Source organism: Zalophus californianus, chromosome 11, assembly GCF_009762305.2.
Source record: "Zalophus californianus isolate mZalCal1 chromosome 11, mZalCal1.pri.v2, whole genome shotgun sequence".
NCBI classification, from domain to species: Eukaryota; Metazoa; Chordata; class Mammalia; order Carnivora; family Otariidae; genus Zalophus; species Zalophus californianus.
The window spans coordinates 7,636,137-7,697,084 of NC_045605.1; the positions used below are offsets into that span (position 1 = coordinate 7,636,137).

General features: G+C 41.0%; 1 protein-coding gene and 1 long non-coding RNA gene across 2 annotated transcripts; one reads left to right on the plus strand and one right to left on the minus strand.

Annotated features, from left to right (window-relative positions):
* Positions 1 to 19,743: 19,743 nt before the first annotated feature.
* Positions 19,744 to 28,917, minus strand: LOC113915537. The gene is made up of 5 exons (XR_003517694.2): positions 28,566 to 28,917; positions 28,041 to 28,476; positions 22,723 to 22,793; positions 22,400 to 22,603; positions 19,744 to 19,778 (listed from the first exon to the last, which is right to left on the minus strand). It is a non-coding gene; the product is annotated as an uncharacterized LOC113915537 (long non-coding RNA).
* A 118-nt stretch (positions 28,918 to 29,035) lies between these two features.
* On the plus strand, positions 29,036 to 59,009 carry FDX1 (ferredoxin 1). The gene is made up of 4 exons (XM_027581605.2): positions 29,036 to 29,391; positions 34,422 to 34,546; positions 52,970 to 53,099; positions 57,336 to 59,009. The coding sequence occupies exons 1-4, from the start codon at positions 29,225 to 29,227 to the stop codon at positions 57,448 to 57,450; spliced, it is 537 nt and encodes a 178-aa protein (XP_027437406.1). The 5' UTR covers positions 29,036 to 29,224; the 3' UTR covers positions 57,451 to 59,009.
* Positions 59,010 to 60,948: the final 1,939 nt, after the last annotated feature.

A 60,948-nucleotide genomic window follows, 5' to 3' on the forward strand; every position in this document is an offset into this window, starting at 1 on the left:
AACATTCACAGGTTCTGGGGATTATGGCAATGGACACACCCTTGGGGGGTCATTATATAGCCTAACACAAGGAGAGAAGATAAAGGCATATGGTCAGTGTACCATGTTTAACGGGGGTCCTTTCTATGTTTTCTTCTAGTACCTTTAGATTTCCTTTCATACATTTAAATCTTTGGCCCAGTTGGAATTCATTTCGTAATGGAGCTTCTTTACTATCCCAAACACTGATTATTAAATACCTGTATTTCCCCCATAAAGGGGAAACAAAGGTGACTAGCTCTTAAGAAAAAAAATCAAAACACATTTATTTTCAAATAGTAAGTACAAAAATATGAAAAGAAAAGAAAAAAGAAAAGAAAAAGGGCGCCTGGGTGGCTCAGTAGGTTAAGCATCTGCCTTCAGCTCAGGTCACGATCCTAGGAGCCCCACGTCAGGCTCTGTGCTCAGCGGGGAGTCTGCTTCTCCCTCTCCCTCTGACCCTCCCCCTGCTCATGCTCTCTCTCGAATAAATTAAAAAAAATCTTAATAAAAAAGAAAAGAAGTAACTAGATATAATTTTAGAGAAACTCTCTCTGCTCACTTTGGATTCTGAAGAGGGTGCATGGAGAACAGAAAGTCCCTTCCCCTGAATCACTCCCCATCTGATGAGAACACCCCAGCCTCAGGCAGCAGGATGGAATAGTCTAGGCACTGGCAGTACTCCCACCGCAGCGGTGGGAGAGGTGTGTGGTACAGGGAGGGACACCCTTACCTTCCTTCTGATTTCCCAGCCTTTATGGGGGCCTGCAAACCTGTCACTGCAATGCATGCAGCGAGGGGTAAGGAGACACAGCAAGCGAGGACTCCAACTCACACTTTCCAGGGACCATAGGCCTGGCTGATCCTCAACCTGAACTTGATAAAGAAGTGCAAAATGTTCACATTTTCACCCCGTTTTGGATACATGTCGAGGCAGTTAGCCAATTGCCTCCTGGGGGCTTCTACACAAGCTGTGCATGAGGATTTTTCTGTCATGGCCTTCTTTTCACTTATTTAAGGAAAATTTGGAGTACGCCAGGGTAATCGTTTTGTATTGAAGCACTGTAATTTAGCTCCTTTCTGGACTTTGTAAGTATGAGTCACTTTCTGCAGCAGTGCTAGGAGATGCAAATAGAATATTATTTCTAAAAATTTGAGATTTTAAGCTGGGTCTTTTATTTGTATTCACTTGTTAGTTTTAGTCTTAATTGTGACACTCATATTATTGAAAGAATGACAGAATTTGAATCACATTTTGTCCTGAGCACTAATGTAACAAGCTGCTTCTCAATTTCACACGATCTCTTTTACATGTGGGTCATTATGGTTCAGTGCTGTTGTCTTCCCCTCCTGCACGCCCTGTCTCCCTCCCCCACACACACTTCCATCTCTGGACCCCAGATCTTTCTTTACGGGCCATCTAGACGTTTGTGCATTCTACTTTGCTACTTTTCATAACTTCTAAGTGTCCCTCTTTGTCTAAGTGTGACTACCTTACACTTGTCCAACACCGGATCTTCCTTCTTTTTTTTTTTTTTTTTTTTTTTTTTTTTTTTTATGTTTTATTTTTTATTGTTATGTTAATCACCATATATTACATCATTAGTTTTTGGTGCAGTGTTCCATGATTTATTGTTTGTTCATAACACCCAGTGCTCCATGCAGAACGTGCCCTCCTCAATACCCATCACCAGGCTAACCCATCCCCCTACCCCCCTCCCCTCTAGAACCCTCAGTTTGTTTTTCAGAGTCCATCATCTCTCATGGTTCGTCTCCCCCTCTGACATACTCCCCTTTTCTTCCTCTCCTGTTATCTTCTTCTTTTTCTTTTTTCTTAAAATATGTTGCATTATTTGTTTCAGAAGTACAGATCTGTGATTCAACAGTCTTGCACAATTCACAGCGCTCACCGTAGCACATACCCTCCCCAATATCTATCATCCAGCCACCCCATCCCTCCCACCCCCAACCACTCCAGTAACACTCAGTTTCTTTCCTGAGATTAAGAATTCCTCATATCAGTGAGGTCATGTGATACATGTCTTTCTCTGATTGACTTATTTCACTCAGCATAACACCCTCCAGTTCCATCCACGTCGTTGCAAATGGCAAGATCTCATTCCTTTTGATGGCTGCATAATATTCCATTGTGTATATATACCACATCTTCTTTATCCATTCATCTGTCGATGGGCATCTTGGCTCTTTCCACAGTTTGGCTATGGTGGACATTGCTGCTATAAACATTGGGGTACATGTACCCCTTCGGGTCCCTACATTTGTATCTTTGTGGTAAATACCCAGTAGTGCAATTGCTGGATCGAACGGTAGCTCTAATTTCAACTGTTTGAGGAACCTCCATACTGTTTTCCAGAGGGGTTGCACCAGCTTGCATTCCCACCAACAGTGTAGGAGGGTTCCCCTTTCTCCACATCCCCGCCAACATCTGTCGTTCCCTGACTTGTTAATTTTAGCCATTCTGACGGGTGTGAGGTGGTATCTCATTGAGGTTTTGATTTGGATTTCCCTGATGCCAAGCGATGTTGAGCACTTTTTCATGTGCCTGTTGGCCATTTGGATGTCTTCTTTGGAGAAATGTCTGTTCATGTCTTCTGCCCATTTCTTGATTGGATTATTTGTTCTTTGAGTGTTGAGTTTGATAAGTTCTTTATAGATTTTGGATACTAGCCCTTTATCTGATACGTCATTTGCAAATATTTTCTCCCATTCTGTCGGTTGTCTTTTGGTTTTGTGGACTGTTTCTTTTGCTGTGCAGAAGCTTTTTATCTTGATGAAATCCCAATAGTTCATTTTTGCCCTGGCTTCCCGTGCCTTTGGCGATGTTTCTAGGAAGAAGTTGCTGCGGCTAAGGTCGAAAAGGTTGCTACCTGTGTTCTCCTTTAGGATTTGGATGGACTCCTGTCTCACGTTTAAGTCTTTCAACCATTTGGAGTCTATTTTTGTGTGTGGTGTAAGGAAATGGTCCAGTTTCATTCTTCTGCATGTGGCTGTCCAATTTTCCCAACACCATTTGTTGAAGAGACTGTCTTTTTGCCATTGGACATTCTTTCCTGCTTTGTCAAAAATAAGTTGACCATAGAGTTGAGGGTCCATTTCTGGGCTCTCAATTCTGTTCCATTGATCTATGTGTCTGTTTTTGTGCCAGTACCATACTGTCTTGATGATGACAGCTTTGTAATAGAGCTGGAAGTCCGGAATTGTGATGCCACCAGCTTTGCTTTTCTTTTTCAGTATTCCTCTGGCTATTCTGGGTCTCTTCTGGTTCCATACAAATTTTAGGATTATTTGTTCCATTTCTTTGAAAAAAGTGGATGGTATTTTGATGGGGATTGCATTGAATGTGTAGATTGCTCTAGGTAGCATTGACATCTTCACAATGTTGATTCTCCCAATCCATGAGCATGGAACGTTTTTCCATTTCTTTGTGTCTTCTTCAATTTCTTTCCTGAGTATTTTATAGTTTTCTGAGTACAGATCCTTTGCCTCTTTGGTTAGATTTATTCCTAGGTATCTAATGGTTTTGGGTGCAATTGTAAATGGGATAGACTCCTTGATTTGTCTCTCTTCTGTCTTGTTGTTGGTGTATAGGAATGCCACTGATTTCTGTGCATTGATTTTATATCCTGCTACTTTACTGAATTCCTGTATGAGTTCTAGCAGTTTTGGGGTGGAGTCTTTTGGGTTTTCCACATACAGTATCATATCATCTGCAAAGAGTGAGAGTTTGACTTCCTCTTTGCCGATTTGGATGCCTTTGATTTCTTTTTGTTGTCTGATTGCTGTGGCTAGGACTTCTAATACTATGTTGAATAGCAGTGGTGAGAGTGGACATCCCTGTCGCGTTCCTGACCTTAGGGGAAAAGCTCTCAGCCTTTCCCCATTGAGAATGATATTCGCTGTAGGTTTTTCGTAGATGGCTTTTATGATATTGAGGTATGTACCCTCTATCCCTATACTCTGAAGAGTTTTGATCAAGAAAGGATGTTGTACTTTGTCAAATGCTTTTTCTGCATCTATTGAGAGGATCATATGATTCTTGTTCTTTCTTTTGTTAATGTATTGTATCACGTTGATTGATTTGCGGATGTTGAACCAGCCTTGCAGCCCAGGAATAAATCCCACTTGATCGTGGTGAATAATCCTTTTAATGTACTGTTGGATCCTATTGGCTAGTATTTTGGTGAGAATTTTTGCATCCATGTTCATCAAGGATATTGGTCTGTAATTCTCTTTTTTGATGGGGTCTTTGTCTGGTTTTGGGATCAAGGTAATGCTGGCCTCATAAAATGAGTTTGGAAGTTTCCCTTCCATTTCTATTTTTTGGAACAGTTTCAGGAGAATAGGTATTAATTCTTCTTGAAATGTCTGATAGAATTCCCCTGGGAAGCCATCTGGCCCTGGGCTTTTGTTTCTTGGGAGATTTTTGATGACTGTTTCAATTTCCGTAGTGGTTATAGGTCTGTTCAGGTTTTCTATTTCTTCCTGGTTCAATTTTGGTAGTTGATACATCTCTAGGAATGCACCCATTTCTTCCAGGTTATCTAATTTGCTGGCATAGAGTTGCTCATAATATGTTCTTATAATTGTTTGTATTTCTTTGGTGTTGCTTGTGATCTCTCCTCTTTCATTCATGATTTTGTTGATTTGGGTCATTTCTCTTTTCTTTTTGATCAGTCTGGCCAGGGGTTTATCAATCTTGTTAATTCTTTCAAAGAACCAGCTCCTAGTTTCGTTGATCTGTTCTACTGTTCTTTTGGTTTCTAGTTCATTGATTTCTGCTCTGATCTTTATGATTTCTCTTCTCCTGCTGGGTTTAGGCTTTCTTTGCTGTTCTTTCTCCAGCTCCTTTAGATGTAGGGTTAGGTTGTGTATTTGAGACCTTTCTTGTTTCTTGAGAAAGGCTTGTATTGCTATATACTTTCCTCTCAGGACTGCCTTTGCTGTATCCCAAAGATTTTGAACAGTTGTGTTTTCATTTTCATTGGTTTCCATGAATTTTTTTAATTCTTCTTTAATTTCTTGGTTGACCCATTCATTCTTTAGTAGGATGCTCTTTAGCCTCCATGTATTTGAGTTCTTTCCGACTTTCCTCTTGTGGTTGAGTTCTAGTTTCAAAGCATTGTGGTCTGAAAATATGCAGGGAATGATCCCAATCTTTTGGTACCGATTGAGACCTGATTTGTGACCTAGGATGTGATCAATTCTGGAGAATGTTCCATGGGCACTAGAGAAGAATGTGTATTCCGTTGCTTTGGGATGGAATGTTCTGAATATGTCTGTGAAGTCCATTTGGTCCAGTGTGTCATTTAATATCTTTATTTCCTTGTTGATCTTTTGCTTAGATGATCTGTCCATTTCAGTCAGGGGGGTGTTAAAATCCCCCACTATTATTGTATTGTTGTCAATGTGTTTCTTTGCTTTTGTTATTAATTGGCTTATATAATTGGCTGCTCCCATGTTCGGGGCATAGATATTTACAATTGTTAGATCTTCTTGTTGGATAGACCCTTTAAGTAGGATATAGTGTCCTTCCTCATCTCTTATTACAGTCTTTGTTTTAAAATCTAGTTTGTCTGATATAAGGATTGCCACCCCAGCTTTCTTTTGGTGTCCATTAGCATGGTAAATGGTTTTCCACCCCCTCACTTTCAATCTGGGGGTGTCTTTGGGTGTAAAATGAGTCTCTTGCAGACAGCATATTGACGGGTCTTGTTTTTTAATCCAATCTGATAGCCTGTGTCTTTTGATTGGGGCATTTAGCCCATTTACATTCAGGGTAACTATTGAAAGGTATGAATTTACTGCCATTGTATTACCTGTAAGGTGACTGTTAACTGTCTGTTGTCTGTGTTCGTTTCTGCTCTTTGCTGCTTTTAGGTTCTCTCTTTGCTTAGAGGACCCCTCTCAATATTTCTTGGAGGGCTGGTTTCGTGTTTGCAAATTCTTTTAGTTTTTGTTTGTTCTGGAAGCTTTTGATCTCTCCTTCTATTTTCAATGATAGCCTAGCTGGATATAGTATTCTTGGCTGCATATTTTTCTCGTTTAGTGCTCTGAAGATATCTTGCCAGTCCTTTCTGGCCTGCCAGGTCTCTGTGGATAGGTCTGTTGCCAATCTAATGTTTCTACCATTGTAGGTTACATATCTCTTCTCCCGAGCTGCTTTCAGGATTTTCTCTTTGTCTCTGAGACTCGTAAGTTTTACTATTAGATGTCGGGGTGTTGACCTATTTTTATTGATTTTGAGAGGGGTTCTCTGTGCCTCCTGGATTTTAATGCCTGTTTCCTTCCTCACATTAGGGAAGTTCTCTGCTATAATTTGCTCCAATATACCTTCTGCCCCTCTCTCTCTCTCTTCTTCTTCTGGGATCCCAATTATTCTAATGTTGTTTCGTCTTATCGTATCACTTATCTCTCGAATTCTGCACTCGTGATCCTGTAGTTGTTTCTCTCTCTTTTTCTCAGCCTCTTTATTTTCTATCATTTGGTCTTCTATATCGCTGATTCTCTCTTCTGCCTCATTTATCCTAGCATTTAGTGCCCCCATTTTTGATTGCACCTCATCAATAGCCTTTTTGATTTCGATTTGGTTAGATTTTAGTTCTTTTATTTCTCCAGAAAGGGTTTCTCTAATAACTTCCACGCTTTTTTCAAGCCCAGCTAGTATCTTTAAAGTCATGATTCTGAACTCTAGGTCCGACATCGTACTAATGTCCGTATTGAGTAGGTCCCTGGCTGACGGTACTACCTCTTGTTCTTTTTGCTGAGGTGATTTCTTTCGTCTTGTCATTTTGTCCAGAGGAGAATAGATGAATGAGAGAACAAAAGGCTAACAGGTTTACTACGTCCCCAGCAAATATACTGTATACAAATCAGAAAAGACCCGAAACCAGGGGAAAAGAAAGGGAAAGAAAGAAAAAAGAAAGAGAAAAAGAAAAAAAAAAAGAAAAAAAAGATAAAAACAAAAACAAAACAATTCAAAAAAGGCAGAATATGATCAAATATGATCAGGCTAGTGCATAGATCAGTGCCACACACTAGATTTTGGGCGTATTTTGGTCTGTTAGAAAAAAGTGCCTCCTAAAATTTTAAAGGAAGAAAGACATATATGTACAAAATAAGGGTTTATACAATGAAGGGATGGAAGATGACTGTAAAGATGAAAATTATAAAAGATTTTATAAAAGGACTTGGTAAGATAAGTTGTTTGAAAAAAGAAAGAAGATTTAAGGAAAAAAAAAAAAAAAAGGAAAAAGGGAGAGAATGTGATCAGGCAGGAGACTAGAACAAAGCCATACACTAGTGATTTAGGGTATATTTTGATCTGTTAGAAGAAACTGTACCTCAAAATTTTAAAGAGAGAACAACTTATATATATATGCCAAAAACAAGGATAACTACTATGAAGGGATAAAATATGACTCTAAAAATGAAAAAAAAAAATGTTTTTTTTTTTAAAAAAAAGGGATTTATAAGATGTTGGTTGAAAAAGGGAAAAAGAAAAATAAAAAAAAGTCAACAAAAATTAACTTTGATGAAATAATGAATCATGGTTAAAAAAAAAAAAAAAAAAAAAAAAAAAAAAAAAAAAAGCCATGAATCTATGTGCAGTATTCCCTTAGCGCTGGAGTTCTCCTATTCTCCTTGATCGATCAACTTGGTCTTGGCTTGCTGGCTGTTTGTGTTGATCTTCTGGGGGAGGGGCCTGTTGCTGTGGTTTCCAAATGTCTTTGCAGGAGGCGGAATTGCCCCGCCCTTGTCGGTCCGGGCTAAGGAAGCTGCTCCAGTTTGCTCTCAGGAGCTTTTGTTCCCTGCAAGCTCTCGGCACAGCTTTGGAGGACCAGGGCGAAAATGGCGGCCTCCCAGTCTCCGCCCGGAGGAGCCGAGAACTCAGGGCCCCACTCCTCAGTGCGCCCCCAGAGAAAAGCAGTCACTCCCGTGTCCCCGGTCTCCGGCCGCTCTCCATGCTCACCCGGCCTGTGATCGAGCGTTGCTATCTCTGGCACCCGACCCCGCTCCGGATCTTCCTTCTTGCAATGATACAGTCACACGGTCTACTTTTTTGCCTTCTTTTGAGTGTGCCCAGAGAGTGAAGAAAGGAGACAGTCAGTTGGAAGGAAGCATGAGCTGTGGACAAAGAAAGGAGAGGAGGAGGTATGAAGAGAAGATCCTATGTCTTCTCCTTTAAATCTGAATCCAGTCTCAGAAAGCATATCTCATTTTGAACTATATGGAATGCCTGGTGCAGGAGCAAATGTTGGAGCAATCACAAAACTGAGTGCTACAGGCCATTGCCTGGCATCTCCTACTCTCCCCCTTGACTTTCCTGTGAAAGCTTTACCATAATGCACTACTGCTTTGCTTTATAAAACGCTTGTCTGTGAAAGTTGTGTAAGGTGACAGCAGAGATTTTAGAATCGGAAAGACTTAGTTTTAATTCTCAGCTTTGCTATGTGACCTTGGACAAATTATACAGCCTCCTGAAGCTTTAGCTTTTCCCCGGTAAATGTTTATTTCATGAGAGATAAAGGAGAAAATGTAGGTAAAAACCTTGGCATAGTGCCTGGCACTTCAAACAACCCAGAATTCCAATTAATCCGTTCGACAGATATTTCCCGAATATTCACCACGTGCCGGGGCCTGTCTGCTGGGTGCTGAGCATGCTGTGGCCAACGGTCAGGTCTGAGGAGTAAATAAACAGGTTGCGTGGCTGGGGGGCGCAGGGAGGACCTCTCTCTGCCAGGAAAGCCATGGAAGGCTTCACTGCAGCCCGAAGCATGAGAATGAGCAGGTGGAGCCTGGAGCTGTTTAAGGCCGAGGCACTTACATCATTGGCTCAGAAAGAGCCCGCCCACCTCCCAGGTCAACTGACTGGCGAAGGGCCAGAGCCCCGGGTGGCTGCCTAATGGACTCTGAGGGGCTGGAATCCACAGAGGAGTCCCACTTTCAAATCCCTCTTTGTGCAGTTTTGCAACCTGCCAGACTGTTGTTGCCTTTCTACTCTGGCTCCATCTATTGAATGAAAATGACCCGTGCTGACTAAATTTGTCCATTGCGGATTTGTTTGCAATCTTCTAATTGAGTAGAAACTGAATACACTTTCACCTAACATTACACTTAGTTTTCACTCTGTCAAGCTCTATTTCTGGACAGAAGAGAGTTTAATCATTCCTTCTGAGCAGATTTTTTTTTTTCCATAGGAAAGTTCCAGTGTCCCTTAGCAGTAATTAATTACGCTGGCTGATGTGGGCTTATGGAAACTGCAACCTTCCATTCATTTTGTTTAAAAGAAAACCACAGGTTTAAAATGGAGTCACTTATGGGGCACATGCCTGGCTCAGTCAGTAGAGCATGTGACTCTTGATGTCGGGGTCGTGAGTTTGAGCCCCACACTGGATGTAGAGATTACTTAAAAATAAAATCTTAATAAAAAATGGAGTCACCTATGTCAAGGGCTCCATGCGAATAAATAAACCAAGACGTACTATGCCAACCTGACTGCAGTATCAACCCCCTAGGCATGTACCCTTTAATGGTCCACATGAATTTCCTGGTCAGCACTAGGAAACTTACTGATAGGCCCTTCTGCTCCCCTTAGGAGGGCATCCTTCCCTGAAACAATGTACTCTTTGCTAATAATGTCCTCTTTTTGGCTCCCTCTCTTCCTTTAAAAACTTTTCCTTTTCTGCAGCTCAAAGGAGCTCCTTTCTATTTGCTAGATGGGCTGCTGAATCATTCTGATGAGGGAGCAGAAGGGTCACTGAGGACAAAGCAGAAGCTGACACCCCACAAACCACCCCCCCCCCCATGTGATATATGTGACGTTCCTCTGGCACTCCTGGCCGCCCTAAAGGAAAAACAAATGGTTAACTGATAGAGGTCACAGTCCTGCAGGACAGGACTCCCCTCAGTTTACAAAAGTCTTAGCAATTTACGAGGACAAAGCATCTCTATCAACGGCCCAGCTTCCAGAAGGGGATGTGGATACAATTAAATGTCCTTATAACCTGCAGCCCATTGGCAGATACTTGAAGCGGGCAGAGTGTAATGTCTCTCCAGGAAGCTCCCAACTATCTTACTGTTAATGCCTTACTAGAAGGAAAAACAACCTTCACTTGACAATGGCCAGGCCTCTGGTATCCTGTGAGTCTTCTTTAACATACAAAAATCCTTTTGAAACTTCCCTTGTCCTCACCTCCCCCAACTCCCAAGTATATAATCAGCCACCCCTCCCAAGCCTGGGGCAGGGGCTCTTTGGGTCCTGTCTCCGGGCTTTAATAAACCACCACTGTGCCCCAAAGACATCTCAAGAATTCTTTCTTAGTCTTCAGCTCCGGACTCCACCCCACTGAACCTCACTTATATTCTAAAACTTCATCAATTTGATAAAGCCAATTTGATCTTTTAAGCTACTCAGTTGAATTTCTGTTGTTTAATGATTTTCACTGATCCTCAATGACTGTTTTCAGTATGCAAAAGTTGCCTTTCCGGCAGACCTTCCGTTGATAATTATTACCACTATTAGAATCCCAGGGGCTGACCTGCATCTTGCACACAGCTTATGGAGCTTTCGAGCCCCTGCGACCTCTTTATTCCAAGGAAATCTGGCCCACCAGGCTATCCACATATTTCTAACACTTGGATTTGCATTTCTGGCTGTTTCACTTTACTTCTACTCTCAAGTCCAGGGGTATTTTCAACTCACTGATTCTTTCAGCTAATATTTATTAAATGCTTCCTATGGGCAAAAAATTGATTTATTTAAATAAGAGTATTTACTATACTCTTTTGGGAGTACATTAAAGTTGCTAACCTCCTGAAGAGAACATTCTAAGAGGTGGGGGAAGGGTGGATATGGAGACAGACAATAAACAAGTAAGTAGAAAATGTGTAAAACAGGGGCGCCCAGGTGGCTCAGTTGGTTGAGGGGCTGCCTTGGGCTCTGGTTATGATCCCAGGGTCCTGGGATTGAGCCCCAAGCCTGCTCAGCGGGGAGCCTGCTTCTCCCTCCCCCTGCTCTTGTGCTCTTACTCTCTCTCCCTCTCAAAGGAGTAAAATCTTTAAAAAAAAAGTGTGAGATAGCCAATAAATCCTGTACAGCACAGGAAAGCAGGGAAGCGGGGGTGGGGGTGGGCAGCTGCTATTTTATGGTTTGCAAAGGCCTCACTAAAAAAAGTAACCTTTGAAAAGACATCTAAAAAGTGAGGGAGTGAGGCATGTAGCTGTCTGGAGGGAATGCCTGATTTCAGGCAGAGGGAAGAGCAGATGAAAGGGGGCAGGAAAGCAACAGGTGGGAGGTAGGCAATGCGATCGGGGAGGCGGAAGGGACAGGCCCTACAGGGTCTCGTAAGCCATCGTAAGGCTCTTGCTTTTGCACTGAATGAGTTGGGAAGCCATTCAAGTATTTTGAGCAGAGAAACTGCAACCGAACTAACGTTGAGTTCGCTCGTTGGTGAGTCACATATAGAAAGTACACCAGATGGAGTTGTCAGACAAAGAAAGATATTTGCAGCAAATAAGGGGATCCAGGGAATAACTTCCAGAGCCGTGACTCCCCAAGGAAGGGCTAATAGTTTCCTTTTATTTCAGGCTAGGAGGAATCTTTACAAAGGGGAGCCCAGTCATTGTATTTGGAGGCGTGTGTAAGGACCTTCAGGAAACAGGCCTAGCTGTAGGTTATGTAAATGAGGCTTGTGCTCCTCCTTGCGCGGAGATTTTAGTATGGTGATGATGTAAAGGAAACTGTCACTCCATCGTCCATGTGTGCGGGTGTGAGTCTGGTGCTGAGCTCGAACTGGGCCGGGCGCTGGCTGCAGAGCTCTCCCTCTGGGGAGGAGCTATTGCTTGAGGAATAGTTGTGGTTTCCATCAGGGATGCTGTGCCCGTGGGGTCTTTAGTCTGAGTTAAGAGATAAACTGGAAAGAGCTTAAGGAAAAATGTGGGACAAAGGTGGATGGGTCTAAGCAGATGAGCAGTGAAGGTGAGGTCTTGGGGTCCAGCTGGTGACAGAATGACATAATCTGACTTAAATTTTTAATAAAATTTGTGTTGAGAAGAAACTATAGGGAGAGCAAATGCAGGAGAGAGATACAATGGGGGACCCACTGCAATAATCCAGGCAAGAAATGATGGTGGTTTGCCTCCAGGGTGGTAGCAGATGGAGGGGAAGAAGTAGTCTAATTTTAATATATCCTAAGGGTAGAAATGACAGGATTTACTGACAGCATGATAGGATGTGGGATGAGAGTTTAAGCAAGGCCCTCAAGGATGACTGCAAGGTTTTCAGCCTGAGAAAAGCGGAGAACAGAGTTGCCATTAGTTGAGACACAGAAGGCTGTGGGAAGTGAAAGTTGTGTTCATGGAGGATATTGAGAAATTGGTATAGTTGACCCTTGAACAACATGGGCTTGAACTGTGTGGGTCTACTTACGTGCAGATTTTTTACAGTACAGTACTGGTAAGAGTGTTCTTTCTCTGGGTGCCTGGGTGGCTCAGTTAAGCATCTGCCTTCGACTCAGGTCATGATTCCAGGGTTCTGGGATCGAGCCCCGCGTCCAGCTCCCCGCAATGACATTTTCTTCTCTCTAGCTTTACTGTAAGAACGCAGTATATAATAAACATAACATACAAAATATGTGTTAATCAACTGTTCATGTTATTGGTAAGGCTTCCACTCAACAGCAGGCTCTTAGTAGCTAAGTTTTTGGGGAGTCAAAAGTTCCATGTGGATTTTTTACTGTGCAGGGTGGGGTGGCACCCCTAAACCCCACCCTCAATATTCTTCAAGGGTCAACTGTAATTCCATTTAGCACATGCTAATTTGAGAAGCCTATTAGACATTCAGATGGAGATGTTGAGTAAGTAGTTAGAAAACCAGATTTGGAATTCAGACTAGAGGACTGAGCCAGATATAAATTTACGCTTTAGCAGTATATAGGTACATATATTTTAAAGCCAGGAGCCTGTGTGGAATCTCCCAGCAGAAAGATGGAAAATAGAAGGTTTGAGGTCCAGTCCTCAAACTGATTTGTGGACATTTAGATTTGGGCACATGAGGGTAAACCAGCAAAGGAGATAGAAGGAGCAGAACCAAGAAATGTGTCCTTGAAAACAAGGGAATGAGGCATTTGCAGAAGAATATTGACATGACAAATGCTGCTTGCTGACCTTGAAGTAAGACTGAAACTTGACAGTGAGAAGGTCACTATGGAGGTCAGTGATGACCTTGACTCATAAAGTGATGGAGTGGAAGTCTGACTTTAATAATAACAATCCCCTCAAGCACAAAAATAAACTCAAAATTGAATAGAGAACTAAATGTGAGATCTGAAACCATAAAATCCTAGAAGAAAACATAGGCAGTAATGTCTCTGACATCAGCTGTGGAAACATTTTTCTAGGTATGTCTCCTTTGGCAAGGGAAACAAAAACAAAATTAAGTTACTGGGACTACACCAAAATAAAAAGCGTTCACACAGTGAAAGAAACCATCAACAACAAAAAGATAACGTACTAAATGGGAGAAGATATCTTCTAATGATATATTAAATAAGGGGCATGTGGGTGGCTCAGTTGTTAAGCCCCTGCCTTTGGCTCGGGTCATGATCTCAGGGTCCTGGGATGGAGCCTCGTGTCGGGCTCCCTGCTAAGCGGGAAGCCTGCTTCTCCCTCTCCCACTCCCCCTGCTTGTGTTCCCTCTCTTGCGTTCTCTCTCTCTGTCAAATAAATAAAATAAAATTAAAAAAAATCCAAGATGTATAAAGAACTTACACAACTCAACACCAACCAAATAATCCAATTAAAAAACAGGCAGAGGACCTCAATAGACATTTTTCCAAAGAAGCCTTACAGATGGCCAATAGACACATGAAATGATGCTCAACATCACTCACCACCAGGGAAATGCAAATCAAAGCCACAATGAGATACCATCTCACACCTGTCAGAATGGCTAAAATAAAAAACACAAGAAACAACAGCTCTTGGTGAGGATGTGGAGAAAGGGGAACCCTCATGCACTGCTGGTGGGAATGCAAGCTGGGTATGGTCACTGTGGAAAACAATATGGAGGTTCCTCAAAAAGTTAAAAATAGAACTACCATAAGACCCAGTAATTCCACGCTAGGTATTTATCCAAAGAAAATGAAAACACTAATTCAAAAAGGTATATACACCTCTATATTTACTGCAACATTATTTTTAGTAGCCAACACATGGAAACAGTCCAAGTATTCATCCACAGATAAATGGATAAAGAAAATGTAGTATATATATATATATATATATATATATATATATAAAATGGAATTATTTCTCAGCTGCAAAATCATCTTAGGATGATTTTATTTTATTTTATTTTTTTTTAAAGATTTTATTTATTTATTTGAGAGAGAGAATGAGAGATAGCACGAGAGGGAAGAGGGTCGGAGGGAGAAGCAGACTCCCCGCTGAGCAGGGAGCCCGATGTGGGACTCCATCCCGGGACTCCAGGATCATGACCTGAGCCGAAGGCAGTCGCTTAACCAACTGAGCCACCCAGGCGCCCTCATCTTAGGATGATTTTAAACATGCAAATGTTTATATGCATGTGTTATATATATTATATACCATATATATACATAATTCATATTATATTATGTTACATATAAAGTTATATATACATTGTTATGGTGTATATAAAATATATAAATAATTATATATAATTATATATAATACTATAGTATATAGAATATAGTGTACAGTATATATAAAATTATATATTTCATATACAGAAGTACATGTTATATATATGTATATAATTTACATAATTATATATTATCCAATATGTATTATATAATATATATCATTTATTTATTTATTTTAAATATTTTATTTATTTATTCGAGAGAGAGAGAATGAGAGAGAGAGAGCACAAGAGGGAAGAGGGTTAGAGGGAGAAACAGACTCCCTGGCGAGCAGGGAGCCCGATGTGGGACTCGATCCCGGGACTCCAGGATCATGACCTGAGCCGAAGGCAGTCACTTAACCAACTGAGCCACCCAGGCGCCCTATATCATATATTTATATGCATCTAAAAGAAACTGGTTTCTTTATGTGAGGAAAACCTTTTCTAACCACCAATTAGACATCAAGGAATATGTTAGCATACACAAAATAATATAGGGGCGCCTAGGTAGCTCAGATGGTTAAGCATCTGCCTTGGGCTCGGGTCATGATCCCGGGGTCCTGGGATCGAGCCCCGCATCGGGCTCCCTGCTCAGCGGGAAGTCTGCTTCTTCCTCTCCCACTCCCCCTGCTTGTGTTCCCTCTCTTGCTGTGTCTCTCTGTCAAATTAATAAAATCTTTAAAAAAAATTAATATACATATATTTTTTAAAGACTTTATTTATTTGAGAGAGTGAGTGAGAAAGAGAGAACACAAGCTGGGGGAGCAGCTGGCAGAGGGAGAAACAGACTCCTCGCTGAGCAGGGAGCAAGACATGGGACTCGATCCCAGGACCCCGGGATCATGACCTGAGCAGAAGGCAGATGCTTAACCGACTGAGCCACCCACGTGCCTCCAAATAATTAATATTTATTTATAATCTGTTAGATCTTGTGATGACACCAAAATCAAATCTCATTGCATACATGAAACTTTTTTCCTTTTCTCCTATCCAAACACATCGGGCTATTATTTTTTCTTTGCTGTGCAAAGGTTCATATTGACTGATTTACAAGTCAAAGCAGAAAAACTAGTACAGTTAGAGGAAAATCAAGTGCATGAAATCTGTGGATTATTTAGGGATGGAGAGAGATTTTAAGTAAGGAAATCTAGATTGAGGTCTTGACCCATTGCTTGTAACCTACGTGTCTTTGGGCAAGATACTGAACCTCAGACTTCCATCAGTAAAATAAAAGCAGTAACAACAGTAACACTCAGGGAGCACACATTAGGTGCCAGCCTAAGTCCTTTACATGTGTTACCTCATTCACTCTTCACAACAACCCTGAGGTGAGTACTACTGTATTCCCAACCTACAGACAAGGAAACAGAGACTTGAGAAGCAATTTGTCCAAGATTACACAGCAATTGAGAAATGAGGCAAAGACTGAAAGTCTAACTCCAGAGCCCATGATCTTTTTTTATCTTTTAATTTTTTATTGTTATATTAATCACCATATATTACATCATTAGTTTTTGATGTAGTGTTCCATGATTCATTGTTTGTGCATAACACCCAGTGCTCCACACAGAATGTGCCCTCTTTAATACCCATCACCAGGCTAACCCATCCCCCTACCCTCCTCCCCTCTAGAACCCTCAGTTTGTTTTTCAGAGTCCATCGTCTCTCATGGTTCGTCTCCCCCTCTGACTTACTCCCCTTCATTCTTCCCCTCCTGCTATCTTCTTCTTTTTCTTTTTTCTTAACATATGTTGCATTATTTGTTTCAGAAGTACAGATCTGTGATTCAACAGTCTTGCACAATTCACAGCGCTCACCATAGCACATACGCTCCCCAATGTCTATCACCCAGCCACCCCATCCCTCCCACCCCCCACCACTCCAGCAACCCTCAGTTTGTTTCCTGAGATTAAGAATTCCTCATATCAGTGAGGTCATATGATACATGTCTTTCTCTGATTGACTTATTTCACTCAGCATAACACCCTCCAGTTCCATCCATGTTGTTGCAAATGGCAAGATCTCCTTCCTTTTGATCAGAGCCCATGATCTTAACTATTACACTATACTACGTTATCATAATATAATGTGACAATCAAATTGGTTAATATATATTCAAATGCTTAAAGCACTTGACACATGTTATTTTTACCTCATTTGAGAGGGTATCACTATAATTAATAGCATCATGCTGTAAAGACATAAACACTGAGATTGTTGATTAGGGGTCCAGGGATTCTCATCCTGATTTCTCCATAAATTGGCTGAGTGACTGTGACAAGTCACTTAACATTTGGGGTCCAAGTTTTCTCAATGTATACAGATGTATACATTTAAGAACCATTTAGATCCTGCTGGCTAGGAAATGATGCTGTTTTGCCATTTTATGCTCTTTTGGATCCAGCTTCCTCTAAGGTTCTGGCTCTAAGTTTTTTCTCACAGGACAAATGTTGCATTTTTCTCCCTTGCTCTGGCTTCTAATTGCCTTGAGTTCATACACAAGATTATCAAAAAGTATAACATGCTCAGAAAAATCAGTGAACCATGGAAAGAGGACTCTTGTTTCTTTTCAAAGCTTTGCTTCCTTTGTTTTGTTCTGAGTAGGTAATGCATTGGCCTTGTCCAAGAGTGAAAACCCTATCACAAGGCACACACTGAGGAGTCCTGCTCCCTCCCCTGACCCTCCCTCCCCTGACCCTACTGTTCTGTTCCTTTTTTTCTTACTTGTCCTTCTGGTGTTTATCTATACAAGTTCAAGCCATATGAAAGTAAATACTTATTTTCTCCTCTTTAACAAAAGATGAAACATTATATTCACTTCGATTTCTTCACTTAACAATACATCTTGGAAATCTCTTGTACACAAAGAGCTTCATTTACTTTTTTTTTCAGCTGCATATTATTTCATTGCAGGGTAGTACCATAGTTCATTTAAATCTCTGAATGAAGGACACCTGAAGGGCATTTTTAATATTTTGCTAATACAGACAGTAATGCGAATAAATAACACCATATACACATCATTTCATATTATACAGCTATAAACCCAGGACAAACTCCCAGGAGTGGAATTTGTGGGTTAAAGGGTAAATGAATTGGTATCTGTATAAATATTATCATATTGCCCTCCACAGAAGTCAGACCATTTTACACACCAACTAGGAATATATCAGAGTGCCTGATGCCCCATGGATTCACCAACATCGCGTTGTCAAATGTTGGATTTTTATTTAACAGATCATTTATCTGTTAGGGAAAATGGCAGGCAGAGTGATTTTAATTTGCTCAAAGATGAAGTTTTTAAAAAAGAGTTGGGAAGCTGAAAAGCTGGTAAAAATTTAAAGTAAAGTTTGATAGAAATGGATTCTTCAAATCAGACCCCAAATCTGAGGCTAGGCAACAGAGTAATATTCAGAAACTCCTGTAAATGACAACTGACATTGGAATAGAACAAAAACAATTTTTTGTAACCCAAAGCTCTGTGTCAGTCAAGTCCAAGGAAATGTGGCAATTGCTGTCTAGTTACTCAATCTTAATCCAAAGAAATCACTTGCTGCCCTACAGGAGCCTGGCTTTAAGCTGTCCCACAATACTGTTAACTGATTTTTTTTTTTTTTTACTGTTGTTTTTTTACTCTAGTCTGGCCTGTGCAGGAACCAAGGGCAAGCCATGCCCAAATGTGCCATTCTGGCATGCAGATTTCAAGCTTTCTTCATTAAAAGACTCAGGAAGAAATTTTACTGCCTAAAATAATTTATTTATTTATTTATTTTTTAAAAAGAGTTTATTTATTTGACAGCGAGAGACACAGCGAGAGAGGGAACAGAAGCAGGGGGAGTGGGAGAGGGAGCAGCAGGCTTTCCGCGGAGCAGGGAGCCCAATCTGGGGCTCGATCCCAGGACCCTGGGATCATGAACCGAGCCTAAGGCTGACGCTTAACAACTGAGCCACCCAGGCGCCCCTGCCTACAAGAATTTATATCGTGGACCTGCTCTAGGAAGAGAACTATCACCATAGATAACTATGTTGTAATATGAACTGGGTATGGTAGACAGGGAGCAGCCTAGCAAGGTCTGTTTCATCAAAGTCCTCTCTTTGTCCCATTGTTTCTGAATGGTCCAGAAAAACATTTGTTTACCAAACATTTATTCTTTTTCAGCTTCCTGTGAATTGTTTTCTTTCCCTCTAAAATTCCAGACCCCTTACCCCCTTTGCCTTAGTTTAGGATGACATATATACCTCATTTTAACTGTCTTTGGAATCTTATGTCTTTCTGGATTCCCTGTAAAACAAAATTAAATTTGATTTTTTCCTGTTGATCTGTTGCATGTCAATGCAGATTCCCCGCCAAGCAAGGGGAAAAACCCTTGCTGGATAGAGTAAAATCAGCCAGAAAAACCTTGATGGATAGAGTAAAATCTTTCCTCCCCAACACCAGCATATTAACAGCTCCAAATTAATATCTGCATATTAATTCCAAAGGCAAAATACACATTTGTTTTGAACAGATATCATAGAGCAAAAATGGCAGGAACAAGATGAAAAATAACTGGAAGAAATCCCTTTTTATACTGAGTTAATCTCTCTCTTCACACATACATAATCATGTACACAAGCGCACGCACACACATCAGCAACATGCATTTCTTTCAGATTCAAAGAAATGAAAATGTGTAGATTCTCTTCTATTTTTTTCTCTCAAATCTAAAGGTGAAAACATTCATTTTTGATAGAATGTAATATAAAATATGTAGTACATTTTCTGTGTTTGTATATTATAAAAACCACTATACTGAAGGCTATCTGGTCTCATTTCTTTTGGTAACACCCTAAACCTTCATTTAATTTAAATGTAAACTTCAACAAACTTCATTCATCAGTAAAGTGGTAATGATGCTGATACCCACCTCATAGGGTTTTTGTGAAGATTAAATAACTCAATGGGGTGCCTGGGTGGCTTAGTCGGTTAAGTGTCTGCCTTCGGCTCAGGTCATGATCCCAGGGATCGAGCCCCACGTCTGGCTCCCTGCTCAGCGGGAAGCCTGCTTCTCCCTCTGCACCTGCTCTCTCTCTCTCTCTGTCAAAATAAATAAAATCTTAAAAAAAAAAAGATTAAATAACTCAAAACATGTAAAGCACCTAGAAGAGTACTTCGAGCAGAGAAAGCACTCAATAAATGTTAACTATTGTCATATTTATTCTCTTGTAATACTTTTCAGTGACTGTGGAATCTTTGGTAGGCACAACGGTAGGTACAATACATATTATATTCTATATGTTGAGGAAAGTGTTGAAACCTTAATTAATGAATAGCGATCAGAATCAGCTCAGATAGTAAGAGTGATGATGGAAGGGATCCTCTACTGGTTAGTGTAAATGCTGTACTTGTTTGATATTTAAACTCAAACGTGGGGGCAAAATAATGGCCCATATATATATGTCCATGCCCTAATTCTTGGAACCTGTGAATATGTCACTTTATGTGACAAAAGGTATTTTTCAGATGTGATTAGAAGTAGGGACCTTGAGAATAGATTACCTTAGATCATCCAGATGGGCCCCAACAAATCATATGCGCTGTTAAAAGTGAAAACCTTTCCTGCTGTGATAAAAGAAAGATATGATAAAGAAAGTTCAGGGCAGGGCAGGCACCTGGCCGGCTCAGTCAGAAGAGCATGCAACTCTTGATCTTGAGGTCCTGAGATGAAGCTCCATGTTGGGGATAGAGATTACTTAAAATAAATAAGTAAATGTTAAAAAAGAAAAAAAAAGAGAAAGATCCAAGAGATGTGATATCAGGACTCAATCAACTGACCAGATGTTGCTGATTTCTTGAAGCTAGAGGTGAGCCCAAGAATCCAGGTGGGGGGAGAAAAAAAGGCGCCTGGGTGGCTCAGTGGGTTAAGTGTCTGCCTTCGGCTCAGGTCATGATCCCAGGGTCCTGGGACTGAGCCCCAAGTCAGGGTCCTTGCTCGGCGGGGAATCTGCTTCTCCCTCTGCCCCTCCCCATGCTCGTGCTCACTCTCTCGCTCTTTCTCTCAAATGAAAAAAAAAAAAAAAAAGAATGCAGGTGTCCCCCTTGAAGTCACAAAAGACAAGGAGACAGATTCTCTCCTATAGTTCTATAAAGGAATGTGGCCCTACTGATGCCTCAAGTTTAGCCCAGTGAGTCCCATTTCAAATCTGACCAACAGAATTGTAAGATAATCATTTTGATATGGCTGCAAAAGAGAACTAATACATAAGGTGGCAATCTTTTGCAAGGACGTAGTATTTACGGCCATTTACTACGTGTTTTGTACTTAAAAATTTAAAGTGACACATTGTGAATGAACAGTACCACAAACCGTATATTCTCCTGGCTTAGACCCTTTGAATTGGTGCACAATAGGCCAGTCTGTTGTTCTACAAACATTTAAGAGGACTTAGTCCAGGCCTGAGGCTAAAGAAGACTTTTGAGCTATTGGCAAGAAAATCAAATCCCTGGTATCACTCAAGGGCAATCAATGCTCAATCTGTCTCTGCCTCACACATATGTGTATAAATACACTGGGTGATTTTCTCATGCCTGGTGAAACTAGATCTTTGGAAACTGTTGGCAAGAAGTAGTTTTGCCCAAATTTCAGAAATTAAAAACATAGCTTACACTGCATTTTTTAAATTGTAGAGTTGAAAGAATTTCTGGCCATTTTCTCCAACTTAAAACTGAATGAAAATGAGTTAACATTGTGCAGTTCACCTTTTTCAATAATAGTGTGAATAAAGCGCTGCCAATCTATGTTACTGATCTCTACTACAGTATGGTCCTGAAAACAAAATATGCCAACATTGAAATATCAGAATTCTATAAATATCTCAGAGGTAGTTAACCTACATGTAAATCCAATTATAATCTATATTCTGAAGTACTTAAATTTTAGAACAAAGTAAATAACCCTTATTTTTATTTTCAACTACAATGTGGTCTCTATATCAATTTTTTAAGATTTACTGATACTTTATTACCTAGGACACTCAATTTTCATGTGTTTCCTCTGTACTTAATTGAGAAATTAGATTATTTAACTAAGTACAGGTTACCAAATGTGTCAAGTTTATTAGTCTTACTGAATATTTGATCTGTTAATTCCCTAAGAGTATGTTAACATAGGGATATGTGACTGCATATTTGCCCATTTTCCCATGAAATTGTTTTATATAAAACATATATTCATAAATATATGCTGTATTGTTAGATACTTGTAAGTTTAGAGTTGCTGGACATTCCAAATTAATTTAAATGCTTAGCATTTTTTAGTGATCACGTTTATCCTTTATAATGCATCCCCCCTACATCTATTTAATTGGATTTAAATGAAGTCCCGTTAATTGGACAGCAATATAGCAAGCTATCTTTTCACTGTATTTACCTGATTTTTTTATCCTTTTATATCTTTTATAATTTTGATATATTTCTTCTAAATGTCATAGAGTCAGAATTTCTGCATCCTCAACCAAAGTCTGCCTTTTCATTGGTGTACTGAATCCATTTACATTTGAGATATTGGGACTTATTTTTAAGATTTCATTTTATTCTTTCAAAATATGTGCTTTTAAATGTTTTTTTCCTTTCTTTTATTCTTTCTTTTGGAGCTTAAAGGATGTATTTGTCAGGATCAAGGCTAAGCTGTGGTAACAAAGAGTCTTTAAGATAAGTACCTTCAGGAGCATCCATGTCAACTTCTCTCGTGAAGCATTTCAGAAGCGGGCTGGGCTTGCAGAGCAAGGCTGCAGCATCAAGGCCGGGAAGTAAGTCGGCCACACGCAGTCACACGGGAGCCCACGAGGGTAGACCGGTTCTGACCGTCTATCATCTCTGATATTTAGCTTCTGTGTTTGCCTCCCACGTGATCACCCTGGTTGCTGAAAGGAAAACAGACAGAAAGGAAAACAAAGAGCTTCCTTTTAAAAAGACTATCTGGCTGCACACATCATTTCTACCTCCACGGCTGTAGCAAAGGCTGTTACAGGGACACACTTACCTGCACAAGCAACTGGGAAATGTGGTCTCTGGTGAGAGTAAGACACATGCTCAGCTAAAATGCAAGATATTCTGTCACCAAAAAGAAGAAAGTGAGAGAGGATTGTGTCAATAACACTTTCGGTCTTATTACTCATTACATATTGGTTCAATAATATAATTCTATCTTGCTCTTATTTTTATCTCCTCATGAGATCATAGTTGGTGTTACTATTTTACAACCAATTGTTATTTAGATTTACCCACATGGTTGCTAATTTTTTGCTTATCATTTCTTTTTGCCTCTTAGTCCTTCCTTTTGGGTTCAATTTCACCATTTTTTTTTTTTAAGATTTTATTTATTTATTTGACAGAGAGAGACACAGCAAGAGAGGGAACACAAGCAGGGGGAGTGGGAGGGGAGGGAGAAGCAGGCTTCCCGCCAAGCAGGGAGCCCGATGCAGGGCTTGATCCCAGGATCCCAGGATCATGACCTGAGCCGAAGGCAGACGCTTAATGACTGAGCCCCCCAGGCGCCCCTCAATTTCACTATTCTTGAAGAACATTGTATTAGCTATCTATCGCTGCATAACAAACTGCTCCAAAGGATAATGAGTGGGAACAACATTTACGATCTGTTTCTGGATCTGGGGTGGCTTCGCTGGGCCCTCTGCTTCAGGGTCCCTTAGAGGCCACAGTCAGGGTGTCAGGTGGGGATTCAGTCATCTCAAGGCCCCACTGAAGAAGGAGCTGCTTCCCAGACCACTCACATGGTTGTCGGCAGGATTCAGTTCTTCGTGACTGGATAACCAGACGAAAGTCTCAGTTCCTTGCTGGCTGTTTGCTAGAGGCTGTTCTTGGTTCTTTGCCATGTGAGTGTCCCCAACCCACAGCTTCTTCATCAAAGCATGTAAACCAAGTGGGCAACAGAGGAAGAGAACCAGCAAGACAGAAATCACAGTCTTTTGTAACATAATACAAGTGACATTCCATCATTTTTGCTGTATTCTATTTGTTAGAAGCAATCACTAGGTCCGGCCCACACTCAAGAAGAGGGGATTACATCTAGGTGTGAGTCCCAGCAGGTGGGGCTCACGGGAGCCATGTCAGAAGCCGCCTACCAAATACACTCTTTATATAAGTTCTTTCAGTGAGTCTGAGACCAATAGCTCTATTAATTTTTGTTGGTTTAAAAATGTCTTAAACGTCTTCATTTCAGTCTCATTCTCTTTCCTTCTGGGACTCCAAACAGAAGTGTGTTAGACCATGTGATATTATCGTCTGACAGCCCAATGATGCCATGTTCTTATGTTTTTCTAGTCTTTTTTCTCTTTGAATGTCATTCTGGAAACTTTCTATTGCTATGTTTTCAGGTTCACTGATCTTTGCTTCTGTGGTGTTATTGACTTCTAACCTTTTGTACATTTAGACATTTAAAACACTTCCAATCAGAGGAAAAACAGCATGGAAATCTGATTAATATTTAAACCAAACAATACAGAAAATATCACGTTTCAAACTCTTGACATAGCCAAACACACTACTTAGAGGAAACTTAAATACTTAGAGAAATTAAATACTTCTTTTAAAAATCAAATTGAAAATTAATAAACTAAGTATCTAGATCAATAAGTTAGAAAAAGAACAAACAAGTAATCCCAAGAACATGGAACAAATCATAAAGATAAATGAATAAGGACACCTGGATGGCTCAGTAGGTACAGTGTGTGATTCTTGATCTCTGGCTTGTGAGTTTGAACTCCACACTGGGTGTAGAGACCACTTAAAAATAAAATCTTTAAAAAAAATGAATAAGATTAGGAGTGCCTGGGGTGGCTCAGTCGTTAAGCGTCTGCCTTCGGCTCAGGTCATGATCCCAGGGTCCTGGGATCGAGCCCCGTATCGGGCTCCCTGCTCAGCGGGAAGCCTGCTTCTCCCTCTCCCACTCCCCCTGCTTGTGTTCCCTCTCTCGCTGTGTCTCTGTCAAATAAATAAATAAAATCTTTAAAAAAAAATGAGCAAGATTAGAAAACAAAGATATAGCACAGAAAACCATTGTCCAAACCTGTTATCTGAAAAGACCAATAAAACAAAGTTTTGCTAAGATTATTCAAAGAAAAAAGACTCAGAAAATAATATAAGAAATATGAAAAAAGGGTGCCTGGGTGGCTCAGTCGTTAAGCGTCTGCCTTCGGCTCAGGTCATGATCCCAGGGGCCTGGGATCAAGCCCCACATAGAGCTCCCTGCTCCGCGGGAAGCCTGCTTCTCCCTCTCCCGCTCCCCCTGCTTGTGTTCCCTCTCTCTCTGTCAAATAAATAAATAAAATCTTTAAAAAAAAGAAATATGAAAAAATTCAGAAAATAATATAAGGATTATGAAATGTAGTTATAGATATATCAGAGTTTTTTTTTTAAAAGGTGACACTAGGAAAAAAATTTATGCCAACAGATTTTGAAAATCTAGGTGAAATATACTATTTATTAGAAAATTATAACTTTTTTTTAAAGGGGGGGTAGGGCAGAGAGAGAATCTAAGTTCCATGCCCAGTGCGGAGCCTGACAAGGGGCTCAATCTCACCACACTGAGATCACGATTTTGAGCTGAAATCAAGAGTCAGATGCTTAACTGACTGAGCTACCCAGGCGCCCCAGAAGATTATAACTTTTAAATCAGCTTTTGAGTAAAGAGAAAACATGAATAAACCTGTAAGTACAGCAGATAAATAAAGGGAAACAAGCCTTTATCCTGCCTTTCCCATACAGGTTCCGAGGAGATCTGAATAGAAGATAAAGGCAGATCTGTCTAGAGAAGTAGTCTAGGTGATCAATGAAAGAATGATAGGATTAGAACACCTGCATTTTGCAACCCCAAGTGAACTGTTCATCACCCGTGGCTAACGTGACAAAAAAAGACAACCAACTATTAACATTTGAAGGACACATTAAAAAGTTAAGAAGTACATAAGAAGTAATCTTAACAAAGAAACGGGACTTGAAACTGAGCAAGTCACTTGATCCAAGCTCTTATTTGCATGTAACAATTTAATTGTAAGCTGTGACAGAGGGATTTCTAGTGTGTAAGGCTCCCAAAGATGCATGTGTCAGAGAATGGTTCCTCCAAGGACTGGAGTCCTGGAGACTGGTTCTAAGTCAGCCAGGTTCAGGCTGCCAACATAACCTGCAGAGGAGAAAGGCATGATACGGGACTGATGGGCAGTGGAAGGCAGAGCTTGAGGGGGGTGGTGTGTCCGGCTGAGCAGTTTGTTTTACGCTATAAATAAATGGTGATAAAATGTCACTCAAGGATATTCATCAAGAAAGTAACAGAATCATACCAGTATTTTAATGGGATCAGCCTACTAGCAGTATGGAGGCTGTCTTAGAGCAAGACAAGACTGCAGGCAGGAAGGTCAATTAATTTAAATATCAATTATATCTTTATATTTAGGAAATATATCAGTATCATCAGCCATATTAATAAATCACCTGGGGGTGGGGTAATTTCTTGTGGTGAAATATACTTAGGTCTAATTTTGTATTCTTTTTAAAAAATTTAGATAATTGCTGACCTTATTGCTAAATTATAGGGACCCTGTAGAATCTAAAGCATCTACTATCGAATATAGAGTTGAAAAATGTGACATGTAAATACACATTAATAATATATAATAATAGGGATACCTGGATGGCTAAGTCAGTTAACTGTCCGACTCCTGATTTCAGCTCAGGTCATGATCTCCGGGTTGTGAGATTGAGTACCATGTCAGGCTCTGCATTGGGCATGGAGTCTGCTTGAGACTCTCTCTCTCCCTCTGCCCCTCCTCCTGCTCTCCCTCTCTTAAAAAAAAAAAAAATATATATATATATATATATAATAAAATTATACCCTATTCATAATAAAATATAATAAGAAGAATAAAAATATCATTTCTTGTGTTTATGCCCTGGACTTGGGATCAAGAAGACCTAGATTTACAGTTTGGATCTACAACTCACTAGCAGTATGATTCCAAGAAAACTACCACTGGGCACCTCCGTTTCATCTGTAAAATAAGAGGGGAAGGATTATTTTCTTCACTGCTGTGTCTGTAGCACACGCATGTTGATCTACACATTGCTTATGTCAATAAATATTTTTTGATTAAAGGCATTTATTGACTAAAGGCATGTCTACTCTACAGAGTTGCTGTGATAACGAAAGGAGATAGACATTGTGAAAGTTCCTAACACAGCTCTTAACGGACACATTAAATGGCCGCTTTGTGCCAGGCATTATGCCAGGTGCTGGGCAGACGAAGATGAGTAAGATACCATCCTTACTTCAGGGGGGCTTCTGCCTAGAGGGGCTACGTAAAGTATGTACGATGGAGCACACAGTACCATGAAGTGCAGAGTAGGGGCTCAATAAACACCAAATCTGAATTTTTATGACACTTTTCAGTTTACAGAGCACCCTCATGAACATTACTCTATTTGAAGTAACAGGTACTATCAGTTTTACAAGAATAGACAGAGGTCTTAAGCATTCAGCAGAGGGGAAGGATGATCGGTTGGGATAAACAGGCACAACTTCATGGGAAAGACATAATTTGAAAAGCTTCAAAATATGGACAGATTTTGACAGGAATGACAGATGGAGAGATGGAAGTTTTTTGTTTTTTAAATAAGCTCCAAGCCCAAGGTTGGCCTTGAACTCATGGCCCTGAGATTAGGAGTCATATGCTCTAAGGACGGAGCCAGCCAGGTGCCCTGGGGATGGGAGTTTTATAAGGTGGAGAAATACATAAATCCCCTCTGGAATACTGCTGAATTTATATTTGTAATCTTTGGAATCAAGCCTTATCCATCTTTGAAAATCCAGAGTCCGTTTTTTCCATCTTTAATTTTCAGGTACATGCTTCAGGCATTGTCATGATTACTAATGGAAGTTACACGACAACATTCATTTATTCACAAATATTTACTGCCCACTTGATATGCTCAAAGCCCTGTGACTGGTAGTATGAGGGCTACTAAGATGAACAATGTATATAAGCTACCCCACAAGGCACAAAGCTGGAAGCACTATAACCCAGCTGAAGCTGGATCTGTTGGGAGAAGAGAGAACATTTGCATTCCCTGCCCCTCCTATTTTCTTCCTACAATTAATTCATCTCACTTTGAAGATCTGATCTTATAAAAAAAAAATTAACTGTTCTTTACAATTCCTCTTTCCGACTACTTGTCAGGTTTGTTGTGCCCTTTCCAGCCTGAAAGTCTTTCTCTTTATGGGAAGATTTAGACGATTTGGGAGCCAAACGACTGCCCTCCTTCTGCCCTCAGGTTCAATGCCCAGCACACCTTGTTTCGAGAAACTTTACTCAGGTCTGTGCTTTCTTGTTCTGAATATTCTTTGAAGTATCTTTTATTGCGTTCGGCACATCTGCAAAATCCACTTGACTATGATCTGTAGCGTCTTTAAAGATGGCTTTAGGGAGGGGGCCCAAGGAGTTATCACATTAACGTTCGTGACGCACTATGTATGCCATTGTGCGTTTTTTCTGTAACCCTCAGAACGGCCCTGGAGACTGGAACATCTTATCAGCGTGTAAGTGCTTTGGAAACTGTGATCCTCGAGGACAATAATCCACCCAAGGTCTCGGAGCTCCGCAGTGGCAGACCTTGGATTTGAAGATTGCTATTTCTGACCTCAAAGCCCATGTTCTTTCCACCACAACGTATCAATCCTGATAACGTGTATTTTTAATTTCATCTTCCTTGCGTTTTGTAGAAACCCCTAAGGAAAAAAAATTCGGTTCATCAAAAAGTTTCCAAACACATGGATTTCACGTGCTGAACAAGCATTTATTTACCCCGGATTATTACCTGCTTTCTCCAGTATCCCCGAGTTTATTCATTACTGCGACCTTTATAACTGCAAGACCATAATGGCTCCTCTGTGTGTCACGTCTTTGGCGCTGTGAGATTTCCCACCGTCCCTGTTTGACAATGCCCAGACTTCATTTTTCCCTCTAATTTGAACTCCGGGACGGTAACTGCCCACGTTGGTTTTTGTTTTGAACAGGGAGAAGGCGAGAGGCGTGAGGAACAGAAGAGGTTTCGTTACCTGCGGGTCGTTCTACCTCAACTTTCCGTCAGACGTCCGGCTGCCTCTTAGACCCCGTCGTTCCCGCGCGCCCACGGCGGACGGAGCGGCACGGCGCAGGCCAACCTGGTCGGGAGGTGCGTGCGCCCCGCGCTCAGCCCCGCCCCCTAGAGGCCACACCCGCCCGGGAGGCGTGGGAACGAGCAGGGGGAGGCGCTGCACTTGGGGTGCCGCCGGGTTTATAGGTCACCCGGAAGGCGCGCGCAGCCTGCGGCCGCCGCACGGAACAAGCCCTCGCCGGGACCCCAGCTGCCGCGCTCCTCCCCGCGGGCCCCCGGGCGTCCGGCGCCGGCGCAGCGGCCTGTTCGCGCTCGCCGAGCCTCTCGCGGCCGCTGCCGTGCGGCCTGCGTCGCTTCCGGTTGTTACCCGACCATCGGCTATGGCCGCCGCGGGGGGCGCCCGGCTCCTGCGCGCCGCGTCCGCGGCTCTAGGCGGCGCGGCCCGTCGTTGGCAGGTCGTCGCCGGACCCCGCGCGGCACCGGGCCGGGGCGGCGGCGCGGGGGGGCTGGCCCGGACGCTGAGCATGTCGGCGCCGGCGCGGAGCAGGTGAGGCGCGGCCCGCAGTGCGCATGCGGGCGGGGGGGGGGGTCCCCTGGCGCCGCGGCCGGTTGGTCGTGGGGGTTCTCGTTCCGCTGCCTCGGCCCGGGCGCTGTCCGCGATTGCTCGCCCTTCGCCGCGCCGGCGCCGTGGCGCCCCTCGGGGCCCTTGTGTCGCGCCGCGGTTTCCCTGCCAGCCCCCGACGCCTGCGGGAAGCGGTGCCCCGGGACCCCGGCTCCCCCTTTCCCCGCGCCTCCCGGGGCCCCCCAGAAAGCCGCGCGCTCCGCCGCCGCCCTTCTCCCGTGGTTTCGCTCGGCGGCTGACCTTTGCTTTGCCCGGAGCCTGCAGTGACTTTCATAAGATGTTCCCCACGGATGTCCTGGCCAGCAGTTTTCGTTCTGGGCCTTTCCCCGGCCCTGTTAGGACATTCTGTGTCCAGTTCTCGGGTAGGGGAATGTCTGTTTGGAATACACCCACTCTGTGCTCTGTACTTCCCTGGCCGCTCTCGGAGCCTATAAGAGGGCTAAAAGCCTCTGCCTTGGACTGGCAAGGCAGGGTTTTAAACCGAGCTGAATGCCTAACTTCCTCCATTACTGTAGGTCTCATTTCTCCATTTATAAATGGAGCCTAACACTAGTCTAGGCCTCCTACGGTTATTTGAAGAGTAAGTCAGGTAGTACAGGTGGTCTTGTGCCTGGCACATGGGGAGGGTTCAGGGGATGCCACTCGGTAGCGGTAGCTCCTGAGGCCCACAGTGTTGTGTGGTGTACTAAATGTTGAAAGAGATGTGAAAAAATTTCCCCCAAACATGTTGAAGTTTTATATTCTTGGGCATATTTGTTTTTCAAAGACACAATCCCCTGCGATGTAATAGAGTTAAAATGTACTCGTCATTTGTAGCCTTATGTAATCCAGGTCTCTGAACAACTCTGACCCCTTGCTGTCCCGGAGCAGGAGGCAAGAACTGGGGGGAGAGAATGTTGGCTTTGTATGCTGCTTTCTCTGGTTTCTTCTTGATAAGGTCTCCAAGAACAGAGGCTAGGACTTAATCATCTTTTCCCCTTCATCCTATTATGTGGTGTGTGCTCAATAAATTTTTGTTGCGTGGACTGTGAGGGAGATAATGGAGAAGGCAAGCCAGATTTATTTGTCCCTATTTCCCTGACATTTCCCTGCCTTGACTTCTCTACATGCATATGTCTTGCTTTCTGCAATGGGTGCATTCTTGAAAAATCGTGTATAAATTGGGACATATATTGAGCATATTTACGAAACTAGTATTTAAAGAAAATGAGTGCTTTTGTAAATGGGTATTACGTCCCCCAAATTTATTAAGTTTGAACTTGGTTATTATCAAGTTGTGTCAGAGGGAAGCACATCTGTTCCTTTCCGTCAAAGTCCTGCTTTCCTCCTCATTGACACAGTTTCAATGGATGGCCTTGTGCCTTGTATTACAGACTTTGGAGCTGCAACTAGATTTTCCAACTCATAGTATCTGAGGCTTGTGTTTTCCAGTTTGGATATGACTAACCACATGTGGCTATTTAAGATAACGTACGTTAAATACAGTGAAAAGAATCAGTATTCCATTTGCAGTGGCCGCATGTCAAGTGCTCAACAGCCGCGTGGGGCCAGTAGCTACTGTACTGGACATTGCAGGTACAGAACATCTCTGCTAGTGCAGAAAGTTCCATTGAACAGAGCAGCCTGGAGGCTGTAGTCCCGTCTCGGGAAGTTTAACATGTAGCTAAGTCATCACTAATTGAGAGTTGAAAAAACTCCTTTTGCTCCAAAATATCCTGACAAAATACTTTGTTTCGTAGTGATTTATGTTCCACAGGGCTTTCACAAAAATTGTTGTACTTCACTCTCAAGAAAATCCTGGGAGGTAGGTGGGGTAGGGAATAAAAATTTCGTGTCAAGTAGTTGGCATACTAGGAATACAACTCAAGTTGTTTTCGCTTGTTTTCTTGAGCACTGTAAGAGTTGATAATTCTTTAGTCCATAGAGTCATTTGGAAGAGTTAAGGTGGTTATGGAAGTAGGGAGCCCTAGAAGGGGCCCTTTCCTTGGACCAAGTGCCCCAGGCCCCCCCCCCCCCATGGTGAAAAGGTGGGCATGAGCAGCTATTACTTCCCTCCCTGGGAGAAGTCAGTTACGAACTTTATCACCGCCACCCCTGACAGCTTCCCCCCCCTTTTTTTTTATTATGTTATGTTAATCACCATACATTACATCATTAGTTTTTGATGTAGTGTTCCATGATTCATTGTTTGTGCATAATACCCAGTGCTCCATGCAGTACGTGCCCTCCTTAATACCCATCACCGGGCTAACCCATCCCCCCACCCCCTCCCCTCTAGAACCCTCCGTTTGTTTCTCAGAGTCCGTAGTCTCATGGTTCGTCTCCCCCTCCGATTCCCCCCTTCATTTTTCCCTTCCTACTATCTTCATTTTTTTTTTTAACATTTAGTATATCAGAGAAGGACATGTATCATATGGCCTCACTGATATGAGGAATTCTTAATCTCAGGAAACAAACTGAGGGTTGCTGGAGTGGTGGGGGGTGGGAGGGATGGGGTGGCCAGGTGATGGACATGGGGGAGGGTATGTGCTATGGTGAGTACCCTGACAGCTTCCTTAAAATACCTGCTGTGGTTGAGCAGAATAAATGACAGTAGGAAAAGGTAACAAGTGAAGAAAAGAGTTGCGTGTGGTGCTGATTAATTGATGATGGTAGAAGATTTAGAAGGATTGTATTTCTCAGGGCATGAAATCTTACCCTGGGGAACCGCTCAGTGCTTTTGGCTAGTTCTCAGAATTAGGGGGGGAGATATAAAACCCACCAATACTAATTACTAATAGCAAACGGAGAAAGTTATTTGGGTAACATACATGTGTATAATGCTTTAAGGAACAAAGTTTCCATAGACTTTGATTGTCTCAGCCGCTTGGTGAAGTCACTGTTGTCCCCCCCCCCCCCCCGCCCCCCGCCGGGAAGTAAGTGGCTTCCCACCGTCTTTTTTACATCCCATACTCGGGTCAGCTGCGGATCACCCTTCCTCTCTCATTTCTGCGTCCTCTTCGGTCCTTTGGCAAACCTTTCATTGCTCTCTGCAGTTTTTTCTGGGGACTGTACACTCATAATACACAGCAGTTTTAGGCTTCTTAGGAACAAAAGGACTGAGGCCTTAAAGTTATTAATCTGTGTTTGTTGAGTGCTGTGCTCCTCTGCATTAGGTATTTTGCCTCCATTGTTAAAATTAGAATATGAATGTTACCCTGATTTTACAGAAGAGGGGTCTGATATCAGAGATTTCTGTGCTGTAAGCTTAGCTGTAGAATGATCCAGAAGAAGAGCAATTGTAAAACCTCTGGCTTTCAGTGGTGCACATACATGATGGGATTCTTGCTCTCGTCCTTCCTGCAGCTTTAGCTCCCGGGCGTTTGTGCACATCAGATCCCTAGACTGAAGTGCTGGGCTCACACCCATATTTCCATCTGGCTTCTGGACATTCTCCTCTGGTTTTTTTCTTTGAACTCAAAACAGGTTTAGACTGGAACTCATTTCCATCTTCCCCAAAGCTGCTCCATCTCTGTTAACTCTAGGTTAAACTGGACCCCCTCATTGCCTGAGCTGCAGATTTCAACATTGTTTTTTCCCTCTTTCCCAATCTACCTTGTATAGATGGTCAACAAAACCTTCTATTTCTGCCTCCTGAGTATCTCTGAGGTCAGTGTCTCCTACGTTCTTTCTTAGTCTGTATTCTTTTAATAACCTCCAAAGTGGGGTCCACCCCTGCCTCCAGAGTATCTTCATTCGCAGCCATTCTGCCTTGAAGAGATGGCAGTTATCTAGTTGAAAATGATGAATAATGTTCAGGAGTACTTATTTCTAAAGTATTTTTTGGCTGTGAAAAGAAGTTGGAGAGCACAGGCCCTTTTGGAGGGACATTCTCCCTCCCTCTCTCTTTCTCTCTCTTAGACACACACACACAGTTGATAATTTTTAATTCTCAGAATTCTCTTTTTCCAGCATCGAATTATCAGGGAGGGCATTATCTGAAAGGGGCTTTCACTTGCCTCATTTGTTAAATAAGATAATTTACTTGATAATTTGGGATTATGTAATTCTAGGTTATTACTTACATTAAAGTTTTCTTTGCTGGATTATTACCATCTATTGGCAGTGGTGAAAATTACAGCTAATTATTTTAGCTGAAGTATATCTTTTCAGTTGTGAGGTAAAAATTAAAAATGACCAGTGGTAGATGACAAGCATCTAGTTGCTAATATAATTTCTTCTCCCAAATTGTAAGAAGGGAAAGAAATTTAAGTCAGTCATGCGCTAACTCTGATGGATAATATAATATCCTATAATAAAACACGTAAGGAGGCATTATATTTATTTTCCCATTGATTGAAACAAATACAAATCTACGCTAGTCCCTTTGGTTTTTGAGTACATGGTGTGGACCAAAGTGAGATGTTTAAATGCTCAGAAAACGATCGGACCACTGCCTCCCGGCAGCAGTACCTACCGGACACCTGCACAACAGGTGTCTTACTGATCGCAGAACGATGAGCCTTTCTACCGCTCTCCACAACCAGGGTCTCGTCTTTTAGGGACACTCCATAGAGACGTTGCTTTTCAGAGGGCTGTGTTAGAGCAACATAGATTTCCTGACTGATGAGGATTGCTAAATGTTTTCACATGACTGTGACCTATGACCGTGACTTTTGACCGTGACCCAAGGCACAGCAGGTGGCCTTGATAGGGGTGTGGATGCTCTTTCCTTTAAGGTGGTAGGTAGAGCTTCCTCTCTGGTAGATGGAGAGATAGACATGCCTCTGCTTTGTGATGTCGTCTTCTCAAACTTTGGAAAGGAAAGAAAATACTATAAAAACATATTTGTGTGTGTGAGTGTGCCTCCATACATGCACATCCTATTTTCTTTGACCTTATAAGTTCTGAAAACAATTATTTTAAAGTATCCCTTGAAATTATTAAAAATAATGAAGGACTGCTTCCTTTTCCAGCTCAGAAGATAAAATAACAGTCCACTTTGTAAACCGTGACGGTGAGACATTAACAGCCAAAGGAAAAGTTGGTGACTCTCTACTAGATGTTGTGATTGAAAATAACCTAGATATTGATGGTTTTGGTGAGTATGGAACATTCCTTAAAATTTATAAGTGAGACCATTAAATAGGAACTTTTGGGGGGTTTTTTGCAGAATTTTAACCTTTAGCATGCTAAGTAAAATATTAAAATTCCGGATGTGTCAGTGTTAAATTCTCATTTATAAAGAACATGAGTGACACTGCGTTTCTCTTCTTTGTACATTGAATTAACTGTGTGCCCCGAAGTCTCTTGCCTCATTACCTTACCGATGATGACTTGTGTGCCACTAAGCTGGGAGTAGCAACTGGAGTTGAAAGACACCAGGTTAGAGATAATGAATGTCATATCATGGGAGAGTAGTTAGTTTTGGCTTAGTTTTTTGGTTTTAACTTTATATTTGGAAATATCTTCGATGTAGAGAAAAGAATTTTCTGTATAATCTTTACTAAGCTTCCCCTACTATTAACAGTTTACATAACTGTGGTATAATAATCAAAATGCAGAAATTAATGTTGGTTCAATAACTCAAAAACTCTAGACTTAATAGAATTTTCCTATGACTGTCTTTTGTTTTGGATTCGACGTAAGAGCCCATGTTGCATTTAGGTAATCTTTCTCTGTAGTCCCCTTCAGTCTGTGACATTTCCTTAGTCCTTTCTTATTTTTCATGACCTTGATGCTTTCGAAAAGTACTGGTATGTTATTTTATAAAATGTATCCCTCAATTTGGGTTTGACTGGTGTTTTCTTGTATTGATAGAGCTATTGCATGATTTTAAGTGTGTTTTATTTTGCTTACTCTTTTTCTAAATTTTATTTTTATTGAGCTGTAATTGCCATTTAACGTTATATTAGTTTTAGGTGTATCACATACTGATTTGATATTTGTTATGTATTGCAAAATGGTCACCGCAACACGTCCAGCTAACCTGCGTTACCATACAGAGTCTTGAATGTCCTTTCTCCTTCCTTGGAAGGGCAGTTTATCTGCCTCTTGTTAGAGAAGGAAGTGTTCTAGTTAGAAAGTTTTTCTGTCTAGATCTGACCGTATTCTTTATCCACTCACACAAAGCAGGTGTCCCAGAAACTGCCTTCTTACAGCTCAGGGATACGCAGTCTCTCACTTGGCAGTTTTGCTCAAGCTCTCTCTCTCTCTCTCTCTCTCTGGAGTGGTGGTTCTCAAAGGGGGTTCCTTTTACCATTAGCATCAGTGTCACTTGGGAAATGCAGATCCTGAGGCCCCACTCCAGACCTACTGAGTCCGAAAGGCTGTGGTAGGGCCCGGCGATGTGTGTTTTAACAGGTCCCCTGTGAGATTCTGATGTATGTTAATGTTTGAGAACCATTGGTTTGCAGTAAGGCCCAAGGAGTATACCTAACGTTCTTTCAAGGTACTGTTCACATTGCACTTTTAAGAGCCCTTTCCACATCAGAATTATTTCTCCTCCTCTGTTTTCCCATCCTATAATAAATATGCCTGTGTTAATGCTCATCACAGTTTTCCTTTTTAGGGAGAATGCCTCTCTCCCGTATGAGATTATGAGTTTTTGCTCAGTTACCTCACAGAGTAGATTTTGTCCAGAGTTGACAGTGCATCATATTTGCTGAATTGTTAAATCTAACGTCAGTTTCAGGGTAAATTATAATAGCTCCCATTTGAGTGCATATGACATTCCAGCATATGTTATCTCTTCTTGTAACAACTTTAAGAACTAGATTTGTTTTTTAAACTTCTATTTTATAGATGAAAAAAGTAAGGTTCAGAGAAATTAATTTTCCCTGGGTCATACATGGAGCAGGTAGGAGGTCTAGGACTCAAGTCTCTAACTCCCAAACCTTGGGCTTTTTCCTTTCTACCATTTTCCCTAAGAGATGTCCTTCCTATGTGAACACCTGTCCCAGAAATAGTTGATACAATTCTAATTTTAAGGAGTTTTTTAGTCTAATGTAGTGGTTCTTGGCTGGGGCTGAGTTTCAGAACCTCTCCAGAACTTTAAAAAATGCAAACGTCTACGTTCCATCCTAAATAGTACAGGGAGAGATGAAGTTGTGCAGGTAGAATTGTAGAAGTTGCACAGGGTTCAGATCTATAACGTGGTTAAGAATGACTAATTTAGGGAAAGAACTCATTGGTAATTTATGTAAAATATATATTCTATAAAATTTATAATTCATCTTCCGTATGAGTTCATATTCAGCTACACCTTTAATAAAAAATTTTTTTTTTTTTTTTAAGTAGGCTCCACATAGGCTCTACACTCAGTGTGGAGCCCAACCAGGGCTTGAACTGACGACCCTGAGATCATGACCTGAGCTGATATCAGGAGTCAGATGCTTAAGTGACTGAGCCACCCCAGGCGCCCCCATATTCAGCTACACTTTTGAAAAATTTTTTTATTGTTATGTTAATCACCATACATTACATCATTAGTTCTTGATGTAGTGTTCCATGATTCATTGTTTGTGCATAACACCCAGTGCTCCACGCAGAATGTGCCCTCTTTAATACCCATCACCAGGCTAACCCATCCCCCCACCCCCCTCCCCTCTAGAACCCTCAGTTTGTTTTTCAGAGTCCATTGTCTCTCATGGTTCGTCTCCCCCTCCGATTTCCCCCCCTTCATTCTTCCCCTCCTGCTATCTTCTTTTTCTTTTTTCTTAACATATGTTGCATTATTTGTTTCAGAAGTACAGATCTGTGATTCAAAAGTCTTGCACAATTCACAGCTCACCATAGCGCACACCCTACCCAATGTCTATCACCCAGCCACCCCATCCCTCCCACCCCCCACCACTCCAGCAACCCTCAGTTTGTTTCCTGAGATTAAGAATTCCTCATATCAGTGAGGTCATATGATACGTATCTTTCTCTGATTGACTTATTTCACTCAGCATAACACCCTCCAGTTCCATCCACATCGTTGCAAATGGCAAGATCTCATTCCTTTTGATGGCTGCATAATATTCCATTGTGTATATATACCACCTCTTCTTTATCCATTCATCTGTCGATGGGCATCTTGGCTCTCTCCACAGTTTGGCTCTTGTGGACATTTTCAGCTACACTTTTAACTAAACTTAGTTTCTCTGAATTTTTCTCCACAAATGAAAAGTAGTACAGTGCACAGTAATTGAGAATAGACTGGAATCAGATTATGGTTCATAAACCAACACTAATGCTGCCTCTGAGAGCCATGAGACCTGGAGCAAGCCACTTGAAAATCTGTTTGCCTCAGTTTCCTCTTCTGAAAAATAGGATTATAATAGTTCTAGCCTCACAGGGTTGTTGAGGATTAAATGGGGGTGTTGGAAGCGTAGTGCTTAGCACAGTACCGACCTTGGTAAGAACAGTAGCATTTGTGGCATTTTAACTTGGCCTTCCTGCATCCTCTCTCCGCTTCTGCAGTAGCCTTAAAATTCTGCAGCTTCGGAACTACGGGAGCTGTGAAGACCAGCAGCCTCGCAGCCACTGGGGGGCAGATGGGGTTTGAATTCCTCGGGAAGTTCAGTCTGCAGGACGCGGGCACCTGTCCCACAGCTTCCTGGGAGAGCTCCATCCCAGGGCTTGTTCTTTGGTCTGCCTCCGAGACGGCTGTGTGCAAGAAGCTCTGTCCCTAGGACTTTAGTCTAAAGCAGTCACCTGCCATTGTGTGCTGACGCTGTCATACCAGCTGGGCAAAGAAGAGCCCGGCCAAACATTTAAAAGGGAGATCTGGGGAATGAGATGTTCCGTAGTTGGCTTTGAAATGCCCTGGGAAGGCTGTGCACATGTGCAGGACTTGGCTCAGGCCTGGGAAGGACACGACAGGGTCCTAGCCCCTCACCTCGGCTGATCTTCAGGTCCCATGCGGTGAAGGCTGAGACAGATAGGTAGGCTGCTCGAACGTTGAAGCAGACACACCACGCTCATCAGCAAAGGGTAGAAGACTCACTGGTTCCAAGCATTGAAGGACACCCTGCCCAGTCATCTGGCTGACCACCAACCTAAGCAAGCAGAGACCTCAGTATCTGCACACAACAGGGAAGACAGACTTCAGAGAATTAGAACAGGAAAGTCACCAGGAAGCACCTAGCAGCAACAGCAAACCCAGGGCACAGGCTGGAGATCCTCATTTCCACAGTTGCCACATCATACTATCTCCAGTGTCCACTTGAAATAAAAAAAATTCAAGCACCGAAAGAAATGGAAAGTGTGGCCCATACTCAGGGAAAAAAAAAAAACAACAGTCAATAGAAGCTGTCGTCCCCCCCCCCCCAGGAGGCCCAGGTGGTAGACTTTCCAGACAAAGATGTTACACCAGCTGTTACAGAAGTTCAGAATGCTGAGGGAAACTACATGGAGGTGTTCTCTGGCAACTTCATGTCGGAATGTGTGGAGGCCATCGCCACTCTAAGTGGGGATCCCATAAATGAAATAATGAATGTTGTTCATGCCCTTGAGAAAGCTGAGCTTTTGAGCTCTGAGAAAGCTAATGTGGAGGCTGCGACCAGTAAATCGATTTTTATAAATTTCTCCACAGATTCGATCATATGCACGAGGCCTATGCACTGGGCTATTACTGCAGAGATATTTGTAATAGCAAAAGATTTGAAACAACTGAATGCCCATCAGTAGAGGGCTGGTGTATAAGTTATACAACAGGATATTATATGTCTGTGTTAAGAGAGAAAGTTTCTGGAAGGAGTCTTAAAAACAAATATCAGTGGTTACCTGTTGGTAGGAGGGAGATTTTCATTCTACAGGTTTGGTTTTTTTTTTAATAAGATTTTATTTTTTTATTTACTCGAGAGAGAGCTCACAAGTGGGGGGGGGGAGGGGCAGAGACAGAGGGAGAAGCAGGCTCCCCGCTGAGCAAGGAGCCCGATTCGGGACTCGATGCCACGACTCCAGGATCACCACCTGAGCTGAAGGCAGACACTTAACCGACTGAGCCACCCAGGTGCCCCTCATTCCACAACTTTTTATACTTTTTGAGTTTTGAACAGTGTGAATGGGTTACCTGTCTTCAAAATGTCTGTAAGAAAAAACTTAGAAAAGACAACCTAAACGTCTCACAACAGGAACTGTGTAAGTCCGCGATGGCATTTCTAAATTACAGTATGTGTCTGCTACAAGTAACGTGCACGGTGTATTTATAATTGTATAGGTAGATGCTTGTCAGTGGAAAACACAATGTTTTTAGTTGCTTTCTATTTTTCAGAATGCACTGAGAAAGATACTAGAAGATGTTCAGTGTTGATTGTCTCTTCTTGATCTGATGGTGAGGTTTTCATCTTTATTCCACTTTTCTCTGTATTTTAACTTTTCCCTTAGTGACTTACTTGAGTTAAGTCACTGGCCTTACCTGTGCCTAATTTTCATTATCTATCAAATGAGGGTAATAATAGTACTCACCTCGGAGGACTTTCATAATGATTCAATTAATATTATGTCTTACAATATTATGACATTAGGAAAATGTTATAAATATTTGCATTAGTCTATTTTATTATGTAAAAATCCGTGTACGTGATGAGATACCGCTTCACGTCCATCAGGATGACTTCTGTCAGAAAAATGAGAGAAGAACAAGTGTTGGCAGGGATGAGGAGAAATTGGAGGCCTGATGCATGGCTGCTGGGAATGCAAAACGGTGCAGCCGCCGTGGATAGTTACACAGGGTTACCATGTGATCCAGCAATTCCATTCTAGGTGTATCCCCAGAAGAATTGAAAACAGACTCAAGCAGATTCCTGTACACCAGTGTTCACAGTGGTCAAAAGGTGGAAACAACTCAGGTGTCCACCAGTAGATGAATGGATAAACAAAATGTAGTAGACAGTTATTTAGCCATAAAAAGAGCAGAAATTCTGATATCAGCTGCAACATGGATGAGCCCTGAGGACATTGTGCTAAGTACAGTAAGCCAGACACAAAAGGACCAGTGCTCTGTGATTCCACGTACGTGAGCTACCCAGAATGGGCAAATTCAGAGAGACTGTAGAATAGAAGTTACCAGAGACTAATGGGAAGGGAGAATCTGGCCTGAAGAATATCTTCTGCAAATAGACAGTGGTGATGGTGTTACAACATAATGAATGTACTGAGCACCACTGACTTGTATACTTAAAAATGGCTAAAGCTGGTAGATTTTATGTTATGTATGTTTTACTGCAATTAAAAAAATTGGAGTAAGAAATAAAATCTGTATAAACACAAAATTTTTTTTCTGATTAAAAAATCATTGCATATTCATTGTAGAAAACTTTGGAAAATTTAATAAGCCTGTAAAATAAAATTCATTCTAGGGCGCCTGGGTGGCTCAGTTGGTTAAGCGACTGCCTTCGGCTCGGGTCATGATCCTGGAGTCCCGGGATCGAGTCCCGCATCGGGCTCCCTGCTCAGCAGGGAGTCTGCTTCTCCTTCTGACCCTCTTCCCTCTCGTGTTCTCTATCTCTCATTCTCTCTCTCTCAAATAAATAAAATCTTTAAAAAAAAAATAAAATTCATTCTATTCTCTATAACCACTAATAACATGTCTATGCTTTTTAAAACCTGTATTATGTTTACATTTTATGCAAACATGAATTAGATAAAATAAGGGCAATATGAAACTATGGAAGTTTCATAATCTACACAGTGTTTGAAATTGTGTGAATCTGTCCACATTTTTAAGATGTGAAGAGATTCACTTAATTTTAAAGCTGACAATCATGATGGAGAATTACAACCTGTGTTTGTGCTAATGCCCTATGGTGGAGCCACTTCAACAGATAAATGGAAGTATTTCCTGATCTTTGACAGCAGCCTTGGAACTTGGGACTGTACGCTGTTGAAAAAATGGAAATCTGACTCTCCCGTAGCGGTGATCACTAACTCACCAGGCGATGGCGTGGCGCTGGAATACACGCCCAAAGCAGTCACTGTGGACTGGCAGTTGAATGTGACCTAACGCTGTAAGATGAAGGTTAAACAATCACCCTGACCTTCGGTGCTATTAATTGAGGAGTAGATACTGTATAAGCAAAAGTGCTTAGAAAGTAGGATTTTATTTATTTATTTATTTATTTTTTAAAGATTTTATTTATTTATTTGACAGAGAGAGACACAGCGAGAGAGGGAACACAAGCAGGGGGAGTGGGAGAGGGGGAAGCAGGCTTCCTGCTGAGCAGGGAGCCCAATGGAGGGCTCGACCCCAGAACCCTGGGGTCATGACCTGAGCCGAAGGCAGACGCTTAATGACTGAGCCACCCAGGCGCCCAGAAAGTAGGATTTTAAAAAGCAAAAATATTTGTAAGCTTAGAAAAATCTCCTGGAAATCAAGACTGGGGTCAGAGTTGCGGGCGTGCCGCCGTGTGCCCGGGCCTCTATCTGTAGCAGGTGCTGCTTGTGGGCTGGAAGTGCAGACCAGCACTCCTGCCTGGCCCCTCTTGGCATTTGTTTCTATGAGAGAATTAGTCTCGACTTGAGTTTTGAATTCTGGGAGAATTTTGGGACTAGCATCCCTTGCATAAATGATGCAGGGGTTTTAAATCATCAAAAAAATGATTGGTTTTAAATGTGTTGGGTTTTTTTCCCCATTGAATATTCTATGAGAGAATATCTGACATTAAATATTCTTTTGTTAACATCGTTGAAAATGTCTGGGGGCGCCTGGGTGGTGCCATTGGGTGTCTGACTCTTGGTTTTGGCTCAGGTCGTGATCTCGGGGTCATGGGATCCAGCCCCATGTCAGGCTCCGCGCTCAGTGTGGAGTCTGCTTGGGATTCTCTCCCTCCCTCTCTCTGCCCATCCCCACTTCGGTGCATGCTCTCTCTCAAGTAAGTCTTAAATAAATACAATGTATGTTTTCCTGTCATATGGATATGCCATGACTTATCCATCTCTTTTTTGGACATTTATGTGGCTTCCAATTTTCACCTATTGTAAATAAACTTAAGGTGAACATCCTCAGAAATACTTTTTTATGTATATGTTTTATAATCTTGCAATAAATTCTAGGGATAGAATTACCTGGGAGAGTTTGTTTTATAAATTGCTCAAATTATTTGCCTGTTTTTCTGATGAGGTATTATTTGTTTTCTTGGTTAGCCAAAGCTGTCTTAAATGTGCTATTCGACAAAAAAAAATCTTAAAAATGAAAACTAACTTTAAACATTTATTTAAATGACTTTCAACCTCTGTTACTTGGAAGCCATGGTTTTTTCTGAAAGCATTATAAATGCTTTATTTGCAGTAGATAATTTTCTTGAGTTGCTTTTCATTCCTTCTAAATCAAACCAAGCATAAATATTGTGATCTTAATACCTCAAAGTATCTTTTTAAAAATTTGAAAATATTTCATCGTTAATGACTGTGTATTGCCGTACGCTATTTTTCAAACTGCAGGTTGCAACCATTAGTGGATCATGAAACCAGTTTAGTAGTTCCCAACAAGCATTTTAAGGAAATCAGAACAGAATATATAAAAACACATGATCTTTTGCAAGGTTATTATTTCATGAACTGTTTGTATAGCTATTTTACAAAGCATATGTGTGCTGGGTCATGGTGTAGAATGGCATTCATACTGAGAGTCACAATAAAAAAATTTTTTTTGGAAGGCCATTAGTTGGAATGGGTAAGAAGAGTCTCTGTGCGTAGGTTTGATTCTCAGCTCTGCCACGTCGCCAGCTTTGTGACGGGGGGTTAGGTAGCTAACCGCTCCATACCTTGTCTGTCTGAGGGTGAAGTGGGAATAATGTTAGTATCTACCTTATGAGGCTTCTGGAAAGATCAAATGAGCTAATCAAAGTAAGTGTTTAAACATTAGCTACTGTTGTTAATAAGGTTATTAATATAGGTTCATTGTTCATTATAGAGCATTTTAAAAATGCATTGAAAAAGGTTTCCCAGGAGTGCCTGCGTGGCTCAGTCGGTTAAGCATCTGCCTTCAGCTCAGGTCATGATGTCAGGGTCTTGGGATCGAGCCCTGCATCAGGCTCCCTGCTTGGGGGGAGCCTGCTTCTCCCTCTACCCGCCCGCCTCCAGCTCATGCTCTCTCTTTCTTAAATAAATAAATAAAATCTTAAAAAAAGATTTCACATCCCACTGAGGTAACCACTGGAAGAATCTTTTCCCCTTACTACCCTAGGAGTATAGAAAATTTAATGACACAATCTTTAGTAGTTTGATGAGAATTCTGCATTCACTTACGTGGTCTCAGGAGAAAAGCTTTGAAGATCAACAACCTGAACATGTCCAGAAATTTGGGCATGTAAATATAAACTTGAGATAAGCTAAACCGGGTTCACTAATGATAGAGTTAAGCCTAAGCCACTTTCTTGAATAAAGATGAAGGAAATGAGGTCAAGAAGTCTGGGGGTGGCTATTTGGTTTATTCCTAATGTTGAATATAGAGATCCTTTCAGTGTTGCCCTCATAAGTCCTACTCAAGGGAGGCTGACCAAGTACAGAGTCCCTTTTACAACTTCTCCCCAGGTCTTCTCAGCCCTTCTGTGACCCTAAACCCCATGTAGATGCCCATAAATTCTTGCATTTACCTTGTTAGTTCCCCTCTCCCCTGGGCCCTGGACTTACAGATCCAACTTTCTACTTTACTTCTCTTCTTGGAAATTGCACAGGCCTTTTAAAGTCAACATACCTAAATAGCATTTGATCTTTTTTGTCGCCACTGAAACTAGTTCTTCCTCGGGTCTCTCCTGCCACCAAGGAGCAGCGCTCAGCTGTTCGAGCCCAAAACTGGAAAGTGTCTTTGACTTTTCTTCCTTCTCCCCTACCCCCCACCTCCAGTGCCATCAGCAGCTCCTGTCAGCTGTGCCTCCAAAATATGTCTCCCCGCATCCCTGCAGTCACCGCTTGGGGCTGGCCAGCCGCTGCCCGCTGGGAACTGTGTGGACCTGCTCCCACTCTTGAGCCCCACACTTGGGGTGATTTGTCATTAACACACATCAAGCATGTCCCTTGATTGAAAAGCATGAGTAACCTCCCGTGTCACTTAGGATACAAATCACATTCCTTACCCCAGCCTAAGAGGCCCCACTGCCCTTCTTCTACCAAATTTCTCACCATTCTTTCTCTCATTTTGACCCCACTGGCCTTTTCTCAAGAGCTGACCTCACCCAGAATTTTTACTTTGAGACTTCATATACACTTCACATGTTTCTCTGCCTGGGACACCCCCTCTCTCCTTTCTCCTGTACAAGGGATTTTCATATGCCTAGGCTCAGGTTATGTGTTACTTCCTCAGTGACACTTTGCCCAACCACCCAGTCTCTCACTGCCCTGAGCCCTTTAGTCTCCATCACAGCATCCTGTTTCTTTCATTGCATTTATCACAATATGTTCATTATATATTCCTTCATTTGCTTCCTCCTCAAAGACTGTGATGGACGATAAAATCATTCCTGTTTTATTCCTCTCTGTGTACGAAGTAATGAGTAAAAAGGAAAAAAAGTGGTAAATTTTGGAAGCAACTTAAAAGCATGCTTATTTCCAACTTTTTTTTTTTTTTTTTTACTTATTTCCAGTTATTGATCTAGATCTTCGGAGGATTAAGTTTTCAGAGTGTATTATTATATTCCATCACTAGGGGGCAGTTATACCTCTCTGATCAAATTCACCTAGTTTATTATCTCAGACCTTGGGTTTTTCCCGCTGTATCATTTATTTCCTGCATGTCCCTCTTGAGGGAAATTATTCAAATTGGGAGATCCTGATAATGTTCACATAAATCTGTATGTATTCTGATTATGTTTATTGACTCCTTATTATACTGTATTACTGGCTATGCTAGATCAAACTTGACTCTAGAAAATTAGATTTTATACTTATATATGGTTTCATATTTTTAATATATAATAGAGTTATTCTCTGGACTTTTGAGGGAAAGGGATTAGGTCGAGGTGGGCAGTCTTCCTTGTTATCCTCATATCTCTACAAAATAATATACACATGTGCACACATGAATGCAAAATGATCTTTTTCCTGTTGGCAAACACTCAAATTATGTGAAGGGAAAGGAGCAATAGTCTGTAGATACCTTTCTCTGGGAATTAATATTATGGCAAGAATTTCTGAGCATTTGCATAAGAACTTAATATTAGTTTTGTTAAAAAAAAAAAACAACTCAATCCGGGGGTGCCGGGGTGACTCATTCGGTTGTGTCCAACTCTTGATTTCAGCTCAGGTCATGATCTCAGGATCGTGGGATTGAGCCTGGGCCTAGAGCCTGCTTAAGATTCTCTCTCCCTCTCCTTCACCCCCTTAAAAAACAAAAACCAAACTCAGAAATTTTATTTATTACCAACCTTGAGATTAGCCAATAACCATACTTTCTTATTCTTAAGATAATTTTTAAATTGTGTGAATTTGAAATTTTGCAGATGAACAGTATTAAGGGTCTTAGCAAAATCAGAAGTACTGTGAAAACTGAAAGTTTGTCACAAATCCCATAGTTTCCAGGTGATAGGCTGTGTGAACTGTAAATTTTACATTTGTTATTGTAGCTAAAGTGATGCCATCCTTAGTCACTATCATGTAGACTGCTGTTCATAGAAATCTGAATGTCGGTATGATTTTGTTGCCTATAGTGCTGATATTTTAAATTGTTATAATTTAATATTTTTAAAGCCTATAACAGTTTCAGCCAAGCATTCATTAAGTGCTAATGCTGAAAAATGCATCTGAAAATCAGTTATTTTGGAATAGAAGATGTGACGAAAAGCTATGAAGAAAGCCAAAAACCTGTCATGATACGTGTTACTGTTAATTTAAGAGAACTCTTAATCATTAGCCAGAGTGCCGACAAAATAAAAGCAGCACTAAAGTGTGCATACCTTTAAGTTCATGAAAATTGCTGTATAACCAGGCAAGGATGACAGATAAAATGCTGGCACCAGGGGCTAATACCAATGTGGCTGTAATGTGTCCTTAAGTCCAATTGTCATCTATGCTAAGTATTTTTGATTATTTGAAAGGTGGAGATAGTAATGTAAAAAGTTTAATTTGAAATGTTCACCTAAGTGTATTTTATTATTATTGTTATTTTTAAAGATTTTATTTTAGAGCTTTTGTTTGGGAAAGTCTTTGTCTCTCTTTCATTTCTGAAAGACAACTTTGTCAGTATTTTTGGTTGGAGTTTTTCCTGTCAGCACGTCATATATGTCATCCCGGTATTTCTGGCCTATAAGGTTTCTGCTGAGAAATCCACTGATAGCCTTATGGGGATTCCCTTGTAAATTACAAGCTTTTCTCTTGCTGCTTTTAAGATTCCTTTTGTCTTTGGTTTTTGGCAGTTTTATTATAATCTGTCTTGAAGAAGATCTCTTCAAGTTGAGTTTGTTTGGGGACTTTTGAGCTTCATGAATTTGCATGTCCAAATCTCTACCAGATTTTGGAAATTCTTAGCCATTCTTCAAATAAGCTTTTTGCTGTCTTCTCTCTCTCTTCTCCATCTGGGACTCTAGGAATTCATGGATTGTTTCGATGGTCAAAACACCAGTAGATCACATAGGCTTTCTTACTCTTTTCCATTCTTTTTTTCTTTTTTCCTTCTGACTGGAAAATTTCAAAGGTCCTGTCTTCCGATTCACGGATTCTTCCTTCTGCCTGGTCCATTGTGTTGTGAATGGTCTCTATTGCATTTTCCATTTCATTCATTGTGCTCTTCAGCTCCAAAATTTCTGTTTGGTTCTCTTTCATGATTTCTAGCTCTTTGTTAAACTTACCATGTTGTTCATGCATCGTTTTCCTGATTTCATTGAATTGTCTTTCTGGGTTTTTTCATAGCTCATTTAATTTCCTTGAAACTATTCTGTTTGGAATTCTTTATCAGGTAAATAGCAGATGTTCTTGTCTTTGGGGTCAGTTACTAGAAGATTATTGTGTTCTCTTGGTGGTGTCATGTTTCCTTGATTTTTCACGGTCCTCAAAGTCTCGTTTTGCTGTCTTCACATCTGCAGGTAGTCACCTCCTCTAGTCTTCACTGACCAACTTTGGGAGGGAAATTTTTGTCAGCCCTGCTAGGGATTCTGAGGCTTTCTTGGGCCTTCAGTGAATTTACCTGCATGCTTGCTCCCTCTTGTGGCACATTCTTAAGTTTATGTGCCTTCTCGCGGATTCTGCAGCGCCAGGTTGTGTGCTGACAACTTCCCTTTTACTTTTCCAAGGGCAATCTCCCCCAGGCCCGCAGATTCAGGCTGGCTTTGTGTGCATGCTTACTAGTCATATGCATAAATTCACTCTTGGTACCCTTGGGAGTGTGCACCGGGAGTTGGCCACAGGGTCAGAGGGAGCAGTAAGTAGGAATGAGTTGTGGGTGCACGAGACCACTTAGATGAATCTCACAGGCATTATGCTGAGTGAAAGAAGCCAGTCTAAGAAGGCTACATACTGTATATTTATACAACATTCTGAAAAGACTAAACTATAGGTTGGAGACCAGATCAGTGGTTACCAGGGTTTAGGGATGGGGGAGGGTGTGACCCCAAAGGAGCAGCCCAAGGGAATTTTTTGGGGGTGATGACATTGTTCTGTATTGTGATTGTGGTGGTGGTTATACAAACTAAAGATGTGTTAAAATTCATACAACTATATCCCAAAAGGGCAAAAGTCAGGTGCTTACTATTTGGGGGACTACCTTTAACTGTAAGACCAGGAACCTATTAAATTGGAAGGAATTGCCATTAAGAAATAATTTTTTATGAGATGAAAAAAGAACCAAAAAAAAAGGAGTAACCTTTTTTCTAAAATAGCCTCTTGTTCTTCTCACAGTTTTAGGCTTTTTAAAAAAATGTATTTTTTCCTCCTAAGTACTTTTTTCAGACATGTCTTCACTATTTTCTATAAGTTCCTGTGGTTTTTTTTTTTTTTTAAGTAGTACATATAGGATAAATCTCAAAAAAAAATACTGCTCAGATTGTTTTATTATATTGGGGGTTTCGTAGGATTGTTTCTTCTAATAAGTGATTTATGAGGTCTTGTGAATCTTTGCTGCAGAATTTTTTTCAAAAGCGACACTTAGAGCAAGCACAATATGACTGTATGTTTGGTACAGTGTTAGCCATCTTATACTGGCTGAATTGATTTCATTCTGAGTCTCAGGGTCTCTATTATATTTGATTTCTTCCTAATCCAAAGAATAAGAAAACACACCTGTTGACAGCTTATGGCAGACAAAGTTTGGAAGAAACCATAAAATAAGGGGTGATCATGAATGTAGTGCATTGATTTAAAGAGTAAACACAAGACTAGAATTATAATAGGAACTTAGCTTGTAGGAACCAAAAGTTTAATCTTCTGTATATGCTCAACATTTGTCAAATCCTTATTAGAATCCTCTTCAGGTCTGAGTTTGGCAACTTAAGCAAGATGTGGAAACAGTTGGCAAATTTCCTGAGAGGGCAATGAAAATTATATTAGAGAATGAAAATAAAACCTTTAAGAGAAGGTTAAAAGAATTCAAGTTTCCTAGGGAAGAGAGTTGAAAGCATATGAAGAGCTGGAACATGGTTGGTAACTCTTCATTTCATCTGACCAGGTGGTGCAAAAAGGAATGTCCTAAATTGTTCCAGAGGGATTTATTGGGCATATGAACTTTTCTCTCCATTCCAAGCTGATTGAGACCATATTGTCTGCACTCTCCTCTTCCCTGGGCTTTTCTCACATTGCACCTCTCTGGCTCTCTTTCTACCATTTGGAACATTCTTACTTTGACTCCCTTTCTGGGAGGGGGTCTCTCCTTGGCTCTCTCTACTTCCTTCCATCTTTTTACCCTCCCCCTGGTGAAATCTTACGGTTTTTGCTTCTGTCTTATTCATCTCATGTCCATCCTTTACACACAGCCACCAGTGAGATCTCTCCAAAATAAGACATGCCGCGTCATTTTCCTGCTCAGAATCCTTTAGCAGCTTCCCATAACCTGTAGCAGAGGTTCACAACCACCACCTCTCCAGGGGCTGGATCTGGGAGAGGACAGGTGGAGGGACAGGTGTCCATAACCCCCTAGCCACTCTCATCTCTGTGGCAACCCACCATGAAAGATGTTTGGTTACCTGAGCATGTCAGCTACCTACCTAGTGTGTCGGGAGACAAGGTGGAGAAGAATAATGGGCTTATGGAGCAAGTTCAAGCTCCTTAGGAGAACATGGGAGACCTTCCATGCTCGGTCCACCACTTCTGCAGCCTCCACACACCTCATCCTGCCCGGAACTGTGATTTCTGTTTTCTTGAATCTTCTGTCACACACAGCCTTCCATTGTCAGGATTCAGTTTTTTTCAATAACATAACTCTGAAGGGAAGTATAAGCTTTTTAAATTAAGAAAGTTGCTTAAAATAACTTGTAAGGATTGTTTGACTTACATTTTAAAGACAAAAGGAGGCTGGATTTCCTGATTTTTGTCCTACAGTATCTCTAGAGGGATTTGCCATTTTAGTTTTGAGTTTGTCTCGACTGGGTATCGTTGAGATGAAAATAGGAATCAAGATAAGTATGTGTTTATTGAATATTACTGAACAAGCCATTAAGAATTGTAGTTCTTGGCTGCCTGGGTGGCTCAGTTGGTTAAGCGACTGCCTTTGGCTCAGGCTCAGGTCATGATCCTGGAGTCCCAGGATTGAGTCCCGGGATCAAGTCCCGCATCGGGCTCCCTGCTCAGCAGTGAGTCTGCTTCTCCCTCTGACCCTTCCCCGTCTCATGTGCTCTCTCTTTCTCTCTCTCTCAAATAAATAAATAAGATCTTAAAAAAAAAAATTGTAGTTCTTCTCTGTGGGGTCACAACGTATTGGAGCCACAAGTCCTTAGAAATCATCTACCTCAGTCATTATACAGATGAGAAAAAAAGGAGGCCCTTAAGAGAATTGTCTGGGATACAGGAGACAGTGTGGTGGGTCTTCAGGGTTACACTGTAGCAATTTTCCTTTCAGTGCAGGAATTTTTGAACTTGAGATATATATATGAAGCCCCCCTCTCTTTTAAGTAAAATATATCCATTTACCTTTTTGTGTGAAATGTTTCAAATTTACACAAAAATAGAAAAGTCAGCTACTTATTCAAATAACCAATTGGTGTGTGTATATATTTGTGTGTGTGTGTGTATATGTGTATATATATTTTTTCACTTGAGAGAGAGAGAGCATGTGGAGAAGAGGGGCAGAGGGAAAGAGAAACTCAAGCAGACTCCATGCAGAGCACGGAGCCTGATGCGGGGCTTGATCCCACAACCCTGATATCATTACCTGAGCTGAAACCGAGAGCTGGATGCCCAACTGACTAAGCCACTGAGGCGCCCCTATGTATATGTTTATTAGATTATGTATATTTAATATTTAAGGTGACTTCGATTATGGAGTGGCAGGAACTAGTTACCTTCAACATTGGGAAACTTAATTGAAGCTGTGACTCATCTCTAACTAGCAGTATGACCTTTAGTCTATTTAACTTCTTGGGTTTAATTTCTGTTGTATTTAAAAAGAAGGTTGAATTACTTTAAGATTCCTTACAACTTCCAACTAATAGTATTAACACATAACAATACTAATAAATGATTAATAACAACAATAATACACTTGTATTGGGCTTACTACCTGTATATCATGGTTGCAAGTACCTATGTTAAGTAAACACTCATATGTAATTCTTGCAACTACCATGTGAGGCTGGTATAGTTACTAGGGAGGGAACTGAGGTGTGGAGGGTAAAGTAGGTCGAGGTGATGCTGGAATTGAAGCCTGGGAGTCTGGCTCCAGAGCCCATCTGTAACTCCTGTACTTCACCATATGGTCTCTCTCTACTTAATCCTGTTACTGCTTTGAATTAGATTTGGTAAAAATGGGAAGTCTCTCATTTCTTTCTTGATTTTTTTTTTTAAGATAATAAAGTGAATGACACAACAACTCTTGTTAAAATGATTAATTCATTCGGAGGAAAATTAAGCAGGTTACTCGTTATTGATAACAGTTATATGTTTTATGTATTGTTGATTGACCAAAAGAGAATCTACATCAAACTGAAGTTACTCCTAGGACTCTAGGAGTGTTTAAATAACTTAAAAATTATTTAAAAAACAAGCCAGAATAACTTTTTTCAGGTGGAATTTAACCAGAACATGATTCTGTGTAATTCTGTTTTGTCAGATCCTTCTTTGGACTCCCATTTCTGAAAGACAAGCTTAACCAGACTGGGGGATGGGATTTAGAGCTGTTTTTATGTAAGACAAACTTGAAGTAGCTAGGTATGCTCAGCCTGGAGAGGGACATTTGTCTCAAATATATGAAAAGCTATTGTTTAGAAGAAAGATTCACTAAATAAACTGTTAATAAAATTCTCACAGTAACAGAGTAGAAAAGTGGTTGCCAGGAGGTGGGGAAATAGGGAGAGGTTGGTAAAAGGATACAGACTTGCAGCTGTAAATGAATAAGGTCCGAGGATTTAATTGTAACATGGTGACTATAACTGATAACAACTGATAACTGACATTTGCTAAGAGAGTAGAGCTGAAATGTTCTCACCAAAAAACCACAAAAAATGTAGATCTATGAGGTGATGGGTGTATTAATGAATTAGGTGGGGGGGATCCTTTCACGTTGGGTACACATAGCAAATCACGATGCACAGTGCGGTGGGTGGGGGGAAGAAGAAGGCCTGGACTCTCTGGGCTAGACTTGGATCAGTAGCTAGAAGTTACAGTGTGACAGGCTTCGCTGGGCAGAAGCCCAGGGCGGAACTGGCTGGCTGACACTGTAGCTTTGTCAGGAGGTTTTCAAGCAGAGGCTAGGTAACCCCTGGGACAGAGATGTGGAGCAGATCCAGTCATGGTTTGGTTGGACTCGACTTCTCAATTCCCCTTTCACAGTGCCTGGCATATAATAGGCACTCAGAAAATAACTGTCAAATTAAAAACTTAAAAAACAGGACAGGAGAAATAGTCTTATCTCATTGTTTTAAAACCAATATAATTCTTAAATGACTTACTTGATTCTATCTGGATTATGAGGAGAGATCGAGAGGGAGAAATATTTAATTTGATTTAGACATAGGTTTGGTTGCTTTCTAATTCCTCTCATACACCACAAGGCTTCATCAGTTGTGTTCAGCTCTCCAGAATAAAGGTAAATAACTTATGCTATTATATAAATTATTATTATGTAAGTTTAAAAGTGCATATATTGTTATATGCGTGCATGTCTGAGTTTATTAACTTGTAAGCTCTTTGGTACTAGGATTGTGTATTTTTGTGTTTCCCTTCACAGCACTTAGCTCAGAACCTTTTTGAAACCATATATGAAAGCGATTTCAAATTGTGTGTGTGCTCAGGGCAGGAGGGGTGGGGGGGTTTTCCCAAAATCTCATTATTATTCAGAAGTAAAGTCTTATCATTTCTGTATGCTAATGCTGATTCTAAAATTTAGAAATAATTAGTTCAAACTAGATTTGAATTGTGTTTAATGTAGGGGGAGTGTGTTCAATGTGTGTTGCTTTCGTAGGTGCATGTGAGGGAACCTTGGCCTGCTCCACCTGTCACCTCATCTTTGAAGAGCACATATTTGAGAAGTTAGAAGCAGTCACTGATGAGGAGAATGACATGCTCGATCTGGCGTATGGACTAACAGATAGGTAAGACTTTAGGACCACTTCAGCTATACTAATAATTTGGGAAGATAAAGTTTTGAGTAGTTCGTATCTGAGACCAAACCCACGCATGGAAGAGTGATCTCCTGGCACAGATAGTAACAGTCACAAACTTTGAATATCAAATATGGGACTTTTTTTTTCTTCTCACTCTGCAATTTTCACCTTTATGAAACTTTCTGCTAAAGTAAAAAAAAAAAAATCCATTGAAGGTATAGAAGGTGTAAGTTCTAGATCCTAATCTTTAGTCTATTTTTATTCTAGGGATTAATATTTATCACAATTTAATGAGTTGGGATTCAATTTAATGCTTTTTATGGTGTTCTTGAAGGAGAGATTTGATAATTGGATGAAATTATCCTGGGAAGTTTTAGCTACTTGAAGGAATTTTTAAAGAAACTTCATATATAATAGTAACTATATTAAAATGAATAGTTCTGTTTCTAAGTGTACCTTAATAGTAATTTAATCAGAGCTTATTCTTGATACTAATAATAGGTAGAATACTCTTAAAAGTAGTAAGATTTATAGTAACAAGTGATATTGAGTGATACTTTATTTTTTAAAAATTACCTGTCTTGGTTGGAGTTAGAGGGGGTAGCTAGTTGAGTTACTATTTCAAGGGGGCAAGATCATGAGGACTTAATTAAGGTTGGCTTTGGCGTTTGACCATAATTTGGTGACCCTCATGAAAAATAGTTGTTTAAGAAATTAAAAATAATAGTAATAACAATAGCTTGATATTATATATATTATATAATCATAGTTTTGTTAAATCCTTAACATCAATCATCTTATTTAATTCTCACAAAAATGTTTAGGTCATTAGTATTTATTTAGAGGTAAAGAATCATTTTATTCCCTTTTGTGGTTCATTTCCCCATTGGTGGCAGTGAGACTGATACCCCTGCAGGAGAACCTGGGAAAACAGGGTCTCTTTAGGCTGCAGAGCAAAGTGGACTGTAGCTGCCACGTCCCCATGCCCCCGTCCCATCTTCCGGTGCCACATTCTCTGTCGACACCTGTTTTTGGTAGCAGTAGCACACAGAATGCACCCAATGACTGTTATGGGGAAAGAGAACAGTGCTTCTCGCAGGGAGCACTTATAAAACACGGAGCATTTATAAAACACTGGGGCACATCTGGAATGAAAATAATTTTGCTCAAAGCCAGTAACCACATCTAAATGATTTCTGGGGTACCATATACTTCCAAAACAAAGATACAAGGAAATTGTGTCTTTTGGTTCCTACAGGTATTTTAAAGTTAAGTGCTATGTAAATGTCTTCAATTTTTAAGATAAAACACCTTTGTTTAATGTTTATTATAGAGTATTCTTCACCTTGGTTACTAATGGACTGGTGATACACGGGCTCACACGGCACTTATTATAGTGGTTACTGGTCACTTTTTTCCTGTATCTCCAGGGCCTGATTCACCATAGGGCATCACCAACTAGTTGTGAAATTAATGGTTGATAGAAGGAGAAATTCAGGAATTTACCTGTGAATCAGTATTTGATGATAGTCATTGCCTGGTGCTACCAATTTCCAGGGGTACTGTACATAGAGGCCTCGGTTTCTGTAATTGTCAGATGAGGATAACAATAGTACCTGCCTCATTGGGTTGTCGTGGGAAGCTCTTAGAACAGTGTCTGGTGGAGAAAGCATTCGTTAAATAGTTTTTAGCATTGTAATGATAAAAATATCAATTTATGTGCTGGATACTTACTGTCATGCCTAGGTACTTGACAGTGATTATTTCTACCCTTCAGGGTTAGGCAGTATCATCACCATTTTGTAGGTAGAAAAATAAGGTTTAATTATGAGATTTGCTTAAGGCCACACAGCTAGAGAATGACAGAGCCTTGATGTGAATCAGTTATATTGGGCCCCAAAGTCGTTGATCTTGTACTTCGCTGAATTGAAAACCAACCCTTAGGAGTAAAGTACTCCCCCCCCCCCCCCCCCCCGTGTATTTCCACTGTCGGGTATAGATGGCAAAGGGGACTGGAGAACATACCGTCCAGGTTTGCACAGTGTCAGAATTTTTTGGAACTCCGGGAGAAATCAAGGCCGCCTTGTGGTCTGTCTCCTGGTCTGCAGGTATAGACACTTTCTCCCTGGGGTGGACGTCGAGCAAGGAGGTGGAGGGGGGAGGGGAGAACAGAGCCGCAGGGCACAACCGCCTTGTCTCCCTGGAGCCGCTGTCCCTGGGTTCCCGTAACACGTTTCCTGTTCTCCGTCTGCGCTTGCTGTAAGCGGCCCCTTCACCAGCAGCTGCGTCTCCATCTCTGTCTCGCTTACTCCATTAAAAGTGCCGTACTGGCATTATCTTGTCTTGATGGGACACCAGGAACAGCCAGCAGTCTCCCTAGAACTTGCCACAGTCCTCATGAATTGTCTAAATTGGCTTGCCACATTCTCTGTCCTGCAACAGAGCTAAAGGCATAATTGAGTACTGTCAGGGCTATTTGTAACGAGCAAATAGGAATTACTGGTAGAAGGGGTTTTTTTTCCTGTCAGAAGTCAGTATTTCCTATGGTCATACGTACTCCCTTGCTCAAAAACTTCCCAGTGGTCCCTCGTTATCACTCTTTCGTTGGTGTTCAAAGCTGTGTGTGGTCTCATGGCCATTCTAGCTCATCACCCTCCCTGCATAGTAGCCAAGCCAAGCGCAAGACCCCTGTTGCCTCGGATATGCCCTGAATCCCTGTTACCTTTGCCTCACATGCCTTCCTCCTTTATCTTTTATTAAATACTACATCCTCCCCCTTTGTTAAAGCCCATTCTAAGTACCATCTCCCCTGGCCAGAAGTGCGTGCGTGCTGCTTTCTTCTCAGACCTTCTGGCTTTCTCTCTCTGTGGCATTGGTCACGATCTCACATGTTAATTATCTGTGAATGTGTCTCATCTCTTCTATTTGAAAGTTCCCTCCTTCATACTGATATTGGTAGGTCATTCCCACAGCAGTCCTATGAGGAACCTGCTTATTCTTCATCTTTAGGATTAGGTTAGGAAAGCTGCCTGTGAATGTGCCATGTGCAGTGCTGGATTCTGGCCCACTGGCTGGTCGGCTGCACCCCGCTGCCTCCTCCTTACCGCATCCCAGGCACCCCCCACCCAGCGATGGAAGTGAGGTGCTGTTCTTTGCACACCCACTAACATTCAGTGCTGTGCCTTTAGATGCTCAGTAAATGCTGGATGGATTCATTAATGAAACCAAGACCTGCATGCCGTATCCCATCAAAGTGTAGACAATTTGACTGTAACACTAATATATTTGTTTTTATGTGCCTCAAAGAGAAAAGCACTGCTGATTGAAATACTGGTACAAAGTTATCACTAGACATTTTGTGCATATTAAAAGAGCTATTTATACTTATCTAGACATAGCTTTGTACATCACTGTTAAAAAAGTAAAATATAAATAAAATTGGTAGTAATTCTGAAGAAAAAAATGGTATTACAGTTCCTTCAATGACACATATTTGCTTTACTAATACCAGATTTATGTCCTGCTATGTATGTTTCTGTATTTGTAACTTTCATCGTCTTTTTGGACTTATTTTGAGTGATAATTAAATTCCCACGTGGAGTATGAACACCCTTCCAACAACTCAGTTGAAAAGACACCTGTCAAACACTGAGTTCACAGCTCTGACGGGACTGCCGCCTCCCAGTGCAGCTGTGAAGCCATTGATTTTAAGACGCATCTTAATTTCAGAGATGGTAAAAATGTGGCAAAAAATATGCATCTGATAATTGATGACTTAAGTCTATGTATTTATTTCAAATTTCTTGTTTCAACAGTTTTACAAAGGGTAGCTTTCTTTTCTCGTCCATATGGTTTCAAAGCCCGGGGGACTGATGAATCATTCTCCTGGTGTTGCTCAAACCTCTGTTCTCTTCTCCACTGTCGGGCCTTCTGCTGATTTCATTGCTCATCAGCCCTTTCACTGAAACACAGTAGTTGTAGGAGATGCTAGAGACTGAAGACGAAAATGCTTCGGCACACCGTGCTTTGTGTTCTGTTTCACATTGACATTTCCATGTAGCCTCTAGTTTTGAAAGGGTTGGGTATATGTGTTTTGATGTAATGGAAATTTAAAAGGTAAGTAAATCCTTCACTGCTTTGGGTAAGAAAATGTCCTGTTAACTGCATCGCCTTATGAATGATACATACTTGATGCTAAATCATACTTCTCCCTTTTTTATTCAGATCTCGGTTGGGCTGCCAAATCTATTTGACAAAGTCTATGGACAATATGACAGTTCGAGTACCTGATGCTGTGGCCGATGCCAGACAAGCCGTGGATGTGGGCAAGAACTCCTAAGCAAGAATAAATTGGAATATTTTCACAAAATTTTACCTATTTTTATAATTATTATTTCTTAATGTAATTACGTGAGAACATTGGTGAAGGGGTTTATTATGATTAGCCTTACCACTTTAATTGACCTTCCATAACTACTGCATTTTGTAGTTCTCAAAGTATGCAGTCTTTATTTTGGTTAACTTATAAAAAGCAAATCAAATATTAGAAAATACTTAGTATTATAGAACCTTACATATTTTACCTTATGTTTGTTTAGCAACTTTAGCAAGATATTTTCACCTAAATCTTATGCCTAATTATGTGTAAGTTAGGTTAAAAAAAGGTATTATTTTCCCTGTTAGATTGGGTGAAGGCAGAGATCTAAAATGGCTTATCTAGAGCCATAGAACAAATTAGAAAATATGTATTAGAACCCATATCTTCTTACTACAAGTTACATGGTCAGACTGAAACTAGAGAAATTAGGAATATAATGGACAAAACTAATCGCTCAGTAAACCGCTTAATTTCAAAGACTATGACTGCCTTCTAAATAAATATTTCAGAATTTTGATTCAGTGAAAAGTGTCTGGACTTCCCCATAGCTGGGGGCTGGTTTCCAAGAGCCAGCACCCGCGAGGGAGCTGAGGGGCCAGGCAGAAGCAGTGACTTAGTTCTGGAAGTCACACACTATCACTTCTGCCTCTTCTTTTCATGAACAGTGAGGCACGGAGTCTGGCCCATCATTTGAAGAGAGGGTGTCAGAGAACTTGCAGACATGGTTTAAAGTCACCACAGTAATCCTTACTTTGAGGTTAGCTTTCTGGCGCATTACTGCCTGAGAAGACTGGTCTTCTAACAGTGTTCTAAACGTTTCAAGAAGGGCTGGATTTCGCTCTTACGTTGCATTTTGAAAGATTCTGTATTATGATGGTTCATTGGTTTTATTCTATAACTCCCAACAGTTTTCTTCCTGACAGTTGGTTAAAATCCGAGAGAATAATGGTGGGTTCCTTTTCAATGCTGTATAATTTTAGTTAACATTTCTCTGCATTTTGCCATCAAGAAAGGCAGCTTCCTTTGGCATAACAGTATATATAATTGTTGGTTACCTGCTAACACTTAATATTGTATTTGGTTTTCACAAATAAAACCAACCTGTAGTTACATAAGTAATTCAGAACTGCTGAATTAGTTTTTCAAGTGAACGATTCTAAGAATTTTGAAAACCTCTTACCTAACTTTCACTGTGAAATAGTCTAATTTTTGTCTTAAAGGACAGTTTTCTTATTTTCTTTATAACTTTAAATATGGTCATCCATGTGGTTTCTATCGTAGTCATTTAGCATTTATCAGAACAATTACATTTTGCTTAAAAAATCGTTTTCTAAGGGGGAACTTAGATTCATTGTATGTTTTCCCATCTTTTTCTTCTTTTTTACAACTATTTTAATTGGTGTCCTGCTCTTGAACTCCCTGAAATGCTGTGGTCAACCACACTTTGGATCAGAATTTGTTAGATGGACTTCTTATTTATAGGCTAACTTATCACTCTCTAAATTAAAAAATAGAAATAATGTGTTGTATGTACATTTCTAAAAATAGTACATGAAACTTTATTCTAAGTGTAAACTATTCAAAGGTATTCAAACATTATACACAAACTTTGTTTCCTATTAGAGAAATATTTAAGAATAGAAATATGGTCTTGGTTAAGCAACAACAGGATTCCTTTCATGTGTCAACACATCACATGATATCAAGTTGTTTTTATCAGATTTTCTTTTGTTTATAAGTTTCTAGAAACTTAAAAATTAGAAAACCAGCTGGCAGGAGGAAGACATGATCACTTGCAGACACAGAGTGGTTATTTCAGAACAGAAACGGGGTTAAAAGATCATTGAAATCTACCAGAGGCCGTTGAGGAGCGAAGTGGATGGGAAAGATCTCTGTCGTGAGAGGCGTTACTTCTGCAGAAACTGTTAGTAAGAAATCATCTAGTCAGTGACTTCATTCCTCTTTCCTTCTGACTCTCATCTGCCTATCTTATCCGGAATGTCTTATTTGTCTTTTAATTTTTAGACTTGGTTTGATGTTATAAAATTAAGCAGAGCCATTGTGCCTTTCTGCTTCCCTCGTCTCTGAGCCGTTGCTGAAACCATGACCCTGCAGCTTGATTCACCCAGTAGTCTCTCTCTCTCTCCCTCATCTGCCCAAGGCCTCTGCCTCGGACTGCCCTTTATAGCATTTCCTCCATAAGGTGTTGTATAGCTTTCTAAGGTGCAGCACTTATTACATGTGTCCCCTGATAGACTAAGTTTTTAAGAATAAGAACTGGGTCGTGTTCAGCTTTGTAACCGCAGTGTCTTATCGCGGTATTTATCCCACAATAGGTATATAATAAATACTTGAGTTGAGCAAAACCTGATCTTAAAAGAATATGCTTCCAGCATCTTGCTCTGTGGCGGTCTCCTGTTATGGATGAGACTGCATGAGCTCAATATAGGCCTATATACTGAGCCTGTCTCTTTACTCCAACTTAACAGAAATCAGTACATACCTGTTTTCCGGAGAGAGCAGATAATTTCCACTGTATTAAAAAGGATTGTTCAACTTGTCATCTTTTTAACACATACCTTGAATGAAATAGCTTTTGAATGAGCTAAAGTCAGGTTGCTCTGCTGGTCTTAGATCTTGTAGGTAGGTAGTTTTTGAAATACAAGTGCTGAGATCCTATAGGTGGTATATGATCTCTATCCCCTTGAGTCATGTGACACCGTCATGACCAAGCCTCCAAATGGGCGCTCCTCCATCTTGGGAGTGTCTGCCATCACGTGTTTTGGAAGGCCTCAGTGATTTCTCATCAGCCTTAGGCTTCCCATTGGTCCTAATGAGGATTCCTTAAGGCAGTGAAAAAGGGATAGGTAGGTAGTTCTCAGACTATTTTCCCAAACCAAGCAAACCAAAGACTGAGAAAACTGAGAAAGACACTCTTCTTAATGGTTTTATTTTAATGTCCTATCTTTAATAGAGTCTTACTTTGTTTCTTAACTCCAAAGACTGAGTACACCTCAGAGAGATAGCAAGGTAAGGTCTCCTTTGCAGTGAGGGAAAAGCATGGGGTTTATTGTTTGAAGGCCTGGATACTGTTTAAAAAATTATCTAAAACTTGGAAATAAAGCAAAAAGACTACAGCAGGTCACTTTAAAGTGATACTTAGAGGACTGTCTACCTGGGCACCGAGGATCACCTGATCTTCTAAGATGGGGCATTAGCGAACTATGTCCTATAGGTCAGATCAAGCCCCACACCTGTTTTATGTCACTAAGCCTTCTTGGAATGCAACCATGCTCATCTCTTACTTATTTTCTTTTTGGTAGAAAAGGCAACAGAGTTACGGTGTCTTGCCTTGTAGGGCATCATCCTACAGCGGCCTGAGCAGTTCCCTTCCGCACTCTTTTCCACCACGTGTGCATATGCGTGCCTGCGTGTAGTAGTTTCTCACGTCCTCTTTGA

What these genes read in the sequence shown, in the direction of transcription:
- FDX1 (XM_027581605.2), top strand. Translation starts at nt 29,225, where the DNA reads ATGGCCGCCGCGGGGGGCGCCCGGCTCCTGCGCGCCGCGTCCGCGGCT. An exon ending in CCTAGATATTGATGGTTTTG is followed by an intron (nt 34,547 to 52,969) that starts GTGAGTATGGAA and finishes TTGCTTTCGTAG; the next exon opens with GTGCATGTGAGGGAACCTTG. An exon ending in GCGTATGGACTAACAGATAG is followed by an intron (nt 53,100 to 57,335) that starts GTAAGACTTTAG and finishes TTTTTTATTCAG; the next exon opens with ATCTCGGTTGGGCTGCCAAA.